The sequence below is a fragment of the Myotis yumanensis genome, unplaced genomic scaffold (genome assembly GCF_028538775.1).
Source record: "Myotis yumanensis isolate MYYU_CA2020_CCGP unplaced genomic scaffold, mMyoYum1.0.hap1 SCAF_4, whole genome shotgun sequence".
Taxonomy (NCBI): domain Eukaryota; kingdom Metazoa; phylum Chordata; class Mammalia; order Chiroptera; family Vespertilionidae; genus Myotis; species Myotis yumanensis.
The window spans coordinates 22,020,041-22,092,129 of NW_027223755.1; positions in this window are offsets into that span (position 1 = coordinate 22,020,041).

Sequence of the window (72,089 nt, forward strand, 5' to 3'; positions counted from 1 at the left end):
CAGGCCGGGCTGAGGGACCCCCCCTTTCCCCCCGAGTGCACAAATTTTTGTGCACCGGGCCTCTAGTTATAGATATAAATAGTTATATTCTTAAAGCTATCCACTACTTACATTTTTATCAATATGAAAGGTAATTTGGACCTGGTCTCCTTTGTAAGTAAGCTTTATCTCTTTCTACTATTCTACTTATTGTATTTCAACCACAGTAATCTTTCAATTTCTCAAAATCAACAAGGTCTTTTTTATGTAAGAGACTTTAAATTTACTTTTCCTGTATCCTAAATCCTCTCCTTAATCCTCATCTTTTTGCTGACACCTATTCATCGTTTAATTCTCAGCTTCAATATTTTACTTTCAACAAGGTCTTGCTTGGAGACCCAGTATAATTTATCTTGTTTTGTTCAGCACCATGTGATAAGCACATAGGATTATGATGGCATATAGTAAGTGTTCAATAAATATTTGCTGAAATGAATAACTGGAGGAAATAAGAAATGGAGAGTTGTGAGCTTACCTGGCCACCTTACTTAATTGATTGGAGGATGTTAGTTCGAAAACAGAAAAAAAGGAATTAAGAGACAGAGTAATCCCATTGAGTAAGGGAGAAAAGCTGGTGAAGCCTAGAAAAATGGAGGCTGGTAGGAAAATACATGATTTGAGCAGGTATTATAGACATGTAATCAATGGCACCTTTAAACTGATAGGATATGTTTAGTGAGGCATGGAAGATACCTAATTTTCTGCCATAGGAATCGAGGCAGAAAATTGAGAGTTGTGCTATTCTTTTTTTGAGAACATAAGCACACACAAACACAAAACCAACTACAGTTTAATAGAAAGATGTGAAAAACGCAATTTTAGGTACTTTTGAACATATTAATGAAAATGTCAAGATGACAGCAATATATAAAGATACGTAATAGAGCATTGGAGATGTAGCGATGTCAGTCATCTTCTGTTAACTGGAAGCATCCTATTGAATGAGCTCACTTGAAGAGAGTATTGGGCGGCAATAGAAAGTCAGATTCTTAAGATATTTAAATATAATAAGTAAAAAATAATAAAAATAGAAAGTAGACCAGAAGAACTAAGGACATTTGTTATCATGAAATGCTAAAGCTAAGACTTCTTGTAGTGCAAGAACATGGTCCATAGACTAAAATAATTCAGTAACACTTTTTAGAGTTTACTGAATTCTTCACAAAGATAATTGGCAAAAGAGTTTTATTCATTCGAGGGGCAGTGGCTAAAATTCAGAGTTTAAGGCTGAATAGAACTAGGGAACAACAGGACGAAGACAATTTTTTCAAAGTCTACCTATAAAAGGAGGAGGAAAAAAACTATGAATAGTAGAGAGTGGGGGTTTTATGTACAAAGTATATTGTGAAGATGAAGAGATGTGTAATGTCATTATATCTAAGTGGGAAAGATCTAATTAAGAAGAATAGAAGAACATTGGTGATCCAAAAAGGGGCATCCCATTCCCGAGAAGGCAGAAATGTTTGAGAATCATGATCCAGATGAATGGATTAAGTTTAGGAATTAAGAGAAATAGTGGGGATTCAGGAAAATGTATGTGTTATGTCTTTTGTTTTCTCTGATAAGTGCAAGTCAATGTCACTTTTTCAGACTGAGACAAAGTTGGGCTCATCAAATAAAACAGAAGACTAAAGCTTTGACACAATATGATACAACTCTAGCTGAGTGAAATTACATTATTTTTATTTGTAATGTCTTTACTAATTTCTACTTTATATTCCTATCAACTTGACAAGGTTTTAAATGCTTCTATTGTGTAAATGTACATAAAATAGGATAATTGAATATTATAGAACAAAAGTGATAATAATATTATACACATGTCTAATTCTTTACTCTGTATGCATTTTAAAAATCTGATGGGATTATCTAACAAATAATTTCTCAGAGGGGAAGGGTGCTGTCGTAGGTAGGAGAAGGTCATATTCAGATGACTGGTTTTGAGGGACCAGATTTTTGCATTGGGATGAACAAACACTTTCAGATGAAACTGACCAGCCCTACATCTCCCCTATACAACTACTTTTTAAATATAAAAGCGTGCATTGAAATTGTTGTCTTAAATAGCTCCAAATTATATTAACAACACAGCTATACTTTTAAATGCCTTAGAAGATAATTTAGTATGTTCAATTTTGAAACTACAAAAAATTAAAAAACATTTTGGGCATTATAATGCTGCCTAGAGATATCTTATTCCTTGCTATGTCAAGGTAGTCAGAGGCCTATTATTGCTAGAGATCTATTCTTAGCTAAATGGATAAGTGAGCAATTATTGCCTTCAAAGAAAGTGGCTTCTTTTGTAGAACACTAACATAGGCAAATAAAACCCAAATTATTACATTTCAGCTTATGATTAAAATACCTGTGGCAAGTAGCTCTAATGAAAAAAAAACAACATAGAAATAGATTGTATTAGTTTTGCTATTGTGTTTCTATATCAACCTCTAGAGAAAGTATTATTATTAATGGTAGTTATTGCACTTGAAACTATATTGCCTTTTCAATAAAATACAATCCAGAAGTTTTGAACTTTATAAAAAATAGACTGAAAACAGATGTAATAATAGCAAAGGCATCCCTGCTTTTCTATCCAAAAAGAAATTTACAGGAGTTCCTGCCTATGTTAAACCCCCCTGATGCTCTTAGCAAATAATATTTTTTTTCTTTCCTATACTACTAAATTGTACTCTTGTTTTGCCATTTGATAAGTACTTGTGAACTAGACTTTGGCTCTAACAGAACAGGACCAATTTCTTGAAATATTTTTAAGAGGGGGAGTCTCTATATGAACCTTCAGTGGCTTGTATATATTTTCATGATTATTTGAAAATATACACTTCAGGTTTTTTCAATTGTGTAATTATGCTAAAACAATACTGAAATGCAGAGTAAACATTTTATTCAACAATTATATGATTAGTAACATGCAGCTTAAATAAATATATTTCAGCTACCTGAATCAAGATTTTTGCAAAATGGGTGATTTCTCTTTTTTTTTTAGACTAACTTTTCTATTGTAAAAATCAGTTAAGGTCTCCATGGGTTTTGAATTCTGTATCTTTGGAGTTTAGAGAAAAAAATGTGGGAGATGTTGAAATTACTCTATGATATAAGAAAGGTTTAAGATTTATATCTAAAAATAATATAATTATAGATAATATATGCTAAAATTCACTTATGTTTGTACTTTTCCATAAAAATCAACAATAGTATCATTAAGCCATGTGGCTAAGCAGACAGTTTCTATTTTAGCCCATGATAAATTAAATTCTTTCTTTCATGTGAACTTGACCGCCTATTTTTATGTCCCAGGCCATTCTTGACTTCACTGTATTGCAATCAGAAATAGGCATGCCCTTGAATCAGGAGCTATATTATTGTTTCAGAGTATCCTACTCAAAATTAGCCCAGGAAAATCTGATCAGTGGCTCTGAAAAATGCCCCCTGCTGTTTGCTTACTCATTTCACATCTTTTCTTGTTTCTAGGCTGAGTGCATTTCTTTAAGTCTATTTTTCTCTCCCATTATGTGCTCTATAATAAGAGAACAGAGGAAGATATTCTCAACGTCTTTGACCGGGAAATAATCTTTTATTGATTAGAGCTGAAGATTTAAAGGTTTCCTTAGATGGAAGTGGGGATATAATGACACTTTAGGGTAAAAAACAGTGAGTTTTCTTCTTCACAGTAGCAGCTAATGAAACACCTTCTGTTTGATGAAAAAGAACCACGGATCTGGAATAGTGGTTAGGAGGAAATTCTTACATGTGTGTAGAAGAGATGATTAAAATGATAAGAAACAGCCTTTAAAAAAATCACAATACTGTTTTACTGATCCTTTACATTTCCTCCAATATTTACAATATTTCAGGAATGTAGAACAAGATTTATAATTAAACTTATAAAATTAACAGTTACAAAAATTAGGACAATAGAAAATAAGGTAAAGATCCAAAATGATTCATTCAGTTAAGGAAGGGAGGAAGAGAGGTGAATAGCTTTTACATTCTCTTGTGGCTGCGTGGCCTGAAAAGAATAGTAATTACGCATAGACATTGTGAATATTAGTAGTGTTTCCTGTGCAAAATATGTATTTTATAGGATTGGCACATAAAAGTCATTCGGTCTACTAGTTTACTAGATTCAAGTCCTTCTACCCATATATTTTTTATAATCAGTTTATAGAGTATTTAAAATATGTTTGCTAGAACACAATTTTTTTAATTTTTATTTTACTCATTGTGTAAAACTTATAAATCAAGGATCTACTATTTCCAGGCTATTGACTATGCACTGAGTCTAAAGTTGTGAATGTATATGTATATGTATATGTATATGCATATCTACACCTATATCTACCTATAGATTCCCTGACCTCTCAGAGCTTTCAGTCTAACAGGAGTAAAAGAGAAAAAATAATGATACTAGCAATAGAAAATATTCTACATTCTACAGCTACATAAGGGAATGACTGAGATTAAATGTGAAGGAATATTTATGCATCTACAAAAATGTAGATAAAATTTATAAACTGGGGAACTAGTAGTATTTAAAATTTGATCAAATTGTTAACATTTAAACATTGATATCGGAGACAAAATTCTGTATATCTGGCCTGTTTTGAAAAGCTGGAAGATGTGACAATACTGGGGAAACCTCCATTTGACACTGGCCCACTGGGTCTGAGAGGGGCCTCCCCTTCTGGACAAGGCATGCATCAGCCTGGATCCATACATTCCACTATCCCATGTTTGCATATTGGCCCTGAGAATGAGTGTTGACAATTGCATTTGTACTTATAAAAGTAAAAACTACACAAAGAAAGAAAACAACAACAAAAATTGAACACTTTTCTTGAATACAATGCTCTGGTAGGTAGGTGTGATTCTCCTGGGGCAAGCTTTTTGGAGGAAATGACACATAAGCTTAAAACTGAATAATGAACAAAGAAATAAGAAGGGATGATTCCGCTGTTAGGCATTTATTCTCTTGGGTAATAAATATTCATAGTACCTAATAAGTGGTGGGCACTGTGGTCCATTGGTTTAGAATTATACCTAGTCCCTGCTCTAATGGAGCTCACAGTTGACTAAGGAGAAAGTATGTGACAAGATCCAGAATTTGGCAGTGCATCAAACACAGAGTATGAGTATGTTCACTATGGTCAAAGGTAGAGCCTGACAGTGAGAATGTTGATACAATTCTTAACGTAGAGAGATGGTCTGTATTGAAGGTCTTCTGAGCCATGTTAAGAAAATCAGATTTTATTCCAAAAACAAATGCAAATGAAAAGGTATTGCACAATTTCAGGGCAGTACTCTGAATAAGTGTGTGTGTGTGTGTGTGTGTGTGTGTGTGTGTGTGTGTGTGTTTCTATGTGTTACACTTGATAAATACCTCTGAGTTCGGGCTGGAGAATGAGAGAGGTAGAGCATGTAGGCATGTAGTTTGGTTAACTTAGCATGTTAGTAAAGTAAGTGAGAGAGGATGGTGGGGGTGGTGAGGAATGAACTGAATAAAGAGTCACATGGTCCTTAAATAAGCATAAATGAAGAGGCATTCACCCCATCTTTCCAAGAACAAAATGTACAGTTCTAAGCCTATTAGAAGCAAACAAACAAAAGGATGGTTAAAGCCATCAGCTAAACTGTAGTTTCTCATAACACACAATGTTCACAATATCACTGAAATGTACCAAGGCTAGAACATAGGATTCCCTTTAATAAGGCACAATTACAAAGAAGTACCAAAGAATACGAAGAGAATGTTAACCCTAATAAATATTTAACCAGTAGGCTAAACTGAAACTCATTTTACTTATAATTAATCATTGGCCTAGATAGATGCTACGTTATGTAATAATGAGTAAAATTTATCAAGAAGGAGCAAACTAGACAATGTGATGGAAAAGAAATCTTCAGAAAAATTGAAAAGAAACAATCATAAAGTATGTTATGAAAATATTTTTTAGTGTAAAATATTAGTGTTTTGAATCAAAATGGCTTTCCTAAAATGAGATCTTATATCAAGGACCGCCCCTCCTGAATCAAAGGCTTGCATGGAGTCAGCTTATTTCCAACATGGTATTAGGGAGCAGGAATGAGGAATACAGAAGTGGAAAAGGGAAATAAAACAAAAATTGAAAGACAAATTCAAGAACTGGTGGTGGAGGATGGTTTATGAAGTTGGTCTCTTATCTGACAAATGATGTTTAATCCTGGATACATTCTATGGAACCCTTTGGGGTTAAATCTCAGAACTGTGGACAGGGGTGAGGCTATTAAAGGGGATACATTTTCTAGTGTGTGTGATGACTAAGAGGTATTTAGAAATTGGGTTTCAAGGTGTTCCATACTAACACAGGCACAACAGTAAGGAAACAACAGTATAGAAAGTAGTTTACAAAAAATTGCAAAGTAATAATATTGCTTTGAAAATATGAAAAAAGTATTTTAATATGTCATTTAATTAATTTCTACCCTGTAGGAGGTCCAGGGGAAACCTAATTAATTATGAATCCTCCCTAAGGAATTCTAATTAATTAGAATTTCACTTAATAGACATATTCTTCAAATGGGAATAAAGTACCCCCTTATTTCTGATAGAGCTGGATAGAAGGACTTGTTTCCAATATAAGGATAAAAGTTGTGATTTAAAAAAAACTATATAATGAGTTAAAATAATCCTCATTCTCACCTCCACCTCTTATACTGATGTACAGCTAGAGAAGGAGCCCCTTTGATGGATGGATAAGTGAAGGGCCTCATGGTGGGAGTAAGGAAGGAGGCAGGCAGTGGAGAATTCCTGCCTCAGGGACCTTAAGTATTAGGAAAGGAAAGAAAAAGCATGGTTTGTATCTTTCCCAGATACTCACCACAAAATTAGCATATAGAACCAGGGCTGTACAATTTCAAAGTGTGTGGTACTTCATCTTCTCCTGAAATATCTACCTTGCAGAATTGTTTCAAATGGTCCGTCTGAGGGGCTTGAACTGAGAAAGGGCTCAAGGGAACTAAATTTGCTGCTGACAGTTTGGGGAAGAGCAATTGAATTTGCAGAGTCACCTGAAGAAAATGAAATACTAGGGTTTCATAGTTCCTAAAATAAAGAGTTTAAATTTTATCATTCATCTTGTTTATTTAATGAAAAATAGAGCAAACACTTGACTGATTCAGGAGCATTTAATAAGGGACAGAAATATTTAATCCTCACACCAGCTTTATAAGCTAGCTTTTCATAGTCACCTTTTACTTGATTGGAAATCAAAAGTTTGAAGAAGCTAAGTATTTTGTCCAAAGTCTTTAGAGTAATTAAGATTGATGGAGCTTTTATTATAACCCAAGCCAACTGAGTCTAAGAATCATGATTTTCATCATGGTAAAATATCATTTCTGAGATAGCAATCACATTTAAATACTTTGAGAGCATTCTCACGATACATTATTAAAAATAGGATAAGGTTTCTTACTTATTCAATTTCATACTAAAAATCTAAAAGATATAGCATCATGATTTTTCAAGGTCTTGAACTTGGTGCAGCAGAACATCCCATAAAACTAAATTGCTTAAATTATTAGCATTTCTGAGAATCATTTAATTAATATATGATACTTGAAATATAGCATTATTATGTTTTTCACCTACTGTTAGGAGCTGCAGAGGAGCATATGAATTTGTATTATACTACTATTAGTTTATCCAAATTACTAGTACTCTGTTATGCTCATGAGATAAGCACAGAGTATTAGAATGAACATATTCTAATAAAACTCATTAAATGTATACATAAGATCTATGACATTCACTACATGCAAATTATACTGCAACATTTTTAATAAAGGAATAAAAAATGAAAATATTCAGAGAGACTTGAGAGTCACATTATCCAATTATATGCACAGACCACACTTTGATTTGTCTTTGAACTGTTTAAAAAATAAATAAAAAACATATTTATAATGCAATGTATCATGTGAATAATGACTTCATATTTGCTTATATTAAAAAAGTGTATTATTTTGATATGATACTTTTATTGAGGTTACATGTTATGTTTTTTATTTTTTTTTTATTTTTTTTTGTAAATATATTTTATTGATTTTTTACAGAGAGGAAGGGAGAGAGATAGAGAGTTAGAAACATCGATGAGAGAGAAACATCAATCAGCTGCCTCCTGCACATCTCCCACTGGGGATGTGCCCGCAACCCAGGCACATGCCCTTGACCGGAATCGAACCTGGGACCCCTCAGTCCGCAGGCTGACGCTCCATCCACTGAGCCAAACCGGTTTCGGCTACATGTTATGTTTTTTAAAGTAACTAGCATATATATTTTTTATTTTAAAATAAAATAATTCCCTAAAATAAAATAATTCCCTAACTTGCATTTGTTTTACATTAACAAATAGAAATAAACAAAACAGATATAATTTTTTCAATGATGAATATTCAGGTTACTATCAAATTTAACTTCACGACATTTTGAAATTTATAAAAAAGGTAAGCCACACATTGCAATAATAGTATTCTTAAAATTGTACTTTCTTTTGGTTTCTTTTTTCTACTAATAGTTTTCTTGTTTATGGAAGCTAATTAGTGAAGTGGCTGATTTTCTCTACCAACCTAAAAATTCTTAGATAATCATAACAATTTTAATATTTTATTAGCAAGAGGACTTTATTATCTTCCTTATTACTCTGTTGATGTAATTAAATTAAATTAATCTCACTGTCTGGTTCTATAAGTAGCTGCCTTTACAAAAAAAAAAATTATGTGCTCTTTTCATTTTATAGCTCTTAGCTGTTCTTCTAAGAAATGTTTGTTATAACCTTGTACTAGTCAGGATTCTCCAGAGAAACAAATCCAATAGGATGTATGCATATTTACCATAAGGAATTGGCTCATACAAGTATGGATGATGGCAAGTCCTGAGATATTCAGGGTGAGTTCGCAAGCTGAGGAGTCAGGATAGTTGATGGTTTAGTTTCAGTCTAAGTCTGAAGGCTTGAGAACTAGAAAAGCCAATAATGTAGACCTAGTCTGAAGGCCAGCAGGCTTGCGATGCAGGAAGAGCCAATATTTCAGTTCAAATACAAAGTCATGTAAAAGGCTGATGGCCAGTTTAAAGGCTATTATTCTCCCTTAGTTATGGGAAGTTCAGCTGTGTTTATATCCAGGCCATCACCAGATTAGGTGAGGCAGAAGTACATTATGGAGGGCTATCTGCTTTACTCTACCAACTGAAAAGTGAATGTCATCCAAAACACCCTTGCAAAAACACCCAGAATAATGTTGAACCAAATATTTGGCTACTGTGTGCCCATCAAATGAACCATCATAAACAATGTGCTTATTCTTGTACTTGCATTGTGCATATAAGGTTCTGCCTATTATAAAAATGCTGTAATTATTTCAATTATAATATTCAGGTCAGATTTTAAAATCTAAGAAAATAATCTCAGGACCATTTAAGAATATAGTAGTATGCCCATAACTGGAATCAATTGCAGAGGTCAGGAAATGACGAAACAATGAATGTTAGTGGTTAAGCAGAAGTACAGCTCAATTGTGAGTCAGAAGAGAACTAAGTAATATCAGTAATATCCCCATGATAAAAGAGAAGAAAAGAAACTCAACTTTTGAAGGACCTGTAAATTCTACTAAATAAAAAACATTGCTGCTAGACTTTAATTTTAGTTGTTAAATGACATTGTTTCATGAATTTAGCCATCCATCTCACATAGAATTATCCATGTGGCAGAGCTAAACTGTAAATATCCTATACACATTTTAAAGTTTTCTAAAGTAGCCTAATTTTCGATATTGCATTTTAAATTTATTTTAGATTTGTTTCTCCTTTAGTTTTCTATTAGTGTTGCTGTTGAATGAGTCCAAACTGGATTAGTTTATCTCCATCACTTCTGTTTGATAAGCTTCAAGTAACAAGGAGAAGATTAAGGAACACTTAATTCTGGGAAGATAAAAAGTTTAGGATGACTAAGTGTATTATTTATGTTAGTAAGAAAAGTGCTAATTTTTCTTTTTAGAAATTAACCCCCAAATCTATTGGTTTAGGCATTTCTTTTTTCCTTACTTATATGAAGCCGAAAATGGGCTTTCCCTGTGAGTGAGTAGCCTTGCATGTGGGCAGTCAGTCCCCTTTCCCAATTTGGTTCATCCAGCTTTAGAAATCAAAATCTTCTGAACTTAGCCAGCTTGTTGGATGAAGAAGGTAGATAATCATGCATGGAAACTATTTGAGGCCAGGCCTAGAAGCCACCTGTCTAGATTCTGATGGCATTCTATTCGCCACAGCTCAGTCACATAACCACAACTAACTACAGAGAGACTAGAAAATAAAATCTGGCTCTGTCCAGAAAGAAAAAACAAACAAACAAAAAATGGGTTGGAGAACAAATGGGCAACCTCTGCCACAACTGAGCAACCAACCACTGCCAATTTAAAAGCACTGAATTGAAAAACTGAGATAAAAATATCAGAGGTTCCCTTCTGAAATCCGTGCTCATGGTATATTGCATTACCAAAAGCTAACACAACGAACAAATTCAAAATTAAAATTTCTCACTTGAAACATAAAGGTTCTTATTTATCTTGTATGAATTATGTAATTCTCTATTTATATGTCTTCAAATAAAAGCATATTTTATTTTAAAAATTGCCCATACATAGATAAAATAGATTAACTTGCATAAAAAATATTCCTGAAAGTATATAATAAATGGCCAAAACATTTTCTGTAATAGTACATACCTAAAGCATGGAGAGAATATTTTTAACCCCAAGTCAACAGGAAAAAAAAATGTCATAAGTTAGATTAAAAATAAAGTCTTACAAAAAAGCCATGGGAATCAATAGGAATTTTAGAAAACAGTAAAAATACACAAAACCTGTCAGGGTGTTACTGAAATTAGATAAAAAAAATTAAACTACCAAAAATATTTGATTTTGCTATTAGAATTGAAAATTGGAAGGATAATTATGAAAGTAAACATTGAGCTTGAAGGACAATTTTTAATTGTAAATATTAATTCTGAAAATTAAAGAACAAGACCATAGGCAAGTATAAATTGTAATGAAAAATGATGGTTATCCTCAATCAAAGTTTTCCAAAATAAGGTTTAAAATATATATTTCTGTGTGCATGTATGTTTGTTAGTTTGTGCAAGTGATATATATATATACATATATATATATATTACTAGAGGCCTGGTGCATGACATTCAGCACTAGGGGGGTGGAGGGAGAGGTCCTCAGCCTGGCCTATGCCCTTTAGTAGTCCTGGATCCCTCAGGGGATGTCTGACTGACAGCTTAGGCCCCAGGGGGAGCAGGCCTAAGCTGCAGTCGGACATCCTTAGCACTGTGCTTGCCAGCTGTGGGAGTGCACTGACCACCATGGGGAAGCTCCTGCATTGAGAGTCTGCCTCCTGGTGGTCACTGCGCATCATAGCGACTGGTCATTCCACCTTTTGGTTGATTTGTGTGCGTATTACCCTTTTATTATATAGGATATATAACTAGAGGCCCAGTGAACAAAATCTGTGCATGGGTAGGGTTCCTAGGCCTAGCTGGCAATCAAGGCCAAACAGGGCCTTCTGGCTGCTGGGCGGGGCCGTCCTTCATTCCGCACGTGCACGTCATATCGAGCAGTCAAACTCCCGGTGGTTGAACTCCCTAGTGGACAATTTGCATATTAGCCTTTTATTATATAGGATAATAAAAATATGTGACTTCAAGCTTAAGACTAATGTCAGCTATATTTTGAACTGTAGCCACAATGAATAGCTTAATAAGTTCTTAGCAAGCTTATGGTACTATTACCATGCAATACCCAGTATAAAATATTGATTTAAACAAATATTTATATTAAGAAGGTGTTTTAGGTTTATTTAAATATAAAGAATGTTATTTTTTAAAAAAAGAATGTTATTTTAAATTCAATACAGGAACAATAAGATAATAGAAAATGGCTAAGTTGTTTTAAAATTTATTCACCAGACTCTGACTTTTCTGAATCTCTTTTTAGATCAAAGCTATAGATATACATGCCATATATATATATTTTTTCACACAGTATCATCTCTTTCTAATAAAGAGTTCTGAGAATACACCATTAAAGTTCTTTCTCTTTAATGGTTTCTCTTTAAGGGTTTTCTTCCAAAAATCTTCAGTATTTTCCCAAATTGCTGACATTCATTTATATGTTTCGATGCTCATTCTTAATCAATGTTTTCTGTAAGTAAATGTTTTCACACAACAACTATGACTCACTTGCCTGCTTTCACTGTTTCTTAGTTTGTTGATTAAATTGTGATAGTTTACAGTTGGGCAGTAATACTACCAAGAATAACAGCCAAGTTGGTACCTGCTGGGCTGATAGCAATTTTAAATGGCATTGATTATCACACAGTTTTAGTGATATTGAAAAGTGAAAAAAAATAGATTGAATGCAGTAATAACTTCTTTAAAATAAAGATATATAATCACAGGGATGATTAATTTCTATTTTTCTTCTAATCAGTTTATAGTTTATGAATACAGTTTAATGATAAAAGAGGAATTAATAGAAATACTATATACAGAATCTGATCATAAGACCCCTTTCCATCTTACTGTTAAATATAAAGCTCTTATTTTTTAGAAAACGTATAATTAAAATGATATACTTTGTAGTACCAACTACACTGTTAGTTAGAAAGGGTCACAGTCCGCCAAGCTGGCATAGCTCAGTGGCTGAGCATCCTCCTATGAACCAGCAGGTCACAGTTCAATTCCCCATCAAGGCACATGCACAGGATGTGTGCTTGGTCCCCAGTGTGGGGTGTGCAGGAGGCAGCAGATCAGTGATCAGTGATTCTTTCTCATCATTGATCTCTCTTTCTCTCTCGCCCTGTCTGAAATTATTATATATATATATATATATATATATATATATATTTTTTTTTTTTTTTTTTTTAAAAAGAGCCTAAACTCAAGAGGATGAAGTTTAATTAAGATGTTAAGCTTGGTAATAAATGTTATGGAACAAAATTGAGAGGCACAAGGAAGGTAAAATTGTTCATTAACTATGAAAATGGTAAAGAGAAAAATTGTCATCATTAATTAATTAATAAATCTTATTACCAATGATGAGATTATTTTAAAGGCTTAATTTAGGGCTTTATTCTCTATAGATAGACGACAATAGGTAGATAGCTGATACATATATTAGAAGATATAGAAAAGTATCACATATACAAACAGTCACCAATTTACAGTAGTTTAACTTACAAGTTTTAAACTTATGATGGTAAGCAAGTGGTTCAGAATCAGGTGAAAGCATATTTCCAATTGTGAATTTTGATCTATATCCAGGCTAAGAATATGCGATATGATACTCTCTCGTGATGCTAGGAAGAAGGGGCAGCGAGCCACAACTCCTGGTAAGCCAGGAGATCCTGAGTGTAAAGAACAGGTAACTCTATAGTGTACTGTGTTGACAGTGTTTTTTGAGTACTGTATTTTGTCTTTGTGCATCCCACTATGTCTACAGAATGCCCATTATGTCTCCTGCTTCTGGTGAGAAGAGGAAAGCAATTGCTCTTGAGATGAAATGCAAGATATTCGCCCAATTGTAAACTAATATATGTGTTCTGAACATGTTTAAGGTAGATTAGGCTAAACTGTAATGCTCAGTAGGTAAGTTGAATTAAAATTATTAAATGCATTTTTCACTTACCATATTTTCTGCTTATGATGGGTTTATTGGGCTATAACCCCAGCATAAATCAAGGAGCATCTATCTGTTTGTATATTTGCATGGGAAGGGTAGACAGTGGATCATGTTACTGTAAATAACCAGTTTTTAGACTTGAGAAACATGAAACCCATTTCAAGCTTAAGCCAAACAAGGGCCAAGCCCTTCGACTCTTCACAGTTGCACACATAATACACACTAAGCAGATCTGTGTATCACATTTCCCTGGGCACAGAGAAAATGAAGAGTCATTAGTGTGTTTTTATTAGTACACCTTGAATATTAGGTATTTATTAAAAGAAATATTTTATGTACAGTTGATAAGCTCAAATGTAATGAGTTCATGAAAACTTTTAAGAGTCATTTTTACTTTATCCCTAATCATTTTCCAGGATATTATTTTGTTATTAAATCCAATCACTATGTGTATTTATTGTTTCACACTGTAAGTAAGGTCTACCAAAATTATTATCAAATGAGCAATTTTTGATATAGCAAGAATAGTAAAAGCATAAATAACAATATTATCTAATAATTGTTCACAAATAATGAATTTAAGTATTATTCCTTAATTATTTACTACTAAAATATTAGCATAGAAACAGAATAAGTGAAAAAAAGGATGCCACATACAAAAGTATTTTAAGGTAAATAATAATAAATATGCAACATTTGCTAAAATTATAAAGTTTAAAAACATCATTAAAAGGACAAAAAAAGTGGTACAATTTCTATGATAAGAAAACTCTTTACATATAACTGATTACACTCAGCTTCTAAAATGCAAAAATAAATAAATAAATTCCACATGATTTCATATAACAGCTCCCTGCAAGAATTTTTTCTCTGAAGATCTCCAACATATTTAAGTTTCTTAAATTACATTATCAAGCAATGCAGACATTACTTTTGAAACTATCATTTTCCCTGCTTTGAAGTTATAATGACAATGATTTCAATGTGTTTAGAAGGCATTCCGAAAAATCTATTTCCAGAGATAGTTTTTTCCACATACTTCCTACCAATTTTCTTTTAGGTAATTTATTATCTCAAAATTAATGTAAACATAAGAATTTTATGTGAAATTTTTTTATAATTTGACTACCTTATTTTTTATCCTTTTGATAGCTAGACAATAATATGGTAGGAAAATCATATAAGGCAGTGCTAGGAATCTATGTTACTTGGACTAAAGATTTATTCATCAGACTTTGTAGTCACAATTTATAAAAGACAGAAAATCATATTGTAGTGCCTAAAATTATTCCTCTCCCTATTGAAATAGTCATAAAGTGAGGTTTACCAGAAATAGGATGAGCAAAATTCCTAATCTACACTTCACTTCTATTGGTTACACCCAGATGTTACACTTGTCATGATATGTGGCTACCTAGATATCCAAAAATTAGATTTGAGTCCAACTTCCTCTTATGTCTATAGATATCCTTTTATCACCCAGTAATTAAAATATTGCTCCAAAAGCAAGGGAAAATTTGGGGGGATTAACTGGCCCATGAGTTAAAAGACAAACTAACAATGCAACATATTTTGGAAGATATATATTATTCCTTTAAAGTTCAACCAGATATCCAATAACCCATTAGTGGATGCAGGATTATCATAAAAAAGCCAATGTACAAGAGAGAACCAAGATGGCAGCACAGGTAAACACCTGTACTTGCTGCCTCCCACAACCACATCAAAATTACAACTAAAATACATAACAGCTATAATCCAGAACCATGGGAAAGCTGGCTGAATGGAAGTACTACAACTAGAGAGGTAAAGGAGAAAGCGAATTGAGACTAGTAGGAGGTGTGGAGGCGTGGAACAGGCTGGCACTCAGGTGTGCTGCTTTTTTAATCGAGCGGGAGATACAAACTTCCACTTGCTCTGAGCTCCAGTGCCAGGCGAGACTCTGGGGGACCCAGAGACATACAGGGAGAAACTGGACTGTCTGGCACCGGGGCAGGAACACAGGGGCTGCTTTCTTTCAGACAGAGGTGCTCGCAACGGTCATTGTTCCTGTGCTGGGACCTCCCCAGTGCAGGGCTGACTGGCAGCCATTGCTGTTTTCTCCGCTCTGGAGATTCGCTGAGACCCCAGTCTACCCAATTTACAATCCCACCCAAGCTGTGTAAAGCAGCTTTTGCATATAAATAGCCTGTCCTATCTCAGCCTAAAACCTGTCAAAGAAGCTTCAGCTGGGTCAGGGAGCCCCAAAGCTATCAAAAGAAGGCCCAAGACTGGCACCAGCATCAGCCTGGCTTGCTTCACAACTGGGCCTCGTCTGGGCACTTCCAAAACTGATACAAAGAGGAGAATCTGAAGATCTCTCTGTAGGTCCTGCTGGGTGGCCCCAGGCAGTGGCTGACTTTGTACCTCCTTGGAGATCCAAGAGCCAGTGTACCCAATGGTCAGTGCAAGACCATACCAGATTACAACTCTTCACATCCATAAGTGACACAATCAAGGGGCAAATTCAGTGAGCACCAAAGCCCCACTGAAGCATTTCCAGCCCCATAAGGTTGTATCCTGCACAGCAGTTCTTCCATTGTATACACAGTTGGTCCCCACAGCCAATTGGCCTGTAGGTCAATTCCTCCCAGTGATACCAACAGCAATCAAGGCTCAACTACAACAAAACTGTGCACACAGCCCACAAAGGGGTGCACCAAGAGTGTCCACCTCAGGTGATTGGGGAGGCTGAGCCACTGGGCCCTATAGGATACCTACTACACAAGGTCACTCTATCAACTCAAGGAGACTTAGTAGCTACCCAATACATAGAAATAAACACAGGAAAGCAGCCAAATGCGGAGACAAAGAAACAATGTCACAAATGAAAGAAATGGAAGAAAGCAAGCTACTGGATATAGAATTCAAAGCCATAGTTATAAGGTTACTCAAGAATCTTCTAGAAACCTCTGAGGAACTTAGTGAAACCTTCAAGGATTTTAGTGAGAAGGCCCCAAAAATGGAAAAGGACCAGTCAGAAATTAAGCATACACTGACTGAAATAAAGAATAATATACAGAGATAAAATAGTAGACTAGAGGATCCCAAGAATCAAGTCAAAGATTTGAAATATGAGGAAGCTAAAAACTCCCAACCAGAAGAGCAAAAAGAAAAAAGAATATGATAAAAAAAAAGAGAGGTAAATGGACTGTCTTAGTCTGCTCAGCCTGTGAAACACAACGCCTTTGACTGGGTGATTTACACTATGGACATCTATTTTTCAGTCTGAAGAATGGGAAGCCAGGATCCAGATGCGGGCAGATTCTCTTCACAGGGAGGGCCCTCTTCCAGGCATTGTTCTCACCTGGTAAAGAGAGAGAACATTGTGTTATCTTTTTCTCTTCATATAAGAGCACTATCCATCCCAACCTTTACCTCATTTAACCTTGATAACCTCATCACAGTCCCTATTTCTAAACACAGTCTGGAGGTTGGGCTTTCACATAAGACTTTTTGAAGGGATACAAAAATTAAGTACCAAACAATGGGATTGTCATAAAAAACTTCCCGAAAGAGGGTTATAAGAAAAAACTTTCTGAATGAGGTAATTTTGGGGCAGTCATGTGCTGGTAAACATTTAACAAGTGGCTGTCAGGGTGTACTTCTGCTACGAATGTTGGCTGACACTTTTGTTTATGGCAATGAGTAAGATAAAGTGAAACAATTAAAATGTATGTCAGAGTTGTGCTTTTTAAAGCCAATTATGTGAGCATCCTCATCAACACTTCTTGTTTTCTGTTATTTTTATAATGGCCATCCTGATGGGTGTGAGGTGGTATTTCATTGTACTTTTCATTTGTATTTTCCTAATGATTACTAATGTTGAGCATCATTTTATGTGCTCATCAGCTGTTCAGGGAGAGAGAGACAAACAGAGAGAGAGAGACAGAGACAGAGACAGAGAAAGAGAGAATTGTTAGAGACCAAGATTTTCAGAGGAAAAGAGAAAAGAAGTACAAATGTAAAGGCAAAGATGTAATATTTGAATTAAAAATCAGTAAAAAATGCTTATAAACATATATATATATATATATATATATATATACACATGCATACACACTAGAGGCCTGGTGCACAAAAATTTGTGCACTCAGAGGGGAGGGTCCCTCAGCCCAGCCTGTGCCTTCTTGCAGTTTGGGACCCCTCGGGAGATGACCACCTGCTGGCTTAGGCCTGCTCCCCGGGGGGATTGGGCCTAAGCTGGCAATCAGACATCCCTCTGGCAGCCCGGTAGCCCTCGGGGGATGTCCACTTGCCAGCGGGGAGCAGATCTAAGCTGCAGTTGGACATCCTTAGCGCTGCTGAGGAGGCAGGAGAGGCTCCCACCACCACTGCTGTACTTGCAGCCATCAGCCTGGCTTGTGGCTGAGCAGAGCTCCCCATGTGGGAGCTCACTGTCCACCAGAGGGCAGCTCCTACATTGAGTGTCTGCCCCCTGGTGGTGAGTGTGTGTCATAGTGACCAGTCATTCCCAGTCTTTCTGCTGTTAGGGTCAGTTTGCATATTACCCTTTTACTATATAGGATAGAGGCCTGGTGCACAGGTGGGGGCCAGCTGGTTTGCCCTGAAGGGTGTCCTGGATCAGGGTGGGGCTCCCGGTTGGGTGCCTTGCCAGCCTGGGTGAGGGGCTGATGGCTGTTTGCAGCTGGTCACACCCACTTCAGGGTGGAGGTCCCCACTAGGGTGCCTGGCCAGTCTGGGTGAGGGGCTGAGGGCTGTTTTCAGGCTGGCCAGCGACTAAAGCTCCCAGGCTCTCCTTTTTTTCTTTTTCTTTTTATTCTGGGATTTATTTACCTTCTATAATTGAAACTTCGTTGCCATCACTGGAGTTGAGAGCCAGCTCCTGCTTGCTCCAGCTCTGAGGCCACGACTTGCTGAAAGCAGGTATCTGAGGTTTGTTTAGCTTCTATAATTTAAACTTTGTTGCTTTCAGAGCTCAGAGCCGGGCTGCTACATGCGGGGAACCTTGGCTTCCTCCATCACTGGAGCAAGCAAGCCTCCTGCTCGCTTCAGCTGCATGGCTGCCGGCCGCTGTTTTGTTTGGGTTAATTTGCATATCATGCTGATTAGCCCATGGGAGATGTAGCAAAGGTATAGTCAATTACCATGTTTTTCTATTATTAGATAGGATATATGTAGAATTTCTGGAGGATGAGGCCCAGAAATCAGGGTTTTTAAAAAGATTCCCAGGTGATTCTAATGTGCAGCCACAGTGGAGAACCACTGACTTAGCCAAATGGGACCACAGGTTCGGCCCATACTAGTAAGGTCAAGCTTACAAATATGGCCTTTAGCTATAATTTGCTGGGAGAGCTTTGCCCTACAAGCTGTGACTTGCATGTGGCTTTGCCACAAGAGGACCATGCCCTCTCATTAGTCTGAGGCTTGAACCTGTCCAAATGCTGTAGCCACTCTCTACAGTGGGTGTATTGTGGAGGTATAAAAAAATCCATTTAACCATATAAAAGAGAGGAACACTCCCTTTATAAATAAAACCGCTAAATCCAATGTTTTTAAGACTGGCTTTTTCTTGATATAACCAAGAATTCTGCATTGTTCAACTATATATGAATTTGCTTATCTTCTGAAACTTAAACCAACCCCAAACTCAAAGGCACTATGAGTTCCACTGATAAAGAGAAAATACTGAATAACCAGCCCATAAAAAAAGAAAAGAAAAGAACTCATCTAAGTCTAGTCAAATTTGCCCAGTGTTCTTCAAATTCTAAAGCAAAATTAAGACTGAGATTCATTGTGGAAAGAATTAAAAAAATAGCATATTGTTTTCTGTACAGTCCTTAGAATAATCCCATATCAAATAGCAAAATGGTATGAATTTAGGCTCTTGCAGGATCTAAGGGTTCAAAACAAAATTGTGATCTCTCAAAATGTAATTGCTTTTTGTTCCTGGGCTTTGTCAATAATGTCAAGTAAAAGCTCATTTTAAAAATACTATTGAGAAAGTGCAGTATTTTTCTACAAGTGGACAGAGGTTGTCATGGATATGATTTAACTTAAAATATCAATTAAGTTTGATTTCTTTATTAAGCATGCTATCCTGATGATTTACTATCATTGATATGTTGAATTTAAAAATAAGTAACAAGTGACAATAGTATTCTCAACTTTTGAAATCTCGAATAATTAGACAAAATTTTATTTTATTATGGTCTATTTCATCCAGTTTCTCTCACAATTTTACATGCTGTCACAATGTTACTTGATTATTTTATTAGACACCACATTTTAAAAGGAATAGTACACCTGCACTTGCATGACCCTGACAGCAAATGCCTCCTTAAGTTCTGTGCCCCATATGCCTCATTTGCCTCATCCTAGCCCTGTCCTTGGGAGATGAGAGCAAGAATGAGTCTGAACCCACAAACAGGAAATCAATCTCATAGGGACAAGTTGACTGATGTCAGTTCTTATTACATCTTACCAAGATTTTGTGTCTTGTATAAGTTAGGATCCTTCATTATAGAACTGAGCACACATACCTGGACCATGAGTTATAGAAGCTGAAGGAAGATGCTGGTTTAGCTAAAGTACTTGTGGGACCAGCAGCAGTATCATAATAATAAGATGAGTATGTAGATAAGTGGAAATATATGTGATCTACAAAATGGCTGTGGCTTCATTTCTATCTTTCAAATATTGTGGACAAGAATCTCTTTTATGACCCATCCTACTGGGACACTAGGAAGAAAAGGATTTTGGGAAAATTCCATTTGGACTAGCCAAGTGGGCATATTCCAAAGGGATCCAAGTAAATTTTATTGCTATTTAATATATTAAAATATCTGCATTGATTAAATGTTTGCTTTCCTCTTATTTAAACATTTCTAACATTCTGTAAAAATACAGATTTAATAAAACAAGTTAATTGAAGTTATTTCTTGAAGTTAATATGAAAACATTCAGAGAGAAAATAAATTTGTGAATTAATATCAACATTTTTTAATTGTTACTGTATTTCATGGGATAATTATGGGGATGGGAGACACATATTTAGGGATTTGAGAACTTTGACTATGGTAATTCTATTTTAATTTTCATACAATTATTATTTTTGCATTTTATTGCTTCTTCTTAAAACATTGTCAATATTTTTGCAATTGATATTTTCTGAAAATATAATAAATCAAATTATTTTTTAAAAATTTATCTGTAAAAATAGTGTCAATTTCAGCGATTAATATTAAACCATCTCTGACAACAAACAGAATTATGTTGTTTTCATGTTCTTATTAGTTAGGTAGGATTTATTTTTTAGACAACAATGATATAGAGTAATATAATAATAATAATGCTTACATATGTTAATTTGTATAACAGAAAGTATAAATGCATGAATATGATTTTATTTTTCTTAATTTTAAAATATGTTTTTATTAATTCGAGAGAGGGAGAGATAGAGAGAGAGAGATCTGTTGCCTCCTGCACACACCCCAACTGGGTATGGAACCCGCAACTTGGGCATGTGCCCTGACCAGGAATCGAACTGGCAACCTTTTGGTGCATGGAACAACACTCAACCAACTGATCCACACCGGCCAGGTCTGCATGAATTTTAGAGATATTTATTTTGTGGGTTCACTTACCTTCCCATGGTAACTTACCTTTAATTTACATTGTGTTCTATGATTACATCCAAACTAGAGTCTATATATTCCTGAAAGTTAAATATTTTGTTGCACTAACAATATCAAGTAAAGTCAAACTCTACTGTTAACACATGTTATTATGTGGGCAATCACTAAGCATAAAATGATTTCATAATGTTATGAGTTTCTATGGTGATAAAGAGCTTGTATTGATAGACAAAAATAGTTGAATAAGTAATGGAGTTTTTTGCATTATAAAATCTGTTCCCATTATCTGTACAACTTCTTAATCTCATACATTCTGCACGAATCTTCTCTCAAAGTATATAAAAACCTAAAATAGACTCTTTTGTGAAACTCGATAGGATCTGCATCTGGGTAATTTGTTCATCTCCAGTAGAGCTGAAGTAGCCCACTGACACCTAAATGCACTCCTTGGCATACTGTGAGGCTGCTAACACATCAATTATAGATGCCTCTGTTAAACTTTCCTGGAATTATGTGTCCCAGGGAGCTAATTTATAGGCCTCAAGGATTTGATATAGGTGTCGATTAAGTTGAATTTGGATTTCCCATAATTGGCAAATATTAATTGAAATGTACTCTCATTTGTCATTCTAGATAATCAGTTCCAGTCTTTAACATGTTAATTCCACAATTTCCCCAATTATTTTCAATGTTTTACCAATAAACTCCATATGTAGCTGAATGTGGTATTGTCCAGTAATAATTTTTCTCTAATAGAAGAACACCATAACAGCTGGTGCATGTAATAATTTTACTGAAAAGGAGAGTGCAGCTATTATGGCATTGGAGTGCCATGTGCAATTCTGTATTATTCCCATCAAACCTCCTCCATGAGTTTCCTGAGGGACATTACTATGCACTAGGCCAGAGTCTAAAATCACAAATGCATAGTTTTCTGGTTATCTGGAATGGAGCACATGGCTGAAACTCAAAATTAAATAGAGCCTTTCTAGGGAATTGAAAACTTTCTTAGCAAAGTTTATTAGGAATAGAAAAGCTCTAATTAACTTTGAGTTTATGTTATATTAATATAATTATTATACCATTATATTATGTTATACAAACACATAATATACTAACATAATATATAAACCCTGCTCCATTGGAATATTTAGTAATATTTTTCACTCCTTTTGGGAAAATATTAAAATTTCATGAGACATTTTTGGGGGATAAATATTAAAAATGATCACTGACTCTTGAGGGCTTACATGGGAGAAAATAAAGTTAAACTTATGATTAGTTACTCCAAATCTTATAAGAACCATGTGATATTGGCACTATTAGTTCTCTTGTTTTACAGAGGAGAGTCAAACAAAAGGTGAATAACTTTGGATTTGGGCCTTTATTAACTTCTGTCCATTCCTTTCAAGAAAGAACAAAGTGTCAATCTTAAGTGTTATTTACTAAGGAATGTCTATCAAGCTCTCTGAGCAATGCTGACTCACCAAAAAGTTACTGGAAAACTTAGTAGTCAAACAAAGTAATTTTTAGACCAATGCAGGTATGAAGAACACTGCCTTGATATAATCTTAGTGAATCTCAGAATGGGGATGAAGGGGAACATATTTATAGAATTTTTAGGGCCTGGATCCAACTGGTTTAAAACAAGTCTTCAATGTGAGAAGCTAGTTGGGAGTAGAAACATTTTGGGCATAAAAGTTTAGGAGTGTAGGCACAGACAGAAGACTATCTTAATAAGTAAACTTGTCTAATAATCAAACTTTTTTCCTAGGTAAGAATATTTTTTTCTTTTTAGGAGAGCTAATTGTCCACATGATACAATTATTTTACCCTATATTGGTTTATAGGATTTCCCTGAAACAAACACATTTTATTTACTAGTTTCTGGCCTCAAATTCTGGAGCAAGAATTTCTAGGAACAAAGTCAAAATAAGATAAAATCTTAATAGGGTTAGAGTTCAGTTCTGAGTTAAAATTGCTAGACTTTGTTAATGCAGGTGATTTTAATTTTTAATACCATTCTCAGAAATAAAAATTTTTCATCATATCATATAAACAATTTATGCTTATAAATTGTAGTAAAATATGTGCCAAATTTCTCTCAGGTGCTTAAGTTCAGAGAGGAAACAGATCATTGATTTTGTGTCAAATGAAATATCCTACTTCATTAGCCCTCATCACTGTTACTAATCCCTGCTGTGGATAATTATTCAATGTAGAAATAACTCCCATTATCAATCTATAACTATTATGTCCAATACAATAGTCACTAGTGACATATAACTATTTACATCTGAATGTTAGGTAGTTGAAATTTAAAAGCCAATCTCTCAGTCATGATAATCACATTTCAAGTGCTTAATAGTCACCTGTAACTAGTGACTATCATATTAGACAACCTAGAGTTACAGAACATTTCTGTCATAAAAAAAAAAGTTCTAAGATAATTCTTCATGTTCTGAGGGTTGATTTGAAATATATTCACTTTACAATGCATGAATGCCATTTCTGGGCCTTTAAAACAACAGTTTTATTTACAAACATTATCAGTGCAATCAAATTGTCATAAAGTGGCATTCACAATAATTATTTTTATTTTTATATGATGGATAGTGTTGTGCATTCAATTTTGTATTAAACTCCCATTGGACTGTCAATTTTCATTTGATTACTTTTTTTTATAAAAAGCTATTAGGGGTAGTGGGAAATAAATACTTTTTCTCTTAATGGTTCCTTGAATGTTCATTAGCTATTTATAGGTACAGTAAAAATAATACCACCTAGTTTTCCTGGGAAATGTAAAAATACATAAGAAGAATCCCATTATGTGCTATAAAATTTTAATATATATATTAAAATTAAACATCTATTATTACATAGCTTTAGTAGATTCCCTGGTAGGAAAACAAAGAAAAAAATTTATAAATGAGAGCAAGATTTATAAGTAGTTGAGTCTATTTGATACATTTCTGAATCAAGCATCTGAATAATTAATTAGAAATAGAAGGGAACGATCGAACTATTTGATCCTTTACTATGAAATTGTCCATTATTGATATTTAACTAAGCTTGAGCATTTAAAAGTCCCCATGTAATGTGTACCCAACACTGACAGACCATCTGATGAAGGCAGTATAGGCAATTTTGGTCTGAGTCTGGGCCAATACATCACCACACCTTCCTTTTCGAATATAAATGCTTTGAAAAAGTAACCAGACCTGGGTCAGGTAGGATAAATTAAGAAACAGATGCAATCAATCATCAATCATCTCATACACACAGGTGTACTTTCCTTACCTAGTTCCTAACTGGTTCTTTGGGTAATCTCACTTAGGGTCTTACATTTTGAATAACATCTTCACAAATCAAGTCTTTGAGCATTTAGTGATAATATTTTCCTTAGTCTTTAATAACGCCACAATTTTATTTTAGTGCAGTTTTTTTTTTTTATGATCTCTATAGAAACCCCTAACTCCTACCATCTAAGTTGATGAAAACACCTTCCCTTGATCTCATACAGTAGGCAGCAAAATGGTATATGTTCCAAGATCATGCAGATCATTTATCCTGCTCTTTTAAGGGAAATCCTGCAGCCCCCTATTTAAAAACAACAAAACAAACAAATAAAAACAATGCTGTGCTAGCAAATTATCCGGCTTTGCAGAGGGCACCACCTACGTCTCGAGTTGCGCTTGCGCAGTGCAGGCCGCTCCGCACCCCCTGGCCTGGTTAAAGGCTGCAGGCAGCTGCAGCGGGTTTGGCTTTGCGTCCTCTGTCGGCTCTCAGCCTGGGGGCCGCCCCGGAGGAGCCTGCCCTGTCTCCAGAGGCATGTTCGGCTGGTCAGCAAGGATGCCCGCTACAAGAAGGAGCCCGGCTCCAGATGGTGGCCGAGGACTGCGGCAGCTTTCAGCTCGGAGGCCGCGGGCCCGGGAGCAGCACTCAAGGTGCCCGAGGATAGAGACTTCGACTTTAAGCCCAAGCTGCTCCTCGTTGCCTAGCACAGCAGGGCAAGACCATCTTCATCCGGACCTGGTCCATCGGGGCTTCCCAGGAAGGCACACTGGGCCGGGCACGCCGCTGGCTCCTTCCTGGCCATCATGCAGGGCCTCGCGGTGGCGTGGCGTCTGGTTCTGTGCTTGCGCTCCTCCTGGGCCCACGGCAGCCCTCCTGCAAGCTCAGCCCCTTAGGCAATGGATTCCTCAAGGAGTGCATGTGTGCGGGGCTGCCCACCCCGGCCCTGGACAGCGTATGCATCATCGACAGCCCCGGTGCCGTCTGGAGGACAGAGGCACAACTTTGCAGCGGTTCTGGAGTGGTTCGCCCTCTGAGCACGTGAACCGTATGATTCTGCTCGTGGACGGTAATTGGCTCCTTGTGGTCCCACCTGCTCCTCATCTCAGACAGCCACAAGCTCAGACCAAGAGGCAGGACCTCTTCAAAGACGTCCAGGCTGTGCCCCCCAAACGCTGTCCTCAGTACGCACAGTGACCTGAGCCAGCGGACACAGCTGGCCAACGTCCCCGCCTGTGTCATCAGCTCCTCAGGAAAGAGCTGCCGGTGTCTTCGGTAAAGAAAACAGAAAGAATTGGTGAACAATCCGGGAGAGACCAGAGCTTGCGTGGGAGCATCAGATTTCTCTCTCTGGGACTCCCCAAGCCTCTGTAAGATGCAGGAACTCCTACAGACCCAGGATTTTAGCAATTTCTAGGCCTTGAAGCCCAAGCTCCTAGACACGTGAACGACATGCGGGGCTAATGGTGGTGGCGCGCTAAGAGGAGTCCCGGGTGCCCTTCCAGACTGAAGGATGGTGCCTTCATGGGACCATGATCAGGCTCGTTGGGCACAATAGCCGCTAGGGGGGACTGGCCAGGGCATTTATGACGTTGGGTAGGTGAAGGGCAAGGGCAAGCCCACCTACAACCACATCTGTTACCTGCTGTTATGTGTCAACAAGAAGATACTAAGTGCCAATGCCAAGGAGATGGTGATGTCCAAGCTGCCCACTATGGTAGCGGCGGGGATGGTCTGAAAGTTTGTCCATGCAGACCCTGACAGTCTGCTGGACCAGGAGAAATCTGCCCTGGGCAACCACTTTATCAGTCAGCTGGAGGGCCATGAGCTGCCTGAAGACCTGCCCCTACACCTGATCCTGTCCTCTGATCCCAGGCACGTGTGACTGGTCCCCTGTACCTCCCATTATATCAGCACCCAGCCAAACAGAGACTGGGTACGGAAGGCTCACCAGTTCTCAAGGTCCATAAACACTGAGTGGATGTGCTCTTGAAAAGGTAAGAAGAAAAAATATATATAGGATAATAATAGTGAAATGATATCTACTGACTCCTTACTAGAAATCAATTTACTATGAGCCAGGAACTCTATTAAGCACTTTAATATATGTCATGCCATTTCATAATTACTAAAGCTCAATGAGAAAAGTTATGTTAAACTTTTGTTGTAGGATTCTGAATCTCGGTATAATACAATAACTTTCTAAAGAGTTTACAGCTTCACTTTAGTCAAACCAAAATTAAAATCTGAATTTCAAATATCTTGATTTTCAATGCAATGCTTTTTAGTTCCAGTTGTAATATCTAAGTCCAGGAAATTAAGTATCCCAAATTTATCTATCAAAAAATTTGTCACCTCCATAATTGAGACTTTTCTTACCAAACTATCTAAACTATTCTCATACCTTAAGTAGTCTTGCCTGCTTATAGACCTATTTTTTGTAATTACTTTTGATGTTTGGGACTTTCATGTAAGTGTGCTTTCTTGTGCTTGGCTTCTTTCATGCAACATAAAGTTCTTGAGTCTGTGTTGCTGTATGCATCATGTCTGATTCCTTTTATTGCTTAAAAATGTGTTGCATAAAGATACAACAATTTGTTTATCTAGTTTCCCAATGATGAATGTTTGCATTGCTTTCAATTTTTGGCTACTATAAATCATTCATTATCTGGGGCTGAAGGTGGGTAAGTTTGCTTTCAAAGGGGGATGAGGGACTATCTAGGCCAGCCGTGGGCAAACTACGGCCCGCCGGCCGGATCCGGCCCGTTTGAAATGAATAAAACTAAAAAAAAAAAAAAAAAAAAAAAGATCGTACCCTTTTTTGTAATGATGTTTACTTTGAATTTATATTAGTTCACACAAACACTCCATCCATGCTTTTGTTCCGGCCCTCCGGTCCAGTTTAAGAACCCATTGTGGCCCTCGAGTCAAAAAGTTTGCCCACCCCTGATCTAGGCTGAATAAGTTAATTATGCAAGTGCATAAATTCTGGTACATTTTATTGGGTGTAAATTATAGCTCAGTAAATTTAATATCTGTCCTTCATATGAACTGTAAATAACAAAATGACTGCTCCACTGTCTTTCTTTCAAGCACTTCAGTTATTTCCTATATTATTCAGGAAAATATCAAGCTTCTTAAAATTCATATGGGAGCCTTCTCTGATCTGATAGTACATGATTGCCCACCTTATGCATAACTACCCAACTTTCTAAGTTGATCTTCTTACAGTACCTTCATGTTCAAATAAAAATATATGTACTTTCCTGTACATGCTGTGATAATTGTCTTCACATTTGTCCTGAAATAACTTTTTTATTCTGTTATGTGCTGTTTTTACTATCCATCCCCCAGCATCACTATCACCCAAACAACAAGACCAACAACTTCACCACTCCTCACACTTAGGTAATTACTAATCATACTTCAGATTTGGGTCAGCTGTTATTCCTACAAACTCTTAGATGGCTGTTTTGTAATCTGTGATCTACCAGTCACAAGTTGTAGAAGAATGGAAAACACACCAAGCCTTTCTAATCCTCATATTTGTCATTACAAAAATAAGGATATTACAAAATAGCAATAATAATGGTAATAGTAATGGACTCACACTGAGGATTAATTAAACAAGAAAAAGAACATAGGGAGTTGATTTAGATGTATGGCATATGAAAAACATCTACCTCTGTTACCTATTACAAACAATGCAGCAACTTGAATGAATTACCTCTCCTTTAGCTACTTTATTTCCATCACTTAAAAATTATAAAACTGCATTAAAATTATCTCATATATTTTTATCTAGATGTCACCATCTTAAATAGATATGATTTTTATATACCAAATAACTGTCATAGCATTTGGTAAGTAAAAGAGTTTGTTGAATTAAAACTGAAATAAATACTCATTTTCAATACAATACCTTCCTTGTAGCTAAAAAAATTTGAATTATTTTTCTGGCTACAATAGATAGACATGATACTGAGTCTGTATGATATAAAATCACATTTTCTTCAATATTTTTATATAGCTATTATTGGCTCATAAAGACCTCTCCATTGCATGCATTGCATCCTTTGACAATAGTTGGAGAATGGAAAAGACAAATAAATTAATTTTAAAATTTCAACACTCACATTGCCCGACTCTGAATATATCTAAATTTGGAACATAGCAATGAAGATAGAAATCTTTCATTTTAATGCTAGTTTTATCCTTATTCAAAATATGTATAAAAAGGAAGAGATAAGACTTTTCATGAGTTTAAATTTTTTTAACTTATGGAAGATTTATTAAAATTGGACAGATGTACAAAATAAAGTAAAATAGGACCACATTTTTGCACCATAAAAATGTATTAAGGTCTTATTTTGGAAAAGTTAAAACCATGAATCTTATAAAACATAAAAGTAGAATGAGCACATGCCAGAAATTATTGGATTGCTTTATTAGAGACTCAGCATGAGAGTGAAATTGGTACAAAAGAGAAGTTGAGGAAAGTACTTTGATTATCAATTAGTCAAAGGAGTGCTGAGGTGAATTTGCTAATAGATCTAAAACTTTTCAATGTAAATATGTAATAAACTAATATTTCAGGTTACACTTTTCTATTATATAATAAGTAAGTTTTACAGTGTCTGAAATATGATTTTAACAGCAAATGACTAAGTCAAAGGTACATTTTCCCAGGGTTCAATGTCCTTGTGTCTGTGCTCTCTAGTATGTTGTTGCAACTTCATCAAATCATCCTCTTGCTTTAGGTCAAAGTTTTGAATCATTGTTTTTCACAATATCACATTGATATTTTGAATAATATTAGGCTTACAGAAATTGCAAAATAATACAAAGAGTTCACTGATATCCCTCAATGGGCTTCATCTAATGTTGATATTTTATATTGGTTTTTGAGGACCAGTATTAAGTAAAAGAATGTCAGTGCTCCTTTATATATATATAAATTTATATATATATATATATATATATATATAGTGTATATATATATAGTATATATATTGTACATTGTGTATATATATATGTATATATAGTATATATATTGTATATATATATAGTGTATATATATATATATACATATATATATATATATTGATTTCAGAGAGGAATGGAGAGGGAGAGATAGAAACATCAAAGATAAGAGAGAGAGAGTCATTGATTGGCTGCCTCCTGCCTGCCTCACACTGGGAATTGAGCCTGCAACCCTGGCATGTGCCCTGACTGGGAATCTAACTGTGACCTCCTGGTTCATAGGTTGACGCTCAACCACTGAACCACACTGGCTGGGCCAGGCTTCCTTTTAGAGATAGTTGATTCTAGAGTGGGGGCTGACATAATACAAGATTTCTAGAACATCTTCTGGATCCAGAGGGTAATAGAGTTAGAAAGAAGAATGAGAATGAGAGGAGGAAGTGGAGGAGGAGGAGGATGGGGAAGGGGAAGAGGAATATTGAAAGAACCCAGGAGCCAACCTGAAGGATTTCCTAATGACCAAAGGTGGAACAGTTTGTGCAATATAACATCAGTATTTTTTTTATAACACAAAGGGTATTTTTAAACAAAAGGGAAAGTCTGTAGTACTAATTGGAATAGAATAAATGAAGACCTTTGTGTAAAATGTAAATAGAAAAATGTCGTCACCTTAGGCAGACTTCTATTTTATTTTAATTTTGTGATGTGGAATATTTACTATAGTTAGCTATTTGAAAAGTCATTTTCTATGACTGTCCATGTCTACACATAACTTGGGAAGTCTTTGTGTAAATTCAGAATTGCACCTTTACTTGTTTGAAGATCACTAGTATATAAGTGGTCTTCCTATTTCACATTTACTACTCTAAAATTCAATAAGGATAGAAACAATTGATAAACTCCAAATCTAGTCAATTTACACATTTTATTAAGTGTCTACTACATGCCAGAAACCCCTTCCTTTGCAAAGGTTGAGTTACATTAAAAACAGTTATGTGGCACTTAAACACATACAAAGTACATGTAATAACTCAATTCTTACAACAACTTTGTGAAGTAGTTTACATTAATATTTTTATTTTAACAACTAGTAAAACCAAAATTAAACAAAATAAAAACAGTAGAGTTTAAGTAATTTCCATTTGAGCATTTAAATAAAATCTAGGATTTATTGCAGGTATATCTTGAAATATGTGTTGACTTTATAAACAGCTATAAATTTTATAAAATGGTTAATCAAAGAGTCATCAAAGATTTTAAAAACAACCCTATAAATAACATTATTTGAATCCAGTAAAAGAAGACAAATAAAATTCAGCTCTACTGATTACCCAATTTCCATGGAAACTAGAAACATGTATTTATGGAAAACTTTATAAATATCAAATTGCACTGTTATCTACAAATGTGCCAATTCTGTCAAACCTTGCCTAAATTATGTAACTATTTCTAAAACAAATGGGTTTATGATGAAAACATCACAAAGTGAAAAATGCTATGTCTCTTTCTACCTCCATCTTCTTTATTTTTACATAATGGAATGGACAAAATGTAATTGTTAATTTCAGATTTTTAAGAAAGTATTACATATTATAATTATCCTTTGCTATTAAACTCCAAATGTTAAATTTTAATATTTTAAAGGTAAATTTGCAATACTACTTTCATCACTTTGAAACTTTGAAAGAATAATCATAAGAACAACCTAACTGAAAAATACAATTTTTATTAAATGCTAGTTTATGGGTCATAATTTTAATTATTTTAATAATATGAAAGATGGAAAGTTCTTATATATTAAATATAAGTTGAATATTTCTAGTATTGCACTCATCAAACCTGAAAAGGAAGAGAAATTTTTCTTTTATACTTGCTTGCTACTTCTTTTTATTCTTATTTCTCAGATACACGCTTTTTTATTCAGTGGTTCTGCAATAATGTCAACACTGTATTTTTTATTTAAAATAAATAAATAAACAAACAATGCTGCTATGAAAAAAATAGTTTAATAGTTCAACAAAGATGACTATAATACTTTTATAAACCAATTATTTGCAGAAATATTTAGGTGCTACATATTCAGTATTAATCATATTTTGTCCCATATAATAAGTTATATACATCATTCATACACAGCTTGCCCATAATTACTTTGCATTAGTGTCTAATAAACTCATATAGTGCTCAGTTTTCTCTGTTTTGCATAATTAGCCTCATATTAAAATATAATTTGAACTTACTATGTAGTGACTAATATGTTATTAGTTTCATTAACACTGTTTCCAATGAGATCATGGACATAAATTAACTTTTTTTCTATTTTTACACTTTAACTTTGAAATTATGTGTTCAGATTAGTCAGCTTCAAATTATCTAGCAATAACGCTGCTATTCTTGTTTCAAATACAAATGTTTTGCCAGGTTGCTCTCAATGCAACCTTATCCTTGAGTTATTTTTAAACTGTCCCTGTCCTTTTCATTAGTGTATGCATGTTTATAAAGGTCCCAACCTTTGTTGATACCAATTTGGCAGCAGACTGAGGTTCGGTCATCAGCCTTTCTGAACTGATGAAAGTGGTCTCCCTAGCAACGGAAGCACTGTAGAATCTCTCAGAACACCTGTTCTTCCCACTCCTAGTTCCTGCAGCTGGGATGTATGCACTTGAAAACTGCCTTTTCATTTTGAATTTCTGCTTTTATACGTTTGCGTAGGTTAGGACAGTGGGAGTTTGCTGAGCGTGGCTGCTCACATAGTTCAAAAGACGTATGTGTCTGCATGGTTTAGAGTCACTATCATGGTTAGCAATTAGTATTTCCTTTTCCCCACCCTCGAAATTAGCAGCCAGAGGAAAGGGTGAGATTTGGAAATCCAGCTAGGGTAATGCACATTGTCTAAAGTGCAAATGACAAAACTTGGCTCTGTTGTCACCCTCAGGCTTTTGATTCAGCCGACATTCATAATTCATCGGGCTCAGTAATATAAAAGGGCAATGTGCCCGACTGCTTGAGAAAATTACTGTCATATTTTAGCTTATAAATTTTTTAAATTATTCATTTTCTTGATTGTGTAAGGTCATTCTTCTCTTTTTTCTTGAAAATTGACCTGAATTTATTCAGATGCAGTCTGTATTAGGGCTTGTAAAAGCAATTAAGGGGAAAAAAACAAAACACTGGGTGATTTTCTCTTTCTTAGAACAAGTTCCTAAGAAATGGAATTTTAAGTAGCATTTTAATGTTTCATTTAACAACTCTATGAATAGCTTCATTTAATTTAAGGGTTTCCATTTGTTAAGGTATCTCTTTAGATTAAATAAAATAAAGAATGTATAAAATAAAGAATGTATAAAAATTGTCTTTATAAACATACCCCCCTTCCTGTGTAGTGAAACATGCCATGAAAAAAACAAAGCAATAAAGCAATTACCGGGTGGGGAGGTTGGGGGTCTGGGGGGGAATAAAGTTAATTTTCCACATAATGATTCCATTGCATCTCAAAGTTTTCTTCATACACTAACACATGCTACTTCATTTTCAATTTATTTTTGGTCACAATCTGATTATCTAAGTTGGTAAGTTACTTAAGTTACTTCCTTAAACTAACTGGCCTTTATCAATTAATTAAATATTACAGGCAACTTGTTTTCCATGCTCACTTAATATGAAATATAGCTCTAATTAGAGACATATATTTCCTATTAGCAAAAAAACAAAACAAACAAAAAACCACAAGTGTGTAAAAATAACTTCTATTTTCTTTCCCTCAAATACATCTACTTAAAATGACTTTGAAAAACATGTCATATTCTTTATATTAGGCTTTTCACTATTTGATTACTGGAATACAGATACTAAAAAAAAGTCTGTTATGAGAGACCCACATAAGTACATTAAAGATGACTCATTCATTCTCTCTCATTTTTTTTTTCTAATACACTACCATTCAAGATTTATCTTCCTTCTGGAAGTTATAGATGCATTTACATGTAGTAAAAATCCTAAGGAAATACATATTTAAATAGTTCTTGATATTGTTTAGATTCTTTCCACTTTAGTATATCATTGCCTTTGCATTAAATAGACATAGGAAATTTCAGGAAAAAATAATATGAAAAACAACCAGATTTTACTTTTATGCTCTCTCCTCTATAATTACTCATAAGATTCCCCCAGGACCCTTGTTCTTTTTTTCTAACATCCCACTTCTTTCTTCATTTTCCGCTCCCCCAACTCCCACCCCCTCGCTCTCTTTCCACACTCTTCTTGTTCCCAGAGATTACATTGCCATACTAGTGGTAAGAGCAGATTCTTCCTCTTACTCATCACTATATCCCCAACAACTAACACAGTGAATACTTATAAAACTGGCTCAATTTTATTCTTTGAAAGATCAAATCTCAAATTTATATTTTTATCCTTTATATCCAGATATATTTACCCAGTTATTGGTTATCTACCTATCTTTTACTGCTTATAATCTAAAACCATGCATATAGGAAGCTCAGCATATTGAAGTGATCATCATAAAATTGTGTGTCATAGATGATTCTAGCTGTTGGAACAAATAAAAAAAATGAGTTTCTCATGGCATAAAAATATTTCTATCTGTGTCTAATTAAGCTAAAATTAGTTCATACTGACCTCTCAATTCTATTCCATTACCACGTGGATCTCTTATCTGTGAAGTTCCATGCCAGCAGTGAGGAACCTGGCTCCCATATATTTATTTAACTGTTCAATTTCAGTACACATGGATAGTAGTATTAGACCTGTTAACCTGCATTCTCATGAGAAATAGCTTTGTCAACAAAAGTGCCGTGATTATGTAATATGATTATGCCTTCAGACTTACAGAATCCATTGTTTTCTAAAGTTTCTTGGGTCTGCAGGTTGGTACCTTCTTCCCCCCTCCTCCACACTCTGTTTAGGAGATTGTTTTATATATTTGTAATACAGTCAGATCATTTTGTGGAGTCTGCTTTGTTTTCTGGGGTTGTCTAACTCCATAAATGACTTTTAAAAAATTTGTGTTCATTATGGTTAAACCTTCATGCAAAAAGAGTCTAGGAGTTTTGACAAACATGTAATATAATTTATACACAATTACGTTATAATACAGAATAGTTTCACCACCCTAAAAATTTCCTGTGTTTCAAATATTCATCCCCCCTGTCTTCCCGTGAACCCTTGGCAGCCACTGATTTTTTTTTTACTGCCTTTATAGTTGTGCCTTTTCCAGCTGTCATATAATTGGAATAATACAGTATGTAGCCTTTTCAGATTGGCTTCTTTCACCTCGCAATATATATTTAAAGTTCATCCATGACTTTCTGAGACTTCATAAATCAGTTCTTTTTATCACTGAAAAAATACTCTATTGCATGGATGTACCATGGGTTGTTTATCCATGTATCTACTAAAGGACGTCTTGCGTGTGTCTAGTTTTTGTAAATTATGAATGAACAGCCATAAAATATTCACATGCAGATTATTGTGTGGACATAGTTTTAAAATCAATTGGGTAAATGCAAAGGGGAACAATTGATGGGTCATATGGTAAGCCTGTATACTTTGTCGTATTTCTATCTGTCTATGTCAGTGATGGCGAACCTATGACACGCATGTCAGAGGTGACACGCGAACTCATTTTTTTTGGTTGATTTTTTCTTTGTTAAATGGCATTTAAATATATAAAATAAATATCAAAAATATAAATCTTTGTTTTACTATGGTTTCAAATATCAAAAAATTTCTATATGTGGCATGGCACCAAAGTTAGGGTTTTTCAAAATGGTGACATGCCGAGCTCAAAAGGTTCGCCATCACTGGTCTATGTCTATGTCTGTCTTCTATGTCTATGTCTATGTCTATCTATCTATCTTTATATCTTTATCTATCCATATAATCTGTATCTATAATATAGTCTTTATAAATATTGTACTAAGTACTGCCAAGCTGCTTTCCAAATGGCTTTATTATTCTTCATGCCCACCCATAAGAAATAAGAGGTACTGTCATGCTACATATTTATTTGCACTTGGTGTTGTCAGTTTTTCCATTTCATTTTATTGTGTGTGTGGTCGTGTCCTATTGTTTTAATTTACATTTCTTTAATGAAAAATATTGTACATTTCTTGAGGCTTATTTGCCATCTTTATATTTTTAGTGGTCCAAATCTCTTCCGATCTTTTTTCCTCTTCAGATATATAAGGGATGTGTTTGTTTTGTTTATTGCTGAGTTTTAAGAGTTTCTTGTTAGTTTGGAATACAAGTCCTTTATTATATACTAGAGGCCAGAGACCCAGTGCACGAAATTTGTGCGCAGGTACAGTCCCTAGGCCTGGCCTGTGATCAAGGCCATCTTCCCTAGCTGCTCACAGCCAGCCCTGCTCCCCTCCCCACTGCCACCCACCCCTGGTTCCCCTGATAACCAGGGGAAAGGACCGAGAGGTTGGCTGTTCCCTCTCGCTTGTTGGCCCTGCCCCCACTGTGGGTCGCCCTCTGTGTGTGGGGCAACTGGCGGGGTGGGGGCCTTGGCCTGGTGCCACCCGAATCCCCCGCAACCCACCCCCAGTTCCCCGTTCACCATCGGGCAATCGGAGCCTGCCGGCTGAGGAAAGGGACCAAGAGGTGGTCAGTGCACCTCATAGTGACCAGTCGAGTGGTCATTCTGGTTGTTCCGCCATTAAGGTCAATTTGCGTATTACCCTTTTATTATATAGGATGTGTTATGTGAAATTCCGCCCCCCGCCCCGTTTTGTGTTCTTACCTGCTGTATACTTACTTTTTCTAACATCCTAAGTTATCTTAAATTTCCTATCCCATAATTCCAAAATATTTCTCATACATATATCTGGGTTTGATGATTTCCTTGTCTCTTCAGACTTCATTTTCTTGTCTTTTAGCATGCCTTATAAATTTCTGTTGAAAGCCACACATGATGTATTTGGTAATAGCTACTTAGGTAAAAAGACTTATAGCCTGAGGAATAAGCATGCCACTAATGTTTATTGTAGCTGTAGGTGCCTGAGGCCTCAACATTCCTCTCACATTCTGTGTTTGTCTCCCTGGCTGTCTCCAGATCCCCTAAGAATTCCTTCTAAAACAAGGTCAGTGCTTGAGGCTCTTTCAGCTTCAATTACCATTATTCACCTGGAACACTGTCTATTTGATAGTGAGGTAAGATGTGTAATCTTATGATTAGATCGCAGGATTTTAGGGGGCCTTTGTACCAATGCTTCAAAATTATCTTACACCAGCTCGCCATACCTTATGTTTGACAGAAAGGTTAGAGGTGGAGTTAGATAATTTCTCTTTCACCAATTCAGATAAGACTCTGGTAAAGTATTTTTTCCTTGCTAAGTAGGCCTTTTAAATTGAAAATGTTTAGAGCAATTTCAAAATAGTTACTTTGCCCATCACCCTGACAGAAATGTGAGGGTTTTTCTTGGCGATTCACCTTGAGACTGTTGGGGTTCCTGGAGCTAAACCCCTGGATGATTGGAGATCTGTAAGCCTGTGGACCCTAGAGTTTCTCACTCTCATAATAGTGTACACCCCACGCTAGCAGTTCATCAGTTACTGTGCAAGCGCTCATGATAGTTTGTGGCTGCAGCATCTTCTGATGTTAGCAAGTATATTCCTGTTGTGATTATCTATATTCACCTGTTTCCCTGGATTTTGGGGTCACAAAGTGCCCTGTGACCTAACTTCTATGATGAATCCAAGAAGAGTCATTGATTTCAGTTTTTTCACCTTTTTCCTTGTTGTAAGTCCAGGACTGACACCTTCCAAGCTATGGATGTCAGAGCTGAACCTGGTAGTTCAGAATACTGGTTTTTAGCATTTCTGTCCAGAAAAGGCACAACACTTATGTCTCTATACCAGTGGCAAGAATGATTAATATGGCATCACCTGGCTGCAAGAGGGTGTGGGGAATGTAGTCCCTGGCTGGGCAACTACATCCTAGTGACAGCTCTGCAGGGGCCGAGGGGGGGGTGGGGTGGATTACAGGCTTTGGCTGACAGTTAGGTCTCTCATCCACAAAGCCTAAAAAAGAAAAGGCAAATTACAAATCAACTCTTAGAAAGTACTTTCTGAGTTCCAAACACTATAATAGATATTTATATATGTGATCTCATTACACCCCTTAATTACTACAAGAGAATATTAGACCATGCAGGAGACTGGATCAAAGAATTTAGCTTAATGCCCAAGGGAAAATAGTTCGATTAACCTAGACTGATGTAACTCCAAAGGCCACATACTCTGGAAAGTGATTGATCTAGGTTAGAGCTTTTATTGAAATTTTAATCTAAATGTGATTACAATCAACTCTCTGCATCCAGGGACTCTGCATCTGTGGATTCAATCAACTTCAGATTGAAATCCATGGATGTGGAACTCTTGGATGTGGAGGACCAACTAATGGGGCTTGAGGATCCATGGATTTAGTTTCTTCAGTCGTTCCTGGAACCAATCCCCTACAGTTGATTGCATTTATAAAACCATTTGAAGTTTAATTATATATAGTGGAAAATCTTCTAATTAAAGCACATTTTATTTTTTTCCATTTAGTGAAGTTGATTGTCACATTACATGCATTGTAAAATGAAATATACAATATCTTCACTTCTGTTTTTCCTAAGCAAGACCACAGTGTGCAGACTATAGATGTTTCTTTAAGCGCTTGTAGCCTTAACCAGACTTCCTCACTAGTCCAGAGCAGTTTGTCTGTCTCTCTTTCTCTCTCATATTCATCTTAGCTATGGTGTATAATATATTTAACTGTATTACTTTCTTTTCATAAAAAGGAAAGTTATTCAGATAGTAACTGACTTCCTTAGTGAATTCAATTTTAATATTTTCTTAGTTAAATCTCCTGGGTATAGCAAGTAGCCAAATATACCACCAGAAAATAATAACTCTGTCTCACTTTCAATATTTATCATCTTTTAATCTTATTGAACTTGCCAGGATATTATCAAGCAATGCCAATAGTAGCAAGTATGCTTGTCTTTTCTACACATCAATTCTTACTTGGACTATTGCAGTAACTTCATAGCTAGGTCCCTAGACCCCATTATTATTTTAGGCCATCAACTCCTTGCAAAACATGATAGCGAGTTGTTTAACTTCTCTCTTGTGTATTAGCGGGTCAGATCAATGAGGGCAGGAAATAGGAATGTTAATTCAATGGCAGCCACCGTAAGGATTTCTATACTTTCTGAAACAGAGGATAGCTGCACAATTTGTTATTCTATCTATCTATCTATCTATCTATCATTTATTTATTATCCTAGACCTTTGATATGTCTTGTATAACTAAAAAGAACTGAGAAAATAGCAAAAGTATAGTCCTGTTAACAGCTTTATTTAGTTGAGGGAAAATTCATAACAGTCCAGAAATCTTATAAAATTGGGTTTCCCGATGCATGGTGATCTGACACACAGAGGGCAGTAGGCATGTTTATCCCAATTTTATTCTTCTCCAACTTTCTTATCTCCTGCCAAGAATCTATTGGGCAACCTCACCTGGGAGCCAGAGGACAAAGGAGCTATTGAGAAGTCTAGAACAGTTAGCTTCACTGAATGCTGAGTAGCTTGGAGAAACAAAAAGTGGAGCAGCATTGTGAATATTCCATTGGGAAAAATCTGACATAAGAGAATTCATTGTTGTGCTGTGTCCAGGTGTCCAGGCAAAACATGTTTTTTCCATCATGGAGATGTATAGAGTCATATCAACTATTATAATATTGCTTCATACTATCAATTTTATTGTACTTCTTCAGAATTTTAATTACCACTGACATTCATATAAGCTTAGGGGGCAAAAGAGGGAAAAATGTTAAATAGAATTAAATAGAGCTATTTTCAGTTTCTGTGTTTGCATATGGACACAGAGTCTAAATTGGTAATAACTGCCTTTGTCTTCATTTTTCCTTAAATTCTATGAACACTTTAACACAATGGCATACTTAAAAGGGTGACTTAATCTTTTATTTTTTGTGAGATCTGTATCCCCAGTGCACTGTATTTATTGGATAGCAGCACAGGACTATTGGACTAGTAGTGACTCTTATGACTCTTAAGAGGTATCTCACTGAATAATCTAGTTTTTAAACTTGGTCTTCCTTACTATTATTACATAATAGCAACGCAGCCCTTGGAAATCAGGATCTATCACTTCAGTAAACATCTTTCTGTCTGTTGTTTAAGGCTACATAATAGCCTTAACTTCCAATTTGAATGGAAAAATAAAGTATACATGTGCCAATAGATGCATTTCTCTCTTTGTAATTAAGAACTTCACACCCTCTGAACCAGATTTTGGGGAGTGGAAGCAAACATTTATTCAATGGATTATTTGGAGACATATAAGGAAAGCCACTCTCAGATTCACCCCAGAGTTTACACCTGTGCATCTGACAGTGGGGATATGACAGCATATGTTTGCCTTTGATTTGAGGCATACAACTAAAGCTCCAAGATGTCTTCCAACTGAAACTATCACAGAAACTTCAGTAGAGCTTTCTCTTCTGTCAAGCCAGCTGCTTTGGGGTGGTAGAGTACTAGAAAAACAAAATTAAACTCATAAGCATGAGTCTATTGCCCCACTACTTTCTCCATTAAAGGTGACTTTTGTTGATATTCTATAATTCCCAAATGGTGACAATGGAAGAGACATGGCAAGGGAAGCAAATCTACATCCAAAGTAATGTGTCTATTTTTGGAGGGCAGATAATTGCTCCGTCCATGATGGAAAGCATCCAACATAATCCATCTGTTTTCTGGGCCCTCTAGGAATAGTGTTATGTGAGGGGAAGAGAGTTGGCCAGGGTTTTAGGGAAACTGAATAGAACACTCAGTTGGATCTTGGTCAACCCATGCATAGCTCCATTTCTGCCATTAGAAAAGTTTGTACAGAAACCCTTCTATCAAGTCTGAGGTGGCAAGGTAAAAAAGGCTGGATGAGCCTGGTTGGTGTGGCTCAGTGGTTAAGTGTTGACCAATCTACCAGGGGGTCATGGTTCGATTCCTGGTCAGGGCACATGCCCAGGTTGTGGGCTCAATCCTCAGTAGGGGGAATGCAAGAGGCAGCCGATCAATGATTCTCATCATTGATGTTTCTATCTCTCTCTCCCTCTCCCTTCCCTTCCTCTCTCTGAAATCAATAAAAACACATTTTTTAAAAAAAAGGCTGGATGGCACCTAAAATTTGAAATAATTTTGTTTTGTTTTAGCTTACTTTGGGGATTAGCAAAACTTTTCCATCAAGATCCTAAATATTTTACAGATTTGCGGTCCATATGATCTATTGTAACCACCCATCTCTGTGATTCTAAGCACAAAAGCAGCCAAAGAGAATACATAAACAAATGTGGCTGTGTTCCAATAAAACTTAATTTACACACACAGATGGTATGGCAGATTTAGTCCAGGGGCCATGGTTTGCCAACACTAATCTACTTGATTACTGAACATTTCATCAATCTGTAGGTCAGGCTTCTGTTAACTAGTAATGGGAAACTACTAAGAGACCAGTTTCATCATGTCTCACATGAGTCTGATCCAGTCATATGCTGGAGCTGTCTTACACAGGCTCCCGTGAGCCAATTATAAACATATTAGAGGCCTGGTGCATGAGTTTCATGCACTGCAGGGTGGTGAGGGGGTCTCACAGCCTGGCCTGTGCCCTCTTGGCAGTTGGACATCTTTAGCGCTGCCACAGAGGTAGGAGAGACTCCTGCCACCGCCGCTGTGCTCGCCAGCCGTGAGTACAGTCTAGGGCTTCTGGCTGAACAGCACTCCCCTGTGGGAGCGCACTGACCACCAGGGGCAGCACCTGCATTGAGTATCTGCCTGCTGGTGGTCAGTGTGCATCATAGCAACCGGTTGTTCAGTCAAATTGCATATTAGCCTTTTATTATATAGGATATGTCAATTTATATCTAATGCTTAATGTCCTGTTAGATTTCTGCCTCTCCAGCCATAGAAGTGTTCTGATTATGTATATCAAATGGCGTCTTAATAGGCTGTCTATCTATTTTATTTATACAGAGACCCCATTATTAAACAGCCATCTTCAGATCTCTGATGGTCAAAACAGTGTGAGAACTAGTTTGGTTCTGTTGTTATGCAAATTCTTTGTCTTTTTTGGATAAACATAAAAGCTGGCTACTACTCTAATTCCTATATTTTTCATTAAGTTTAAGAATGCAGCCTCATGGAGGCTTTATACCCCTTCATCACTGCCTATGGATGATCTTTCCAGCAAAGTTGGTGGCCACCTTTCCAACTAAAAAAGGCTGAAAGGTATAATAAACAGGCCCTTTGATGGTTTTGTTAGGAAGTAACTGAGTAAGAACATTATTATAGTCCTATTTCAACATTTTCCTCTGTCTAACTAAGCCTTTTAACTTACTTTTCTACAAAAAAAGGTAATCCCAGCACCCAACAGCCTCCTTCACTGTAGGTAACAATGAATCTAGGCATGAAAGGAGCCAACCAGCAGATTATAAATGACACTTCCCAGTGCCTGATCCAATACAACCTATGGAGGTGTAGGTTTCTGTGGGACTCTGGTACTGATTCAGAGTTCTTGTTGGAAGCATTAGCACATTCAAATAGGTAACTGATAATTGCTTAAGGAAGTAGCTATTTCAGATGTGTGGGGAGGGTTATGAAAACTCTAGGTAGTAAGGTAATCCCTGGGAAAGTAACAGCAGGAAGTGCTACAACCATAGACCTGAAGAGAAAGAGAACGAAGTTTCTTTAGAATAAGTCTACTCATAAAGCTATCATTTTTGGTACAGGAACACAGTTAACATATACTGATCCTGCAAGGAGGGGCCAGAGGAATAAGTACCTCAACCTAACTAAACCCAGTTAATAGCCACAGTGCCAGGGAGACTGTTAAAGCTATCAATTAAAGTCAGAGCTCCAGGCCACAGAGCTGACTTGAGAATACTCAAGCGTGAATCTGGAAAAGTCACAGGGAAATATCTAGCACAGATACAGTGTAATAGGCATAAAAGTAGTTCTAAGAAAACTATAATTTAAAAGAAGAGTTATATGAAAAAATATCAAAAAAGGCAAAGGAAAAAATTATAACTACTACAATAATAAGGGCTTCAATTTAGTAAACATTTGCTATTTTCAAGGGGCTGTAACAATCTCATTATTCCTTAAAACGTCTGTCTGTGGAATTCACTGTTTTTTTCTTAATGATGAGGAATGTGTGTCTCACAGATGTTGTGTAACATTTTTAAGGTTATACAGAGATTAAGTTAAAGGTGGTTGTGTGCCAAAGTCAGCTTCTTAGATACTGAATTCTAAATAATTGAGTCGGGTTCTATGGAGCCGCTGAAAAAGGAAAGAGGTAAGAAATCTTGTTGGGTTTAACACACTTGCTGATTAGTGATCATGAATTCTTGACGTTAAACTGATGGGCTCTGTAAGAAGTGGAAGCAGCAGGTATAAATGACATTTTCTCAGGAATTTGATTTTGAATATTGAGAAGAAAGTAGGATGGTGCCAGTTTCAAGTGACTATATGTATATTTAAATATAAACACACATGAATATTTTAAACAACACAGATACATATTTGAAAAGAAATAGGGTGAAACATTTTGCAAAGAAAAAGTTTAAAATGTTGAGTGAGGCACTATAGAGGCAAAGGAATCCCAAATTCTGTAGGGAGAATTATTTTCAGTGTACAGTAAAGTGCTTCTTGCAATTCTCTTGTTAAGACAGAATGAGCATTATAGTGGAATTATTTCATTGGACATCTATCCTATCTAATAATAGAGAAACATGGTAATTAGCCGTACCTCCACTACCCTTCCCATTGGCTAATCAGGGCGATATGCAAATTAACTGCCAGCCAATATGGCGGCTGGCAGTCATTCAGCTTGAAGCTAACAGGAGGCTTGCTTGCTTCAGTGACGGAGGAAGCCAACGTTCCCTGCCTGCGGCTACCGGCCTCTGAGCTTGCAGTTTGAAACATTGTTACAAATATAGAAGCTAAACAAAACCCCAGAAACCTGCCTTCAGCCAGCCAGGATCTCAGAGCTGGAGTTGAAACAATGTTTCGATTATAGAACCAAAAAAAACCAGATACCTGCTTACAGCAGCCAAGGCCTCAGAGCTGGAGCCAAGCCTCAGAGCTAAAGCTGGCTCAGAATAAAAAAAAAAGAAAAAAAGGACAGGTTGGGAGCTTCAGTCAACTGCCAGCCTGAAAACGGCCCTCAGCCCCTCACCCAGACTGGCTAGGCACCCCAGTGGGGACCCCCACCCTGAAGGGGGTGTGACCAGATGCAAACAGCCATCATCCCCTCATCCAGGCTGGCCAGGCACCCCAGTGGGGACCCCCACCCTGATCCAGGACACCCTTCAGGGCAAACCAGCCGGCCCCCACCTGTGCACCAGGCCTCTATCCTATATAGTAAAAGGTAATATGCCTCCTAGCACTAGAATCAGCGGAGCTGCGAGGCCTCCCAGCACCGGGATCAGCGTGACGGGGCAGCGCCCAAACCCCCTGATCACCCTGCGGCTCTGTGTGTGACAGGGGGCGGGGCCACCACCTCCCTATCCGCCCTGCTCTGTTCGTGACAGGGGAAGGCACCCCAACCCCCTGATCAGCCCTGCTCTGTGCCTGATAGGGGGGAGCTCCACAACCCCCTGATCGCCCTGCGGCTCTGTGTGTGACAGGGTGCAGCGCCCTAACCCCCTGATCGACTCTGCTCTGTCTGTGACAGGGTGTGGCGCCCCAACCCCCCCCCCCCCCACGGGCCCTGCTCTGTGTGTGACGGGGTAGAGCCATAACCTCCCCATCGACCCTGCCCTGAGTGTGACAGTTGTGGCGCCCCAACCCCCTGATCAGCCCTGATCGGTGGGTGATAGAGGGCGATGCCCCAACCCCCTGATCCACCCTGCTCTGTGTGTGACAGGGGGCGGTGTCCCAACTCCCCTATCGGCCCTACTCTGTACGTGACAGGGGGGAGCTCCTCAACCCTCTGATGGGCCCTGCTCTGTGCGTGACAGGGAGGAGCTCCTCAACCCCCTGATGGGCCCTGTTCTGTGTGTGACAGGGGGGAGCTCCCCAACCCCCTGATCAACCGAGCTCTGTGCATGACAGGGTATGGAGCCCCAACCCCCCTGATTGGCCCTGCTCTGTGCGTAACAGGGGGTGGCGCTGCAACCTCCCCATCGACCCTGCCTTGACAGGGGGCGGTGCCCCAACCCCCCAATCAGCTCTACCCTGAGCGTGACTAGGGGTGGCATCGCAACCTCCCGATCCGCTCTGCTCTGTGCATGACAGGGGGCCTTTCCTCCATCTGATATGGGAAGATCTTGGCCACCGGTGTCTGTGGATTCCCTGATCCACAGTATGTTTCATCATTCATGACAGGAATTCAAAATATTTTATAACTAAAGGCCCGATGCACGAAATTTGTGCAAGGGGCTTGGCCCTTGCAGCCCCAGCTTCATTCCAGAAGGTCGTCTGGAAGGTCATTTGGCTGTCTGGTCTAATTAGCATATTACACTTTTATTATGATGATTTGAATTAAAATGAAAGTGAAAAAATTTAGTTTGATATTTTAACTTCAGGAAAATGAGATACACGTGGGTTTTGTTGTTGTTCTTTTGCCTAAGGGACCCACTCCTATCTTCCCATCATTCCCCTACTAGACCCACAAATGCAAATCTGACTAGGAATACACAGCTTTAGAAACCAAAGGGCACAATATAGAAAGCTAAATATAACTGCCTTTTCATTTAATAAATAAATTGAATTTTACTTGGCATTGTGACCCAGCTGTTATGCCTTGTTACTATTATAAGAGAAACATGAATTCTGCAGATTATGCCATACATTTAAAGATGTTTAAAAAAATTGTATGCTTCTAATTTAATCAAACTTTACTGTTACTTTTGAAAGATTCAAACACTGCACAGGAGAGGATAATACATTAAAATATTTATACATGCTGTTTTTAAATATGCATTTTAATCTAAATCACAGCTTTTGATTTCACAATGTTTTCATAATTATAATTTCATCGTTTTCCTATAATTCAGTAGAAGTTAATGAAGACAATTTTTCACTTCAATATTAATTTATTGTGTTCAGGTGAGCAAAGAAGTATATTAGGAATATGTAACAATTTTTACAAACTGAATAAGGAAATAAGGTGTCTCACTGTATTTTAAATGAAGATAAGTAAAATATAATGTTTAATAAAATATCAAATATTATGTGAATTTAAAAATATGACAGGCAAAAAAGAAAGTCAATGCACTGTGAATGTAAAACCTCCTGGAAATAAAAAGCCATTGTTTGTCAAATGGTAAGATCAACATATATCTTCTTTTTTGAAAAAAATATGTTTTCATTGATTTTGAAAGAGAGAGAGGAAGGGAGAAAAAAGGAATGATGAGAAATAAACATCATCCATTGGCTGCCTCCTGCACAGCCCCTACTGGGGATCAAGCCCCCAAACCAGACATGTGCCCTATCCTGGAAGTTGAACCTGTGACCTCTTGATTCCTGGGTACAATTCTCAAATGCCGAGCCACACCTACTAGGCAACATATATCTTCTTAAGTGCAGGTATTTCCCTGTTGTCAAATACAGTTTTCACTTGTCTAGTAGTTAGTTGGACTGGTAAAAAATTTATAAAGCAAAAATATGATAGAATCTTTAATGCTATGTATTAATTACATCTAGATTTTCTATTTTTTTTCTCTAAGCATGAACAAAAATTTGTTCAGACATAAAAATAAAACTAAGTACATCTATAATGACTTCTGGTATCTCTTGAATATTCATAGTTGGGTCATTATCTTTCCAAGGGTAGTAGAAACTGTGCTGCCTTATGGGCATATTGCTTTAGGCATCAACAACTAAGAAAGAACTCTAAATTGGAGCTATGCCTAATAGAGAAAGAGCACATGAAGCAATTTCTTCTTACTACATTTCTTCTGAATTCTGCTACTTGAGTTCCATCTATGAGATAATATATTGCTCATATAGATCAACACCATTATTTGTATTTCAAATGCTTATTTTATATTCTATACTGTGAGATACAGTAGAGGGTTACCTCTGAAAAAATTAGTTATGCAAAAACATGAAAATGAATTATTTTGGACAGTTATTAATCAGACTGTAGTGGATAATATACTGTAAGTTCTACTTTACAAGAAGATAATATTTTGGGGTGCATTGCTGTGTTGAGAAAATCAGCTATCTCATTTCTAAAAATGCATATTTGTCACAATGGCATATTTAGTATTATAAATTTAAATAAAATATTTTAAAGGACACATTTCACATTGTTTAAAATCATTATATGAGATGTAGAAATAAATCTCCAAGACATAATTAGTATTGTACTTTTGGTTTATTTAAATAATTTTGAAAAATATTTGAAGTTAATATAAATGTTTTAATCATGTTTGAATTTGATTATTTTCAGCTTATAAACTATGCATGTTTATGACTATTTCCATTTGATTTTCTTTCCCTCATCATCCTAGACATGTGAAATGTTTGAAATGCACATTGCCCATTTTATATGGATACAGTCCATATATTCCTTTGTTTATTTGTTTTGTTTTTGGTTCTGACTAGGTATTTTCTCCTTTATGATCTTCCAAATTTCTGATTATCATCTTGTTTCATCTATTCCACTGTTGATTCCCTGCAATATATTCTTCATTGCAGTTAATGTATTTTTCATTTCTGATTATATCTTTTGCATGTATTCTAGTTCTGTTTTTATGTTTTCTATGTCTTTTTTGAAGTTCTTACTAAGTTCATCCAAGTTCATTGAGCATCCTTACAACCAGTGTTTTGAACTCTGCATCTAGTCAATTGCTTGTCTCCATTTTGTTCAGTTCTTCTGGCGTTTTGTTCTGTTCTTTCATTTGGGACATGTTTATTTGTCTCCTCATATTGACAGCTTCCCTCTGTTTATTTCTATGTATTAGATAGAGCTGCTACATCTCTGAATTAGATATTTTCTGTTTTTCCATAGTTGTAGCTAAACTCCAAAAGGGAGAACAAAAGATGTTTTGAATTGCATATTCCAAGATTAAAGAATTACTCTTTTTGGGGGGCCAGTTATGTCCACAGGTTTTACAAGAAGTATATAGCAATACAGGTAACAAAATATAATTTTTGGCAGAATAGCAATCTGAAAAAAAAAACAAAAACCCAAAACCCCATGTGCATAGATTACTATTAGCAGGAAAGAACACATCAGAAACCTTAGGAGAGATAGCATCTAGGTTTCCACTTTGACCATCACCCTGAATTCTTGCTAGTCATCATTAGGACTAATTTCTCTGCATGTTCTGCAGAAGAAAGAAAAAGGGCAAGTAAAATAAAATCACATTAAACTACCAAAAAGAAATTAAATACCTGTTTCAATCAAATTTTTGTGTGTTTGTATTTTCTCTAATCCTGACATTTAACATTGAATATAGAATGAATAGTAGTTAAATACTCTGCTTCTCAGGAAAGAATGTGTAATGTTACTCTTGCTATATGTCACCTGGCCTGAAGGAATCTATATGAAGTTAATATTCACATTCTTTTTATGTTAACATATACTCTGAAGGGCTGAGAAGAGCCTGAGGGCCATATCTAGGTAGTGAGCTTCATGAACTTCTCATGCAATGTCTATTTGCATAAAGTTTTATGGTTAGTTAGCCCCTTTGTCTGTTATCTCCTATCTTAATCAGGTAGTTTACTTAATATCTCTTGTAGTGTCCATTTTTTTAACTCTTTTTTCATGATAAAAAATCAGTCTCTTTATTTGTTTGTTTGTTTATTTATTTATTTATTTATTGTAAGTATACATAGATTATCTTACTAGAACCAGCCAGGATACTTTCATCAATGAACACTTTTTCAACCAATCTGATCCACATGAGGTAAGATTCCTGATTTACAATGAATAAATTTTAAGTGGATTGTTACGAGTCATATACAAAATGACCTTAAAAAATCCAACTTTCCAGATGTGCCCCGGAATTTGTAATATTTATGGCTAACATTGGTGTACTTTTATTATTTTATATTATGAATGTGTCAGACATAAATATATGGCAGGCGGTTTTAATAAAATATTAAAGCACTCTTTTAAATCCCTCAGTTAGGAGAGTGAATTCATTTTGAGTATTTTTAAGTGGCTATGTCATAGAAGGATTTATACGATCAACATAATAATAAAGATGTCCTAAAGATAAAAAGTCAGTGGATTAACAAGATGAATATCTGAGAATTTCCCCCATCTCTGTGGAAGACCTAACAATAGAAATGATCAATATGAAATTAATCCTTCTTTCTGACATCAAGAAATAGTGGTTTAAAGCATCAAAGTCTTTGGTGGAAAGTGTTGTCTGGCTTTACAATCAGAGTTTTAGATCAACTGAGCGGTTTTTGAAAATGTCTAGCCATGCTCTTCAGTACTAACCTCAGAAGAAACACATACACCATGACACACAACAACAACAAGACAATTAAAAAAAAAAAAATCAGCTTTAAGGCCAGCCATTTTTTGTTGGTCTGTTAAAAGCTAATTTATTTCAGAGCCATGATTTCTATCTTTAAACGGGCTTCTAACTCTAAGGCTAGCTAGCTAACATTATGCTAACTCTAGGGCCAAAGTTTATTAAAGACGATTCTTTAAAATTTTCAACCCTACACTCCAAAAATTTACTTCTGCTTTAAGAAGCAATATTTAAGTTGGTTATAATCTGCTAAGAAAGCCTTAAAATTGTAAACTCTCATTTAAAAGGTAAAACATGAAAAGAACAATGACAGTTTGTATATTACATTTTTTATTTTTATAAACATTCATTTCATCAAGCTCTATAGGTTTCTTGATTTATTTAGAAAACAGAAACCTTGTAACCACTATGTGGGAAACATCTTTTCACAAAAGGGGAAATGTCAGCTCTCTAGAGTTTACATTGTTTAAGCTTAATTAGAAACTAGCATTTCTCTTTAAAAAGATTCACACTGAGCCTAGGGTTGTTCCTAAGCAGGAACATAAACACAAAACAAGGTAACAGAAATTGAAACTGCGAAGAAATTGATTGAAAAGGCAAAGTTATATAAAAAAGAGATATGAAGAAAATTAAAATGTATAGAGTATGATTACTGAATAGGCTAAAATTTAGCTTAATGCTATGTTGCCGTAAAACAAAACCTGCTTAGCTACACAACTGTAATAACAATTAAAAAAATTACAAAAGTACAACTATTCCTAAACATACACTGACTGACAACACTAAGAATATCTTTGACAATTTTTTATAAAAAATTCAGTGGTTACTTTTGTTGCTAATAACATTGCATCAAATGCCATTCAGAAAAAGAGGATATTTGGGAAAGAAATTATGTGCATGTATAGGGGCTGGTTGTACAATTTAATCAGGCTGTATAAATATTTGATATGACACAGACCAAGAATACTAAGTATGTATATGAGTGGGGGGAAATTGTATGTCGTTCAATAATTTCTTCCTGGATAATAGTTTTCCCCTACCACTGAACTCTGAACTTTCTGCAAAGCTCACATCCTTCTATTTTTAATTTAATTCCAGATAATCTTAACTCCTCTTTTTCACATATAACTTAAAGTATAAAAATATAGATCTACTAGAGGCCTGATGCACGAAATTCGTGCAAGGGGCTCAGCCCTCTCAGGTGTGGCAGCTGCCTCAGCCCTCACAGCCCCTGCTTCATCCGGAAGGTCATTGGAAGGATGTCCGGAAGGTCTTTTGGCTGTCTGGTCTAATTAGCATATTATGCTTTTATTATTATAGATAGCTATATCTATCTATAGCTATATCTATCTATCTATCTATCTATCTATCATCATCTTCTATCTGTCCTCTATTTATAATATGTGTCCTGACATGTCCTGAGTTCACTTATTAGTTTGATTAATCAGCATTTACTTTAGAAAATAATGTACAGATAGATAGCTTTTGGGCTCACAGCATCCATAGTGAATTATTACTTGAAGACTGTTAAAAATCCTTGAATGAATTATAGAACTGAATTGACATCATTCTGTGTGGAAGTTGAATTGTTTGACAGTTGTATGTGCCTGTAAGGGCGTTGATCCTTCCTGTGCTCAAAAGGCTTCACAGAATATATTGCCTTGGATCTGCTTGAGCAAGCAAGCATTCAGCCATAGAAGCCACACAAATTTTACCTCATATTGCAGAGCCCCAGTAATTTTATATTTAAAACAAGAAAACCAGCTCAAGCTAATATTCAGTCTACATTTTTCTCATTCAAAATAAGTTTTCAATAACATATTAGAGAAGGTCTAGATTTAAATAATATTGCTTCTATGTTCTATAAGATAAACTGTATACTATATACAAAGTTAATCAATTATAATGACTATTTGTATGGACTAAAATATTTTAAAAAGATAATGGTGAGAAACCTCTGTCCAAATAATAACTTTAACTGAATATATTTTATCTTTTCAATAATCATATGTATGTAAACATCAATATATATGCACAGTGGTTTAAATAAACCTTTTATTTTAGTATAGTTTTACGGAAAAGTTGCAAAGATAATAATAGAGTTCTTATATAGGCTTCACCCATTTTCCCTTGTTAACATCATTGTCATGGCACACAATAACAAAGAAACCAACTTAGTCTGATTACAGAAATTCAGATTTTATTTGGATTTTACTATTTTCTCCACAAATGTCCTTTTCCTGTTCCAAGATGCTATCTAGAATACCATATTACGTTTAAGTGTTATGTCTCCTTAGTCTAATCTGGTATATGACAAAGTCTTAGACTTTGCCAGTTTTTCATGCTCTAGTAATTAGTTTAATCTCTACAATATAATTGTCCAGGTTCCATTATCAAGTAATTTTATTCCAGAAGCAGTTTTCATTGCCAAAAATAACAGTTCTAACCTCAGGACTTTATTCAGGAAATGTTTTACACTGTGCTAAATAAAACATGTCTGTGTTTTAAATTGCATACAACTATAGATGTTTTATCAGTACTTTAATTAACTTAGAATATATTTTTAAATACCCAGCAATTCTTGATAAACTAAGTATTGGAAAAGTACCTCTATTTTGTTACCATTTTTTTAATCTAAGAATAGTTGTTATTATGTGTAATTTGTTGCTTGCAGAGAAGGTAATCACCTCAGCTAAGGAGATTTAGAATAGAGGGTAGAATTTTAAACATTCTCCCTGCTAGCAACAAGTAATCTGTAGCTTTTGAAAGCCCCTCTCTGACCTGTCCAGTGTACACAGAAGTGGTTAATATAAGGGAAACAATATATTATGTTCTGAATTTTCATTTTCTATATTCATTCAAAAATTTTTTAGAAATCCAGAATGGGAATTGATAATATAAATATAAGTAGCAAATGGTGATATTAGAAAATGCAATGTTAACATTGTTCAGTGTTTATACAGTATAGAATGTTTGTATTAAATGTGAATTGTTACTGAAATGTAATCATGAAGAGATTTATTTTTGTCTTCACACTGCTTTAAACATTTTTGCACCAGAGAGCAATAACTTCCCTGCAGCTTAATGAAAAATTAAGACATCCCTGTGACTTTTTATTGCTCTCGGGTAATAACAATGTGTAAATAGTAACGGTCATATTGAGGTTCAAAGACATAGCATCAATCTAGTAATTGCACGTGTCCAATCTCATAATTAAGACATCAATTTACATTTTACAAAAGACTCCCATAATTTCTTAAGTAGGACATGGCTCAGATGGAATCATATGCTTTTAGGGAATAGAGTATGGTAAGTTTAACTCTAGCTCTATAATTCCTCTTCTCAGTAGACATTTTTTTATTAAAAACCAAAGCTACTGACAAAGGTGATAAAACTCAAAGATGCATGTGCTCTGACCAACCATAAAAGGGGAGTTCAGTTATTTCTCTAGTGCAGCCCTATGATGGCTTTGTACTGTATCAACCTAACTAACCGAAATTAGATTCTCAAAAATATCCCTCCCTATATGGTTGGAGTTAGTTTTGACTACTAGAGAAATGTTCTTGACATTTGCATGAGGTGAAATAGAGCATCTATTATTGTTCTCTGAAGGTTAGAGTAAGACTAGGCATTGTTATAGCTCACATATGTTGACTCTGATCTAGATGAAAGCTCACCTCTTTGGCTTGAGCCAAATCTCAAATGGTAGCTCCTTTAGCTCCCAATAGATGTCCTCCTTCCACAACTTAAATCCTGGGCCAGGCACATTTGCAGTTCTGTAGGGAAGGCCTTCCAGTGTAACATGTAGGTCACCCACACCTGCCTAAAAATTAGAAGACGTGAGAGACTGAGATTTCGTTGATTGCCATAGATTGTTGTTCTGATATACTTTCTGTCCAAGCCCAAAGTTATCATGAAACAGAAGTACTTATTTCATAGACTGTTTAACCAGCTTTCACAAAAGTTCATGGTCCAGCCCCTCTAATAAATAAATCCCTTATAACCTACTATGCATTAAATACCACTCCAAAAGTGTGTCCCCCCAACCTCAGCTAAGGAGGTTCAAAATGGAAATTGGGGATTCATATGTCCCAAATTATAGGAGTCATATAGTGGTCATCTTTGAAGCCCCTCACACTAAATCTGAAAGAGGAGTGATGCTTTATTAGATTACCCTCTCTGATGGTATAAATTGGGAATCATAGCACAGTGCTTCACCAAAGATATTTTTCTGACAAGACTTTTTCTCAATCTCCATACCCTTGGTTCTCTTATCTCCTTGTAGCTTGAAAACTATTGAAATCCTACTTTGAACTTTCCCCATGGTGTTCTGAAAATTAACTCGGTGATCTTTTCTTATCCTAATGCCCTTCTCAAAGCTATTATTTTACCATAATTTATATAATAGAAATTAGTTAAAAGGTTAATAGGAATAAGTGATATTTTCAGTAAAAATTTATTTTGTAATGCTAAAACATGAATCCTGAAAATGTTTATAGCATATATAGTAAGAAATTTTATACTAAGTTTCCTAAATTATTGCCTTATGATCAATAGGTACAAAGAATTAGAAATAATTTACAGTAATATACTAAGAAGAATTGACTTAATTCATAGAAGGATTCACTTTCCGTTGTCAAAGAAACAAATTATTTTATGCTTACATTAGTGAAGACATCAAGATATATATGGTCCAATAATTAATATCTTTCATCTAATGAAATAAGTATTTCACCATATAGATTTGGCAAGAAAATAATTAAGAAAAAAATTGTCTTTAGGAAATAAAGAACTCTATTCTTTTCTGACAACAGAGAAAACATTTGTGTTAAAATGTTATGTAGCAAACCTATTCATTATCTTTTTTTTTTTTTACTCATTTCAATTTCTTCATCAGGTCATGTCTGTAAAAATCAAATTACTTTATCTCGAAAGACTTTGCTAATATGTGAGATTTGAATACATGGCAAATTTTATTTCTCCCTATGTCTTCCTTGCCTGCTTTCTATTTTAGAAACATAAGTTGAGGTGTTTAAAAAAGAAAAAGCAAACTTTTATTTTTATGCCATTTGAAATATTCAGAAACACAAAATATTTAGTTAGTTTTTAAAATATAGAATTTTACTCCATTAATTAGACAAAAGAAGAAGAAGATATGAGTACAATCTTGAAAATAAATGGAAATTTTATGAAAGTTATTTGTGCTTAATCTATTAGAGGTAGTTAAAAAACAGATAACAAAAATTTATTCAATCTTAGCTACAGTGAGAAAACAAACATTTAAACAATATCTACTATCTTATCAAATAGCTCTTTAATTCCACTATATAATTTAAATTTTTTTATCATACAACAATTCAAATAACATGGTATTGTGATATTTATCATGAATACCCAGCAATTTATTATATAAAATATAATCAAACTAAATTCACAACACATTTTTTATGTGAAACTATCACTTTAAAATGCATTCTCCAACTTCCAACTGAATTATGTTTCTTTGGATGATACCAGAAGTGTGAAAAATAAGGAAGTTCCAATAAAATGAAATCCAAAGTTTTTTAAATTGGCTTAGAAAAAATATATTGTGATATAAATATAGAAACACAGGTAACACACAAGTAAAATCAGATTTAATATTATTTTATTTCCAATAACAGCAATGTCACTCACAATTTTCAGCACAGAGTTATTTTCTGCCAAAGTGTTTATTTGCTTTTATTGACAAGCTAAATAACATCATTTTCACTTCACCCAAAAATCAACTTGTGTTAACAGAGACCTCTAAAATGTTTTCCTGGTCAGAGATGGAATTTTTAGAACAGTTAGTAGTCAGAGATATTGGGGAAGCAAACCTCTAACTTCAGGTTTAAAAATATATTTAATTTTAAAAAATAAGCTCTTTGATTTGGGTTATTTATCAGACATGTCAATATATATCTCATTAAAGACAGCAAATACTATTTGCATTCATTTAAGATCGTGATTTTGCATCTGCTAATAATCTGCACATAATTGAAAGTACTTGGACACACATCTATGAGAAAGTTTACAAAACTAATCAATCAATGAGAACAGTTGCCCTCTTATTTACTTGTATGTATAAATTGATAAATATGAATTGTCTTGTTTTTAGTATTTTGGTGTGAGCATCTTTTTCTGTTAAAATTTATTCAATAAATTATTATTCCTATAATAGAATCACATTGAGTTAGCTCACATGGTTTTAAACACCCTCTTGGGATAAACTTTTTTAATTTCTGGAGTGAGAAACAAAATAGAACAGGACAACCAAAGAACTTGTATGCATGCATATAAGCATAACCCATGGACACAGTCAGTTGGGGGGCTGGTGAGGGCATGTGCTGGGTGGGGGTTGGGAACCAGTGGGGGGAGGTCAATGGGGGGAAAAAGGAATCATATGTAATGCTTTAAACAATAAAGAATTTTTAAAAAAAGAACAGGACAGAATTCCATGCAGATGGCTCAAGATAAATGTAGCAATCTGACAATTTGTGCACAGGTCTTATGGGCTGACAAATACTTTGGCCAATTTTCTAGTCCTATCCACTTTGCAATTGGCATACAGACAAGATATAAAGCTTTTATTGACTGCATCCTTCTCTTATGGCTTTGGATGTAAGCAGAGAGAGCTGCTGTGCTTGTGGCGTGATGTGAGGAGCTTTGCTATCTCATTTGTATGAGAACACAGTTGTAGCTGTGGTCCATTGTCATGACAACAACGTGATGCTTGTATCCAAGAATCAATACTAATTCCTTGAGTCTATTTCTCTGCTATTGAAGTTTTACAGTAGTATAGTGAAAACACCATGTGGCACTGGGTGATATCATTCTATTTCCAATGCAACTACTGAAAATGCTTCTGATATTCCCACTTTTTTTTTTTACACAACTAGTATCTAATTTGATATAATTTAAACAGCTAGTCAGAAAAAAGTGATGACATCTAAATATTATTATTATGAACTGGTAAGTGCCATGAGAAGCATTAGGCAGCTTTCTATGGCATTGCACTCTGGGACTTATGATACTGTGTTTTTAAACTATGTTCCAAGAGTCATTTTCTCTGGGGCTCATTAGACATTAGTTTGTCTTTTTTTTCCTTTTTTTGTTTGTGCCTGTGTAAAGGAGACACTGGTTAATAAATTTTACTCATGCCTGATAACAAGATTAAGAAATATTTTGCTTTATGGAAGAGCTTTCCTCCAAATTGTGGAATTATGAAGTGTAAATTGCTTATTTTATCTATGTATTAATATAATTTTAACATCAAAATTCTCTAATCTTACTTGGACATATGTCTTATCTTTTCCTGCACATTTAGTCCATCTGGAGTGGAAATTTATAGCAATAATCTAATTTTTGTACACCATTTTACTTAGTGTGTGGTTGAAAAGTGTCAATGCATATACAATGTTAAAAAGATACAAAGAAATAAAATCTCAACACCAGAATGATAAGCTACAACAAGACTCATCAGGAATTAGGAATTTTAGTGTTGTTTTTATCCATTTAGTATTATTAAAATTTATACATACATAACTGCAATGCATTACCTAGCCAATTTTTTCAACACTCATTTTTTATGTCAGTCAGAATATAATAATAAGGAAAGTTAATTTTTAAAAACTCATCTCTGAAATGAAATTGTGCACTAAACTTTATTGTTTTGGTTTTCTCTTTCCTCTTAATTCAAAAGATGTTATTGTGTGTGGGTTGTTTTCATTCTGGGGAGTGAATGCTGAGAGACAGGAACACAAAAGGTATATTTGAGGAGTAATACTATGAATGGAATAGGGCAGACATAAGAATATGGGGCAGCCTCTAACCACAGTGCAGACTTGTCAGTTTGCCAGCAGCAAGGAGAATCCTGAGCAGAGTCCTGCCGTGGGTGAAATGCCAAGGCCCTTAAACAACTGATTTGTACACTTATTGTCTGAGGCTCCACTCAGGAAAGGCCGGGACATGGTTATCATGGCTTTGCTCATTCATTGACCAAGGTCTGTCCCAAGAAGGTATGATAACTAGTTAAACTTTAAAGCTGTTTTAGAGGGTGTTTTCTTGAAAGGGGTTCTGTCTACAGGTGGGCTTCCCCTCCACCTTTTTAATTTCTTCCTTTTTTTTTTTTTTTTTTTTTGGTAATAGGTAATTCTCTAAGTCCTGATTATATTCTCTTGTTTCTCTGTTTCACTTTTACCTAATTTCACTTTAAGGAAGAAGGGATATTTGCTGCTAACATCCCTTTGTGTTTTCAAGCAAAGCCTACTCTGGTAAATCATCCAAAGAGAAGGGTTTCAATGACATGGAAAAATAAAACCTACTTCACAAAGATTGAACATTGAATACTGAATAATGTATTATCGAGTCATAATTCTCTTATTCTGTTTCTTTGCAATATACATGTTAATAATGCATATATAATTTCGAGAAATCCATGAATATGGAAGCTAAATATTTGTGGAATTTACCTTAACAAGTAGGACACTATCAGAAAATCCACTAGTTATAGCTATTCAGAGATGGAAATGCAGCTCTAAAATTCCAAATGACTCATGTCTTTTTGCTATACTATTTGATTAGAATCTCAGTTCCAATTTTTTCAATTCAACTATAAGTGTTCTCAGAAAATAAATCCAAGAAAAGTATTTAAGTTGAGACATTGATTGTGGTGATTTCAAAAATAAGAGAGTTATAATCACAGCATTTTAAATGTCTTCTCATACTGAAAATAACCAAAAAGAAGGCATAACATTTACTATATTTTGTCAAATAACCTGCTGAAATCAACTTAAAAAATTTGTTTTACTGCTTCTATATTTCAAAATAGATAACTAAAATAGTTTTTACATAATTTATTTAAGCAGCTTGTTTATATATTTGTATTTGTTTCTAAGAAAGTAATTTTTAATATTTATGACTCCTAAAGTCACTTGTGGTTCTATGTATTCAATTAAAATAGTATTTTTCCAACTAGTATGTAATTTTTATTTCTCCATGCTCAATCTTTAATGTTTTGTTTAGCACCTATTATATTAAATATTTAATAAATATTTGTTAATACATTTTTGAATTCAACTTTCTGTTTTGACACATTGCTATTTTGCTTAGAATTATCCTATCTAATAAAAGACAAACAGGGTAATTAACCGTACCTCCGCTATGCTTCCCATTGGCTAATCAGGGCAATGTGCAAATTAACTGCCAACAAAGATGGCGGCTGGCAGCCACGCAGCTGAAGCGAACAGGAGGCTTGCTTGCTCCAGTGATGGAGGAAGCCAAGGTTCCCTGTCTGCCGCAGCACGGCTCTGAGCCCGAAAGCAACAATGTTTCAATTATAGAAGCTAAACAAACCCCAGATACCTGCTTTCAGCCGGCTGGGGCCTCAGAGCTGGAATCGCCAGTGACGGCAACAATGTTTCAATTATAGAAGGTAAATAAATCCCAGAATTAAAAAAAAAGAAAAAAAGGAGAGGCTGGGAGCGTCAGTCCCGGCCAGCCTGAAAACAGCCCTCAGCCCCTCACCCAGACTGGCCAGGCACCCCAGAGGGGACCCCCACCCTAAAGGGGGTGTGACCAGTTGCAAACAGCCATCAGCCCCTCACCCAGGCTGGCCAGGCACCCCAGCGGGACCCCCACCCTGATCCGGGGCACCCTTCAAGGCAAACCAGCCAGCCCCCACCCATGCACCAGGCCTCTATCCTATATAGTAAAAGGGTAATATGCAAACTGACCCTAACAGCAGAAAAACTGGGAATGACTGGTCACTATGACACACACTGACCACCGGGGACAGACGCTCAATGCAGGAGCTGCCTTCTGGTGGTCATTGTGCTCCCACATGGGAGGAGCTCTGCTCAGCCACAAGCCAGGCTGATGGCTGCCAGTACAGCGGTGGTGGTGGGAGCCTCTCCTGCCTCTTCAGCAGCGCTAAGGATGTCTTACTGCAGCTTAGGTCTGCTCCCTGCTGGCAAGTGGACATCCCCCGAGGGCTGACTGCCATCGTAGGCCCAATCCCCCAGGGAGCAGGCCTAAGCCAGCAGCTGGTCATCCCCCGAGGGGTCCCAGACTGTGAGAGGGCACAGGCCGGGCTGAAGGATTCCCCCCCCCCCAGTGCACAAATTTTTGTGCACCGGGCCTCTAGTTAACTCATAATAATTTGGTGGACTGGCTGACAATTATGAGTATGGAATAAAATTAATATCTATATATGTTGTTTAAAATATTTAGTGCTTATTGTATTCACAGCTTACTAGTCACACTATGCTAAGCATTGTAACAGAGCATTCTCAAATCAGTGTCTTGACCCAATAAAACTTTATTTCTTGCTCATGTTACATCCCAATGCTGGTCAAGGAGCTCTTTAATGCATAGTAACACTAGGGCCCCTGCTTCTTATTGTATTATCATCATTTAGTCTCCAAGTTGCCTCCCACATGAACGACAGTGGAGACTATATGTGGGTACTACTTAGTGATCATATGTTCCTTCTACTTACATTCCTTTGGCTAAAATTCTTTGACATTGATTTCCCAGTCTGCAAGAGGGAAATCTAACTGGACTGTGTGCTCAAGAAAAGGACAACAGGTCTTGTTGAGGATTAGCAGCCACTGCCACTGTAATATATTTCTTCTTATATTTTGTAGTTTTAATTCTTACATTAATAACTGCTGTTATACTTTGTTGAATATATTTTCAACATATCAGACCAGCTTAACTCTAAGAAAAACAAATATTGGTGTAGTAGAAGTTTTTTATTTAGCTACTTTTTTCTTTGTTTTTCTTTCTAAGAATCTTCATACTAATAGAAAAACAAATCCACATATATAAAGCATTAAGAATGCAATTATATTTCTTTGTTTTTAAGAAAATAAAAGTATATCCCCTTTAACTTTTTAAAAAGAGGGAATAAACAATTGATTCTAAGCCACAAATGTCACTTCCATGTTGGCTATTATGAATTGTGACAGCAACGTTTCCACTGAAACAACTACAAAAGCTGGATAAGAAATTTAAAAAAACTTAAAATGAAAAAAATAAATAAATTCAAAGGCACTGAAGAGCAATTAAGGCAAAATCATGTTTTTTTGTGGGGCCTTTACCATGAGCCAATTAGAAAATTTAATCTTATTTTAAAGGCTTAGTAGTATATAACAACAAAAATATTTTAAGGAACATAGACATATGCTTATACATATTATGATAATCTTAATTGTAAACATTTATTGAGCAAAATTAAAAATTGTATGAGATGAAGCCTTTACTTAATCATACCATATAAATTTTTATATATCCAATAAATATAAAAATTCAAGATAACTTTAATAAATACCTTAAAATGGTCTTACCCTTGAAACTTAAAAGCAGATTGAACAGTTATACAGACTATTAAAGGAGCCATAATTAGCAAGAAAATATTGAGATAGGATGGAAAGAGGACTTGATCTCCTATAAAGCCAGATAATCAAAATAATATATTATGGCTCAGATGCTGGGGTCCAGCCCCAGCGGTCCAGGGGTTCCCAAAGGTGTGGTCGGAGTCGGCGAAGAATGTTTTACACGGAGACAGTGTTCAGAACTCTCTAGCTTTCCTTAGTCTCCGTGGATCTTCCCTGTGCCTGGCTGAGACCACAGAGAAAGATCCCAAGGCAAGCTGAGCCTTTATTTTATAGTGAGAGGTAAACAAGGTAGTGGTTTCCATAGTTACACAGTTCTTGTGAGTTTCACTTGTTTTGGCCACTTCCTGCACTTCCCTCAGCCCATTAGCTTCCCAGATAAGATCTAGAGAGCCTCATAAGGTCAAGCCTAATTATGCTAAGAGGACTGTGCCCTTTAAGCTAGCAGTTGTTTGTGACTTTGCCAGCAGGTCAGTCCGAGACTTAACCCTATATCAGTTTCCCACACTCAGAGGTAGATATGCCAATTATTCAGAATTGAGAGTTTATGGTTTCACAAATTTATAGGCACTTGATATGCAAGAAATAGGAGAGCATATGTGGAATCAATGTGGGAAGGAAAACTTTGAAAAAGCTGTATGTCTGTCAGTAGGTTTAGACTTATCAGCACTCTTCACAGAAAAGTGATTAAATAGAGTACATTTTTGGGATGTTGAATTTGGCATGCCCATGTCTAATAAGGCTTATCACTACTTTATATAACAGAATTTTGTATGTCTTACTCTTGATTACCAGTTGGTCATCAGGGCTTTTTATTGACTTTTTCATGATCAATGCAGTGCTTGTTTCTGAAACATGCCATGTCTTCTGTAATGTTTCCTCGATTTACATATTGTTTCAATATTATTGGAGGAGTATTTTGTTCCATAAGGAGACATCAGAGAGAATAGTTTAGAGGTCTAGACTATGATATTTGATTTTCTTTCATTCAACCTTATTTGTGTTTTTGTACTGTTACTTGTTATACTGTGTGAATTTTTCTTTCAAAACGTGTCAACAGATCAGCAAGAGTTATTCAGAGAGCCTGTTATGCTTCTTTTAAAGTTACACAGATCTGCTCTCAAATATTAGCTCACCTTGTTTTATGACATAGGCATATTTGTTGATGTTTTTGAAATTCTGTTTCTTAAATAAATAATAAAGTAGAATAACAATGTTTGTCATAAGGGGTTATTTAAAAGAGATAATAAATTTAAAATAAAGAAAAACTGTAGACCTTTAAAATAAATGATCTTTTTAAAAGTCTCTATGATAAGATCAAGAAAATAGCATTGTTTTACACAAGGATGAGTTCTAATATTTATGTGTATTTAGCCATTAATTCTCTATTTGTTATGTTCAATTAAAAATCAGAAAAATAAGTTTATCTTACCTTCACTTCCTCCTCCTTCTGTGTTCTTTCAACCTTTACGTAGATTTCATTTTCTGACCTCTACTGTTTTGCATCTCTCTAAAGAACTTTTAAACTTTTCTTGAAAAAATAGGCCTACTGGCAACAGATTCCTTTAATTTTTGTTAATCTGAGAAAGTTTATATATCTCTTTCAATTTTGAAGGATAATTTGGCATAGTACAGAACTTTAGATTGGTGGTTTTCTTTCTCCCAACACTTTACGTATTCCAAGTCACTCTCTTGCTCATGTGGTTTCTGAAAAGTCAGATGCCATTCTTTTCTTTGCTTCTCTATAGATGCTACTCCCCCACCTGCTCTGGCTTTTTTAAAATATTTTTTTCTTTATCATTGTTGTTCTGAAGATTGAATATTATCTGCCTATATGTGTGTGTATTTGACACTTACTGTGCTTGGTGTTCTCTGAGCTTTTTCATTTGTGGTTTAGTGTCCAGAATTAATTTGGGGAAATAGTCATTATTTCCCAAAGATTTCTTCTATTCCTTTAGATCGTTTCCTGGTATTCTTATTATGTATAGTTTCACCTTTTGTGATTGTTATAATGTTATGGTCATAAGGAAACCCCTCTAATGTGTGAGATGATTATTGTGTGAAATGTTTGCTGTAACTTCCAAAATGTTATAACCATGGTGAACGCCCCACTATCTTGATGTAAACGCCCTAAGCCCTTCAAGTGTAAATGTCCTGCTCCTAGCATAAAGCACACCATCTGGCCCACATCGATAAGACACAAGTTGTTTACTACCGGCTACATTAGCACCTGGACTTGTCTGTCGACCTCTCCTGCCTGAAGAAAGGCGGACTCCACATCGCTCCGCGAGCCTGAACCAACTGCGGCCTCCTGTCTGTCTCCATCTTCGTCGTCTGTCTTTCGGTGTGCATCGCCGGTTGGCCTTTGCCGGAGCCTAGGAGCCACTAGGAATAGGTAAATAAACCCTGTGTGACTGCATACTAACTCTGTCTTGTGTGTTCATGTGTTCCGGTTCGGCTAAGCTGTCTAGAAATTGAAGTACCAGGGGATAGGCCGTTATTGCTGGCCCCTGGTCACCTGCGTATGTCCCACTAAATCTAGACAGATAATTAATTAATTGGGGCATAATTGGGACAGTGATTATCCCACTGGAATTTTCCAGTATCTTTTCTCTTTTCAGTTTTTGGAAGTTTTAAATTCTGAGGTTTTTTTTTTTTTCTTCAGCCATGTCCATTATATATAATGTCAAGATGGATTTATGTGTATTTTAGAAACATAACAATCCTTAAACTGATATCAATTTGATTAACGTATTCATAAAGTGTTAATGAGACTGATTATCAGAAATCAAAATCAAAATCAATTTTGGTCCTAGACAGTTTGGGTCGGTGGATAGAGCATCGGTCTGCAGACCCAAGGGTCCTGGGTTGGATTCTGGTCAAGGGCATGTTCCTCAGTTGCAGGCTTCTCCCTGGCCTGGGCTTGGTCAAGGCGCGTGCAGGAGGCAACCAATCGATATGTTTCTCTCACATGGATGGATGTTTCTCTGTCTTTCCCTCTCTCTTCCACTCTCTCTAAAATCAATGGCAAAATATCCTTAGGTGAGGATAAAAAATTAAACAAAATAAAAAATAAAGATAAATTTTGGTGTCTCCAGAAACCTTTGAGATGTATTTAGATCTTTCAAATTTAGACCAACCTGTGGCTACTTACCCATATTTTAATAAACTACTGGATGTTATTTTGTAAATAGATTGCATTATTGGTGTTTTCACTTAGGGTATCTGTGCATTTGACTCTCATGTTACTTTTATCTCAAGGGCACTGTGACTTCTTGAAGATATAGGCAATTTAAAATGAAGCTCATCCCATAAAAAGAGAAGTTCTGAATGGACAATTCTCAATGTCATTTCAGCCTCACTGGCAAGAAAAGGGGATATATTTAAAGCTTCCCCTGCCTTTCAGTAGTGAAGAAAGCTTTAGGTTAGTTTACACCAAAGCTGCTTCATTTACAATTCAATTAGGATGAATGTCACTGGAGGCAAAAGCTGTGAACAGCATTTTTAGATTCATTTATAAAGATGCCTACCAGATAATGCAGGTTCAGTTTCAGGAGTTCAGTTCCTATGGAACTTTACGTATGCTAGGGAGAATTATAGTCACTTTTAATCATTAAAATGCATGCATGGAGTACTTCAAGCCGGCTTATTCATCACTCCTGAAACACTGACAAAATGCTTAAGGGCCTACTTCTTCACTAAGGTGAAATAAGGAAATTCCTTATTCTTTAAGGTTCAGGGTTATATTTTGCATAGGTAGGTCCATTTTTAAATGAAACTTATTAGCTACCTGTAGACAAAACAATGCAATAGTTACTGCTTTTATGCAGCATGCTGTTTGTATGTAAACATGAAATTACATCAGGAAGAGGAAATACATATTGAAGCAGGAGATAGCATGCCCTTAATTTCACTTTTTCAAACATCATTATTCTGGTGAATGTATTTCCCCTAAAATTTTGTTTCATATTTAAGGCTACCAATTCTTAAGAGATAGTCACAGTTGCAAAATCATATCATTTTTATTTTTTATGTCCAGTTTACCTTTAGTGAAATAATGTATTTACTGCTAATGAATGCATATTGTATTAATATTAGTTTACTTGCATAATTATGTACTTTCTTGTAGTAGCATATATTGATATGTAGTAGATGTTGTAAAATCATTTTGTGGAAAAATTTTTTAAAAATGTGTTTCTATTGATTTTAGAGAGGAAGGGATAGGGACAAAAAGAAACATCAACAATGAGAGAAAAATCATTGCTGGGCTGCCTCCTGCATGCCCCCTACTGGGGATTGAGCCTGGAATCCAGGTATGTGCCCTGATCAGAAATCGAACCTGGAATCTCTTGGTTCAGGGATAGATGCTCAACCATTGAGCCATACCAGCCAGTCATGTGGCACAATTTTAATAGAATCAGAATTCCTCTGAAATTTACTTTGTCTTTATTACCAATTACAATCCGTTGAACTCCACTGATTTTCCTAAAATAAATTGTGAAAGTTCTGGAAAATAAAACCACAAAAATATTTCCATAACTTAAAATTTATAATATGATTATTTGAAGAGTTAAACAGTATCATATTAATTTATTTATCAAAGAACTTTAGTTTTCCAAATTAAATTAAAGTAGGGATGACTGTAGCACTTCCAAGTTTTATTTTGTGTGTGTGTTTTTTTTATCATTCCTTGCCAAAGCTCCGATCAACTGTAAATGAAATGCTTATAGAACACACTAAAATGCTCTTAGTAATTTTCAAGCAGTATGTATGGCATTGCCCAGAATTTGAACTTTTCCAGATTTTGTTTCCAATAAATGTAAATTGCTTTGTATAGTGAATAGTAATTTAAAATTATTGAAGTGCTCCCACAGTAGAGTACCCATAAAATGTAAAGCCTTTTAGTGATTTTAATCTCTGTGCACACTGTAGAGTAATTTCAACATATCAGATGCTTTGATTTTTAGTTTCCATTGCTTTAATTTGAAGGAATGAAAAACGCCAAATCAAAATAGCATTTATAATCAGTGCAAAATGTAACTAACCTGAATTTAAGATTGACTTGGAGAGTTAAACATGTGAAATATAACTATTTATTGATACAGGGAAAATAATGAACCACCATTATAACAAATATCTATAATACTAATTTACATATTCTTATCAGACTCGATTGAATTTATTATCCTAGTAAACTAATAATATACTTTTATATTTTATACATCTTATGTGAGTGTAAACGATTGATGTTAACTACTTACAAATTATCAGAGGTGTTTATATTATAATTGGAGAACAGTGTTAATTGACTCAAGATTGAGAAAATGCCAAATAGAATGAAGTCCAAGAAAATCATGGCTATATTTATCAAATCAACATACTCAAAAGCAACTATAAGAAAAATCTTGAAAGCAACTAGAGAAAGTGGAAAAAATTGCACATAAGAAAACAAGTATTGCAAATATGTTGAAATAATTAACATATTTTATAAATTGTTAAATAGTAATATATATGCTTCTCAACACAGTAAATATCAAGAAAACATTACAATTTAGGCAAGTTACATTTTATGGATTAAGACAGATCAGTGTAGACTATAATTGCTTAACATGAAACTCTAAGCTGGTTGTTGGTTTACTTCCTTCTACATCCTGATCGACAATCTAGCCAGCATGGCTCAGTTGAGCATCATGGTTCAATTTCAGGTCAGGGCACATGCCCAGGTTTTGGGCTTAATCCCCTGTAGGGGCCATACAGGAGGCAGCCAATCAATGATTCTCTCTCATCATTGGTGTTTCTATCTCCCTATCCTTCTTCCTTCTAAAAAAATCAATAATTATTTTTTTTTTACATACTGATCAAGACATGACTGTCTGAGCAATGCTGCAAAGCAACTTTGAGTCAGCAATGCAGCACTCAGAATGAAAGTGTTTGTTGACAAATGACTGGCTAGGCTCAAAGTAGCTCAATAGATGCCTAGTTGTTGTTGTTTTTTACACAGGCATTTGTATCTGTAGATAGCAAAATGACACTCATTGGTATTTCCCTACTGAAAATAACTACTGTGATTTTGCAATCATGCTGACTATAAATGGTATTTCTACATATATGCAAAAGTTTAATGTGAAATATAAATCTCTGTGCTTTCAAAGATGTATTTTTCCCAAACCAAAATTCACAGAAGCCCTGAATTCCACACAAGCATTACCTAAGCCTCAAGAACTCATAATCTAAATATTTGACACTAGACCAGATTACCTTTAGCAAGAAGAATGGAAACATGACATATCTGTGTACATATTGAGATTTACAGACTGTACACAAAACTTTAGAAGAAATAAACCACTTAATCTACATAAAAATCTGTGTTGGGTATAATTATATTACATGGGATAGTTAAGTAATTTACTAATATTATAAAGACTGTGAGTAGGGAAACAGAATTGAACCCCAGTTGTAATTTTCTACAGTCAATGTGTTAAAGACTAGGCTCAAATGCTTCCTAGGTATATTTACCTTCTTTTATATATTAGTAATTAAATTGTAGGAATGCATTTAGTCTAAAGAATCTAATTTAGATTTATGTACATAATGGTTAAAGCACAGAGCTCCATTTATACCACAAAAGGTTGTTGAAATACTCAAATCCATCTACTACAGGCAATAATGGAGGTTTTCCTAAAGAAAGAAGATCCTGCAATGGTCTATTAAATCTTATATCTCCTATATAACATTAAAATGTGTTATTTGGTATTTTTATATACTGCTTTATTTATGTCACTTCCCACTCATTATGCTTTAAGAGGATTTTATGTAACACAATAAAACAAAATGATTGATCACACACCCTATTTTGGGTGTTCATATGTTTTAGACTCAAATATTTAATTTTATAAAAACAAATCTCTTCTCCATAATCAGCACTGGAGAGTAACAGTATATATTTGTATGTATATTCAACCTGAGAAAGACTTTCTTATTGATTATAATATACAATTGAAAACAATAGGTTTCTAAAATATCAAATGGTAAAACAATTATTTATGTTAATATATATAGCCATTTATGATGCTAATATTTTTATTACATTATTTTTGTGGCACTATAAAAGATTAGATATTTTTTCCTGAGTCTTTTATTTCTGCCATTTTATCTTTTTTTTTGAAAGACACTAAACAAGTCTAAAAATAATGACCATATTTATCTGAACATACAGATATTCAGATGTTAATATTTATTTAATCTTCTTCGTGGGAACATTTCTAGTGAGCAATAAGCTTGAAGTGAACTTCAGAAGCTACAGAAAATGACATGAATCAATGTGTTCTATTACTCTATTGCCCAAAATGCAGGGGCCTATGCCCAAAAAAGTTTCATAATATGCACTAACTCATTTTAACATTGAGATATTCTAACAGGATCAAGTTTACTCAGGTTATGTATGCTGACCATATTAGGTCTCTCCAGTTGCAGCTTGAGGGTTTGATACAAGAATGTTTTATACAGTCTGACTGCAATTTAGAATGTAGATTTTGTCAACCAGGAAATAAATATATGAGCTATAAAGACACTGCCTGATGGTGCTGGTCCTTCAGAATCTATTAGAGCCATAATCTGGATTTATTGACTGACTTTAGCTATATCATAATTTCGTATTTGCTCTCAGAGGTTCTGTGTGATTCCACACAGGAAATTCATGAAACGCTGCTATAGCCTCTGAAGGTTGAAATGCACGTCAATGTGAACAAGTTGTTGAATGGACTGAGCTAGAGGTTCAGCCTGCTAATACAACATACAACTAAAATTAAACTGTCATTACAACTGAACTGCTGCGACAGAGCTCCTGTAAACTCATCTCCTCTAGGGAGAAAACACTGCATGTTAGCTTCTATTTCAAAGAATTCTGAAATTATGTGTGGAATCTAAAAAAGTAAACTCATAGATGCAGAGAGTAGAATGGTGGTTACCAAGGACTAGGGGTGGGGGACTTGGGGAGATAGTAAGTGTACAAATTTGCAGCCAGTAGATACATGAGTTTTGGAGATGTAATGCATAAACATAGTGATTATACTCACCAAAATGCTATTTTATAAACTCCAAAGCTGTCAAGAGACTAGAGTTTAATTGTTCTCACTATGAAAAAGGAATGATAATTTTGTGAGGTGATAGAGATGTTAGCTAACACTGCAATGGGCAATCACACTGCAATCTATAAATGTATCAGTCTACACTTTGCAAACCTAAACTGACACATTGTGTCAATTACATCTCAATAAACAAGATTTATTTGGTTATTGGCTAATTTTCAACAAACCATGACCCTAGTTTAGCAAGATGTCCTACAAACAATTCAGGCTGGAATAAGGTTAGGCATATTTTCTTTTTAGTTCAAAGTATAATTTAAAGGTTTTCATTTCTAATGCTGGTATTAGAACCAGTTGAACTATTTTAACCACAGTGGTTTCTTACATCAAAATAAATGCAATAAAATACCCTCACCTCCCAATTTTTTTTTTAACATAAAATGATGGTAAGCAGGGCATAATATCTGAAATAAAGAAGACAGTTTCACTTCTTCTGTCTCTTTTTATGATATGCTTCATCATTTAATGCTTAAATTTGAAAGACCTAAATTTATTAAGGTCATGTACTAGTACATATAAAATTCATATACAGTCTAGGGCTTTTCAGGTCGACATAAGGCTATTTTATGTAGATTAGTCTGTGATTAATAGTATGAAGTCTATCAAGGAATGCATTTCCTATGAAACAGGATATATTTTCCAAATACAATTTGAACTAGAGATAGTGTGATGCCCAGTAAAAGGTTATTATCTAACTGTAGGCAGTTTTGATCTTTCATAAACTTGCATTTTCTTGTTTTTCTTATTAAACACTGCCTCAGCTTTCATTTTTAGGAAACACTTGCTGAAGATGTCAGAACACCTTTTTTACGTTAGAACACTTCAAAACAGGGATGCAGCTAGGCATAAGGGTTACCTAATGCTTGTCTTAAGAATTTTAAAAGAGCTATTTTGAAGGTACTTTGAAGGGTGGTATTTGTGCCCTTATTGATTCAGAGGGGATGTCTAAAGATGTGATAGAAGCCTACAAAATATTAATAAATGATAAGAAAAATGGCCTAAGGATCCTTAAAATTGCATTAAGATGTAGTGAGTATGATGCTGAACAGATCCACATCTAGCTCTCAGAGTTTATTGGAGCACATGGAAAATATACTTAACGTGAAGTGATTCTTAAAGTGCTGTGGGAGGGGAATGTATTGATAATTCATCTTAGAGGATAAATATCATTTAGCCCCATATGCGGGAGATCATGTGATGTTTGTCTTTCTCTGACTGGCCTATTTCTCTCAGCATAATACTCTCCAGGTCCCTCCATGTTATCACAAAGGGTAAGAGATCCTTCTTTTTTACAGCTGCATAGTATTCCCTGGTTTAAATGTACCACAGCTTTTTTATCCACTCATCCACTGATGGGCACTTGGGCTCTTTCCAGATTTTAGCTATTATAAATTGTGCTGCTATAACCATAGGGGTGTATATATTCTTTCTGATTGGTGTTCCAGGTTTCTTAGGCTATATTACTAGAAGAGGGATCACTGGATCTATAAATTATTAAGATGATGTTAAACCCACCAACCATACCAACTTAAGAAAAATATTTTTAAATCAAATATAATTATAAGGAGTAACACATTTATAATATGATGAGGAAAGAAGAGATAAGCCTATTATTATTTAGTATACCAAGAATATGAGGATATTTAATATTGCTTTACCTATCATATGTTATACTGACTGATATAGTCAGCTGGCATTTCATTCCAGGAAAATCACCTCTAAATACTTTCAGGGTTTGTATTCTGATGTCAACAAATCACATTTCCCCTCCTGGTGTTGTAGCAAAGATGCCAAAAGGATATTATGAGAACTGTTTACAAAGTGATCAATAAGTATATTTTACTTTTCACACATAGATAGCAGGTAATCTGGTATTTCTCATGTCTGAAATGCAGGTACACACACACACACACACACACACAAAACCAATACCAATCAGACTTAGAAAAATGTACTTGTTCACTTTTAAATATTTATACTGATATTTGCTCCTGAGCTTGCTTGTAATGTGTTGTTATAATGGATCATTTGGGCTTTCTGGAATTGAAGTTGAATGCAGTGTTTGTCAAAAACTCAAAATCATTAAGTTTGTCAACACTTCAGATACCCGTGGCTCAGAGTACGGAGAACATTCCCCATTTAAGGAACACCCAGTGCACTGGGATTTTTAACTAGAGTAAATGAGGTTTGCCACAAAGTGAGGGGAAAAAATAAAATCAGGGAAATAAAGCATCAATAAATACCTGAAATGTGATCTGAATTTACATGCTCACAGAGCATTATGCTGTAAATGTCTTTTTATGTGTTGTCAAACTAATGCCATTTCAGTGAGACAGAACATTTCCTGGGAGTACCAGACTCAGATCTTTGATGGACAGTTTTTTTTCTAATATCAGTTCATTAAAATATCTCTACTTAAACAGAACAGTATTGAAAACCTTTTAGAATAAAATCAATTTATCTTACTTTGATTTTAGATATTTGTGATAGTTGGTATAGTTTTGCCAAAAAATGTAGCTAATAATGTGGCATTACTGTCAAACATTTTTAGAATTGTATTTTTGAAATTTTAAAATTTCACTTAGAAATTTATGTTAATGTTTCTATTTGACAATTATAAAGGTACAAAAGAAATTTTAAAGGCTCTAGGTCAGTGATGGCAAACCTTTTGAGCTCGGCGTGTCAGCATTTTGAAAAACCCTAACTTAACTCTGGTGCTGTGTCACATATAGAAATTTTTTCATATTTGCAACCATAGTAAAACAAAGACTTATATTTTTGATATTTATTGTATATATTTAAATGCCAGTTAACAAAGAAAAATCAACCAAAAAAATGAGTTCGCGTGTTACCTCTGACACGCGTGTCATACGTTTGCCATCACTGCTCTAGGTAATGCTTTATTTAGACCACAGATATCCTGTGATAATTCCAAATAAATAATAGTTCTCCTCATCTATATACATAAAAGCCTAAGCAACCAAACCACTGGTCACTATGACACACACCATCAGGGGGCAGACGCACAATGCAGGAGCTGCCCCCTGGTGGTCAGTGTGCTCCCAAAGTGGGAGCACCGCTCAGTTGACCAGCAGGCGCTAGGTGCTGGGCTCACAGCTGGCAAGCACAGCTGCGGCAGAGCTACCAAGCATAGGCTACTGAGTGGTGGTGGGGGTGGGGGTGGGGTGGGGTAGGTGTAGTGGGGCTGGGATGATTGGGCCCAAACCGGCAGTCTGACATCCCCTGAGGGTCCCAGATTGTGAGAGGGTGCAGGCCAGGGTGAGGGACCCCACCAGTGCACAAATCCATGCACTGGGCCTC